This window comes from Engraulis encrasicolus, chromosome 14 (assembly GCF_034702125.1).
Source record: "Engraulis encrasicolus isolate BLACKSEA-1 chromosome 14, IST_EnEncr_1.0, whole genome shotgun sequence".
NCBI classification, from domain to species: Eukaryota; Metazoa; Chordata; class Actinopteri; order Clupeiformes; family Engraulidae; genus Engraulis; species Engraulis encrasicolus.
In genome coordinates this window covers 6,339,628-6,411,716 of record NC_085870.1, presented here as the reverse complement: position 1 = coordinate 6,411,716, position 72,089 = coordinate 6,339,628, and the positions used below count along the sequence as shown (strand labels likewise).

The following is a 72,089-nucleotide window of genomic DNA, read 5'->3' as shown; positions in this document are numbered from 1 at the left end:
GGGTTTGGCATCGTCGCTCAGGGGCACCTGCCAGTAGCCTGACTGCAGGTCCAAGGAAAAAAAACACTGAGAGCCGGCGACCTGGTCGAGGGACTCGTCTATCCGGGGCAGGGGGTAGGAGTCCTTGATTGTGACATCATTGACCCGGCGGAAATCAGGGCAAAACCGCCACTTGCCATCTTTCTTGGGCACGAGGACGACCGGGGAAGTCCAGGGGCTCTCCGAGGGCTCAATCACATCTGCCTCCTTCATCTCCTTCAGGCACTGTTCTGCAGCCAGCCTTCGGGCATAGGCTAGGCGTCATGCACGCTGGCGAATCGGCTTGGCAACACCAGTGTTAATGTGGTGCTGCACTATCTGGGTCAGCCCGACATCACTTGGGGACGCAGCGAAGGCAGAGTGGTGGTGCTCCAGGACAGCCCACAGCTTCAGCTTCTGTGACTCATCCAGGCCCTCGCTATTGTCCCGCCACAACTGCTGCACCACCTGCTCCAGCACGGGCACACTGCTGGCCGGCGTCACGGCCTTCGGGTCGACGGTCACGGAGGGCTGCTGGCTTGGAGAAGGATGCACTGGAGGGGTTACGGGGGGGCACTGTCGTCGGCTGCTGGTCGGCGACGTGAAGTAAGCCGACATGATGGCGGGATGGCAGCAGAGGTGTGGGGCTGAAAGACAGGGGCACTGCGGGCAATCCCGAGAGCTGGAGACATGCTGTGCTCAGGTCAATGACAGCGGCCCCTTCACGCAGGAAATCCATCCCCAGCAGGCATCGCTCAGGCATGTCAGCGACCCAGACAGTGAACACCACCGCACAACTGGCAATCTGAATTTCGACCTCGCATCGACCAACCATTGGGGCTTGCTCACCGGTGACTGTGGTTAAGGGGACATGACTAGGCTGAATGTCTCTGTTCACTAAAAGTGAGGGATGAACTATGGTGACAGTGGAGCCAGTGTCAATGAGAGCCATCAGGGGATGCCCATCTACTTTAACTGGTACCCGACAGCACTCTACTGAGCATGGAGGGGAGGGGGAAACACTATGGGGAGACTCTGTACCACCTAGGCCAGAGGCGTCTCCTACTCTGGCCTGTTCTCGTTTCCCTGCGGTCGGGGGGCAGTGTCCGGCTTGGTGCAGTGACGACGCAGATGGCCACGCTCACCACAGCGCCAGCAAATCACAGCATCGCGATCCATGGTTTTGGGCTCAGCAGCAGGTGGCGGGGGAGCTCTCTCACTGAGGTACACAGCAAAGGTGCGTGGGTGGCCATTCCAACTCTTTTGGGGGGTATTGGGCTTTTCATTAAAAATCCCCTCAATGGAGAGTGACTGCTGCAATGCCTGTTCGAGGGTAGAGGGCTGCATAAGGCGGACTTGCTGTCGCAGTGCATCGGGGGTAAGGCCTCGGATGAAGGAATCTAATGCGAGAGCATTGCGGACCTCTGCACTAAAAGAGGGGTAGCTGCACTGGGCCAGATACCTAAGGTCAGCCATGAACACTCCCAATGGCTCCTTCACTCCACGCACTCGGTCCTGGAACTGCTGCCGGCGTGAGAGGGTAGATGTGGTGTCTCCAAACCGGCGTGACAGTGCAAGATGTAATTGAGCTGTGTTGGTCACATGAATTCCCTCTACATCTAAAAATATTTGCAGAGCATCTCCCTCTAACGATGCAGCTAAATGTCCAACTTTCTCATCTTCTGTCCACCCATTACATTTCGCCATTAATTCAAATTTCTTTTTAAATGCTTCGTAAGAGGAGGTGCCATCGTATCTGCCCATGGGAATGCTCCTCTTGTGCGCACAAGCAGGTGGTGTGGAGGGGGTATGGGTGATTGATGCAGACGTCCCCCAGTGCTGGCCAGACACTGGGGTGACAGTGCAAGAAGAGAGGGAAGAGTGGGGGTCTGACTGTGACAGATGGGTGTTGGTGAATAACTGGGGCTGGGGAGCTGCCACACAGTGAAGATCTGTCACTGGCATGGTAGTGGAATGTAATGGGAAGGGCTGCATGGCTTCGGAATAAACGGGGAAAGTCACTGCGTTGGAGTGCATCTCACGGTTAGCCATAATGCTAGTGGATTCGGACGGGATAGGGACACACATGCTAGCTGGCTCAGCTGTAGGGAAACTCTGGGGTGTACAGAAACTCGCTGGGGGATTTGGGTGTGAAGGGAAAGTTGTTGTGTTGGCGGAGGTAGTCGCTGCGTTTGTGAGACAACGGGGGTGTGACTGGGCACTGGGAAAGGCATTCATTTCACTAGCCACTCTCTCCGATAGCCGGTTAGCATTATAGGCGAGTACATTTAGGGTTTAACCCCAAAAAAATTGATACAAAAGGTTTTTTTATGGATTCTATTACTATTGGACCTGCTAAATGACATACTAAAAATCTAGTAAAATCTGACTTTGGGAAATGAGTTTTTTCAACATGGCTGCCATAGGCTTATTATAAGGGTCAAGAGACACTCCAGGTGAATAGGCCAAAAAAATTAGCTTGCCGATATCACCATGAAACTTAATCCGGTGATTACTCACATATTTGTGAGAAAAAAATGTATTGCAAGTTTTCTGAAATGTTATGTTTTAATATGGTAATTGGACTATATCTAATTAAATATGCATTACATTTCAAAATGCAAAACCTCAAAATCTGAAAAAGCCAAGCTCAAAATTATTCTTTTACTTTGTTTCTAGTAAGCCAGAAGATATCTTCAGAAGAGATTATGGACATCTCTTTTTGTTTTGTAGTAAATCTAAAAATCTTTGTGCAGCACCAGCTAGCATTTTTTTCAAAATATGATTATTTAACATCTCTCTTAGATAAATAATTGAGTTTTATGTGTCTCAAGTTCTTCCAGACATTCTTTGAGTCTGGTGGTATCATTCTTAGCATGTATCAAGGGCAAGGTCAGCTGTCCTCAAATCATAGCCTCTCCACAGAGGTGTCCTAAGGGCTGGTGCTGGGACTCCTATTTGCCATGTACACCACATCACTGGGCCATGTTGGACACCAGATGGAAATTAGCCCTTGGGCTACAATCTGGCATGTTTACATATATGTACATGTATGTATATGTTCATTAATGTGCAATGTCCTGAACAAATAAAGTAAGTAAAGTAAAGTAAATGTTATCTGTTCTCACAGCTTCTCATACTACTGTTACACCGATGAAGCACAGTTACTTTGTGCCAGATGACTCCATGGTCACACACATTTCCGCTTGCCTCTCTGAACTATCCACAAGTATGAAGAAATGCAATCTTCAGTTGAGCCTTGCCCAAATGCACTGCTGGTGATCCCAGCCAAAGATTTAGGTTGCCATGATATCGAGCTCAATATGGATTCTGCTACTGTTGCCTCAAATAAGGCCACAAGAAATCTAGGTGTCATTGTTGATGACCATCTATCATTCTCTGACCACATAGCCTCAGTTTCCCAGTCATGTCCCCTTTTTCATGCCCTAATTGAATACAAGGCCCTGACCCTTGCCTATGAAACTACAACAGGCCCTACTCTGGCTTACCCGAAAGCTATGCTAAAGCCCTATGTCCTTTCAGGATATTGTCTGTCTCCAGTACCAACCGTTTCACCTTGCCCTCTACTTACACATGTAGTGGCTCCTGTCTATTCAGTTCAGCTGCTGAAAGACCCAAAATACCTAGTGACACCATGATTCATCACTGATGATGTGCCCTGACAAACAGCACATGGATATTATCATAGCAGTAGTGTCTTTATCCACCCAAACAGCACTCCAAACAAACAGATCCTGAAAACATGTTAGTTCATGCCAATGTAATTATCATGTTGTAATCTTTATATTAAAAAACTTTGATCTTGAAAATGACACCTTTCCTGAAGTCAGATTTTCCTAGATTTTTAGTATGTTATTAAGGACACTTAGAGGTAACATAATCAGTTGAAAAACCTTTTGTATCAATTTTTTTGGGGTTAGGGCCTTTTTTTGCATAGATGTACTCGCCTATTAGCCACAGGCAGGGCTATTGGGAGCTCGCTAACGCTAAAACCGGCTGTTTTCGCATCCTCCGGCAAAGAGGCAGAATGGTGGTGGATGTTACTAGCGTCCCCTCTAAACGGATTCGTAACTGCCCACTGTACGGTGTTTTCTGACTCAATGGGGGAGAACTCAAGGAAGGGATTCGTGCACGGAAGGCGGCTGGCTGATGGTGTGCTGGCAAGGCGGATGTTTTGGTTCGGCAGCTTCCGGTCTGGTGCGTCATGGTAGCTAGGGGCAACGGTACACTCAGGGGCACGAGCTGGCTTGTTAGAATGTTGCGTCCAGCGGGAAAAGTTTCCTGACAGGAATGGATTAGTACTGCTAACATTTTCCAACTGGCTAACTTTTCCATCCTCAGGACATCGGTTGTCCAGCTCATGTCGGAGCCTTTCCCTAACATCATCCTCCAAAAAACAAGAAGATCTTACCGACGACATCATTCTTTCCTGGCTGTCCATCCTTTTGGCTACTGTATCGGGGCAATGGGAAATCCGGACTTCTGACACCAATGTAGCGCCGAGCGGTAGCCACTTCAGAAGGAGGACGGGAGGCAGAAGATACAGTTTGGCTTCTCTTTATTTCCTGCCCTTTTACAGCCTGACTCGGGCAAAAGGAGGTGTCCCCAAAATAAAACAAACACTAACTTCGCTAATCTAAAAATACTCGCCACTCACACTGTCACACATCTGCCCGTAATCAAGTTCTCCTCAGCTCTGATTAACCGTTACAAACGTTATCGATCTCTTATCAATCACCCCGCCCCTTATCAATACCCATCCTATCTAATTCCTTAATTATTCCCGCCCGGACACCTCCCCCCAATCAAAACCCACCCCAAAACTGGTTGGCACACACAAAATTCTAGAAGACACACAAGGGAGTGGGGAACAACATTCACGCGCACAGATACACACACATTCACCATTCACACACACAGATAGACAGAGAGGGAATCCTATGGGGTAACACACACACACAGTCCACTCAAGGGGCTCGGCGCTACATTATTATTATTATTATTATTATTATTGATTTACTTTCTTCCAGATATAAAGTGTTTAAGTTGTGAATAAAATGATGGCTTGATTGAAAAAAAGCTGGTACTCATGATCCTAAATTCATAAACTCAAAGTTGCAAGTTGGGTCCTAAATATCGCATAGGCTTTATGCAGCTATATTTGTGTTTATGTATCCTAAGTATCTGTGTGCTTCAGGGATATTCTGAACAAATCAAGTTAAGTGATAACCCAGGCTTTATTTACAATAAATTGTAACAATAAATTATGTTTCATTGCAACTTGGAGGGCATTTCCACCCTTTATCTTAAAAAAGCCCGGATTTAGCTGTCCATTGGCTAAAAGTGTGTTTATTACATAGTGTGTCTTTAATCTGGTAACCAACTATTTAGCCCACCGGTTTCTCCTCTTCATGCTGAATCCATACATACCTCAAATGTTAAATTTGGTTTAACTAATCAAAAGTTATAGCAGTTTATATATTTTAGAGCGCCCCCCGCAGGCCATTTTGTTATCTGTGTGTTTGACACTCGAACTCAAATTGTTCTATAGACCCTAAACTTCAACTTGGAAGTGAAAACCAAACTTTAACATCAATTTGAAATGACTGAGCCTATTACGACCCCACTATGTATCTATACCTGCTAGCTTGACTCTCTGACTGTGTGTGCGTGTGCGTGCTTGTGCGTGTGCGCGTGCATTCGTGTGCGTGCGTCCGTGTGTGTGTGTGTGTGTGTGTGTGTGTGTGTGTGTGTAGTTATGTAAACGTGTGCACACGTGTTTACATGTGTGTGCAGGGCTGGACTGGCAATCTGGCAAACCGGGCAAAATCCCGGTGGGCCGACGCCCCTAGAGGGCCGGTGATGTCGGTTTTTAAAAATAATTGTTATTAATGTTTAAAAAAAAAAATTGACCGGTGGCCCACAATTTCGTGCTGACGGCCCTCGGCCCTCCTCCAATGACATCAGCCCACACATAAAGGGGGTAGAGGGAGGGGGTGTCCCATTGGTGCATCTGTGTCGGACTTAACTATTCATTGCGGCCCCACCCCTACCCTGTATTACGCGCGCAAATTTGAGACACAAGCGATGGAGAGACTAAAACTAAAAGGTGGTGTGGAAGAGCTTGCGGAAAAGGGATACAAAAAAACTTGCAGCAGAGGCAAGATAATGTGTTCACGCATGTAGTGTTGTAGCAGCAGGAGAGGGATATAGTCCGGCAGCCAAAAGCCAAATATCAGCCGAACCCAGTTTCGTCTGATAAAGTTTTTTTCTTTGCAGTTTGTGGTTGCCTAAGGTGTACCTATTAAGATTCCAGACGATGCCCGGTGATATCCCTTGAGCATTTTCAGATATTGAGCCTTTTATGCTTGATGTGGCTTTGGCTCCCAATTCATGTTATGCTGACCAAATACCCTATACCATACTTATTTTGTGTTTGTTTACATGGTGGGATGTGTATAAGAACAGGTGGTGAGGTATGGACATCAGTGGGGGTGGGGTCATGCATGTTTGGGGGCGGGGCATTCACCCAAAAAGCCTGATTTTCCAAGTCGGAGACACAAAGGCCAACATTTCGCCAAACGTGGCTTTATATCTCATAGTGGGTTGTTTGGTTTTGCTGTTTGTAGTTGTCCAACACTTACCCATCAGGATAAGAGTGGGTGATGTGCCAATTTCAGATATTAACCCTTTCATGTTGATTTCGCTGCAGCCATAGCCCACAAGCTTTTGACAGCTTCACAACTGCACTATGATTAACCATAGAGCATTCTGGGTGGTAGGCCTGCTACATCAAAGTGGAGAAAGTGTCCTCGTACCAAATAAATTTTAGATAATTACATAACTAGCTGTTTGTCAAGCAGAAATATGTAACATTTAGGCGAATATTGGTGGTGTCAGCTTAGACATACCCAGAAAGGATTACCGTACTAATTCAACACAGAATTTCACCATTTCATACATTGCTATTTACTCTTCCTGTGCTGTTGTAACACAAAATAAAAATTGTAAGTAATAATTACATAATTTTTGGCTGATTATTTGTTTGCCTACAAAGTACATAATTTCAGTGGTGGTCGTATTAACTTGGAAAGAGATACAATTAAAAATGTAAATCCACAAAATGACATTGTAATTGACCTTTTACCAGCCCATGCCATATCAGGGTGTGGCACTGTGGCATCCTATTTTGGTATTGGTAAAGGCTCTGTTATCAAGACCCTAAAAGCTGGATATCACTTGACATCAATTGGTAATGTGCTGGCACCATTCCAACAACTTTCCAGTGAGGCCACTAACTTTGTGTCGGCATGTTATGGCATTCCAGACAGTATCAGCATGTCACATAGAAGGTTGGTGGTATGGGGAAAAAAGAATGGGAAAGGTCATTTATCTTCACCTAACCTGGCTGCTCTTCCACCAACAACAGAGGCATTTCTTGAGAATGTGAAAAGGGCTCATTTTCAAGCAATATTGTGGAGGACATTGGTTCACAGCTTCACACTCCACCTGAACTATCTCCTGAAGCATTTGGATGGAAGAAAGACCCATGCAACAAAGCACTGATACCAATAAGTGTTCCAGAAAAGGTCAAAGTGGCACCAGACTACATTTTACAGATGATCAGATGTGGTTGCAAGAGTAAAAGCCCCTGCAATTCTAAGAAATGTAGCTGTGCTGTAAACAGTGTGCCTTGCACCATTTTCTGTGCATGTTTTCGGCTGGGATGCTGCCAAACCAATGTTGTGTGAGCTTTACTGTGTGTGTGTGTGTGTGTGTGTGTGTGTGTGTGTGTGTGTGTGTGTGTGTGTGCGTGCGCGTGCGCGTGTGCGTGTGCGTGTAGTATAATGTAGGCTATAGGTGTTTTAGGTGTTAAGGACTCTGTATGTTGTATAGGTGTAGACAGGTCTTTCTGTGCGAATTTAAATGCATGTACATGTCTTATTTGATGGCTTCATGGACTTTTAAGTGATCATTTAATACCAGTCAGGATACACTGGATTGACTTAATTTTTTGACTCAACCGTATATATAATGTATAGCTGTTTTCCTATGTTTAGACCTCTCTCTCTCTCTCTCTCTCTCTCTCTCTCTCTCTCTCTGAGCGTGCGGTACTGTATGTTGCCGTGTATATAGGTCTTTCTGTGTAAATTTAAATGCATGTACAGATCTTATTTGATGGCTTTATGGATTTAAGTGATCATTCAATACCAGTCTGGATACACTGGATGTTTGTCATTTCTTTACTCATCTTTTGGAACAGCCAACGACTGCTCACCAGTTACCCCCACACTCTGTTGTTCTTTTTTTTTATTTTTTATGTTGGCTATTTGTGGTAGGCTACCTACCGGCGATGTTGTCATGTATGTTGTCATGATGTGATGTTATGCAGGATCTCATAATGCACAATACGTTCCATACTTTACAGTCTTATTCTAAGCAATGTTGTGAATGTTTTTACAGAGCCATTTGTTGATTTGTCATTCATGACCTGATTTATATAACTAAATGCATAAAAATAGGCCGAAATCGCATTTTTTAAGGTTATTAGCAGTATTTTCTCTGTACCTGGATAACAAAAGGAGATAGCCACAATTAACCACAGTAAATATTCTTGTATGTAGGATATTAACAAAATAAAAAAGGAATTTTGAAGCTGGCATTTTCAGGTGGTCAGATTCATTGCATCAAAATATAATGCAAATTAGTGCATATTTAATTAGATAATAGCCTAATTAGCATATTTAAACATAAAATATAGAAAACTTGTAATACATTTTTTTCTCCAATTCATACGAGTAATCATCTGATAAAGTTTCATATTGATATCTGCAAGTTAAAAAAAATACCCTATTCACCTACAGTGTCTCGTGTTATTTGTGGGATTGCTGTTATGAAAGGGTTAATTATTACCCCATATTGGGTTTGTTTCAATAAGGGCAGTGTTAAGGCAGTCCAATGTGAATGTTTTTCAGGTAATATAAGCAATTTGGTACATTTTGTAACATTATTCACAGTAATATTAGGTGTCTTTAGTTTTTTGTCATAATTTGCATTTATGGGACAATAAAGGCTCAAAATCTGAAAATGCTCAAGTGATATCACCGGGCATCATCTGAAATCTTGAAGACTTGCCTAAAATCTATCAGATAAAGCAAAAAAAAAAGAACTTTATCAAAGAAATCTGGGTTCAACCCCACGGCTCCCGGACTAATAACACCTTCTGCATGTTGGAAGTGAAGGAGCACGCTAGACAGCAGGTGAAAGCGGCAGTAGCTTCTACCAGCCCTGACAGATATGAGTCAAGTCAAGATCTGTTCTTTCAAACTTTAGGATACTCCATGCCTCTCCCCAACCCTCACTTCAGCATTAAACATTAATATTAAGTTGCCCATTAATTTCCACCACCATAAGTGTGCTTGAGTGCTTTGAACCGGTCGCACGACTCGCGGACATAGGCTATTGAGAAGACAAACATTCCATACACCAAACCACTGACGTGAATAATATTAGTTAGTAGCCACGGCAGTGTGCCAAATGTATAGCATTAATGGAACACAAGTGGTGTTGTTCTAAAGCATTCCGTGTACCAAATGCGTTTCGAAGACTGTCAAACTCGTGCCTACTCTCACTAAATATTCAGCGATCGTTTGCGTAATCACATTTACCACGCAGTGAAAATGTCCATATGTTGTGTAACGGTTGTCGCGTCTCGCGTGTGGAAAAGATTTGGCGAACGGATTTTTAAAAAAATTCTTGGAGCACAATCAAACCATATTCTGTAGGTAAAGACCTAACATCTCTCTCTCTTTCTCAGCTGTTATTTTATCCAGGACAATTAGAAATGATAAATGATTGAAGAATTTCTTTTGAATAAGCTTTTGATACACTTTTATCTGTAGACTGTTTTATATGTAGCCTACCACTTTGAGCACTGCTCATTTTGAAACTTCAGTATGTTAATGCTTTCTTATCATAGCCTATTTGACACACTAAAACATTGTGTTGATTGGCAGTTCATGATTTTCTTTCATCATTCAAGCTATTAAAGTAGCTTCCTTATGCAATGAGAGATGCATTTTGATAACAGGAAATTAACCCCTCTTCTAATGCACCTGTTAGAAGAAACCCTCAATTTAACACTAATCTAGGTCAATTTATGAGTAGGCTATACACTGAATACTATATTAATTTGAATATTTTGCAAGTGCTGCATACATTGTGATAAATAATCTATCTCCCTCTTCTCATCTAGTCAAACCAGGCCAGGATGAGGTTGAGTTAGAGAGAGAAGTAGAGTAGGCCTAGATTACTTTTGCTGTGAGTGTGGTCATCTATTGCATTTCTAAACCACTGCCCAAACTAAGATTCATTTTAAATAAATAGTTGATATAGTCAGCGCACATTTCCTGGTGTTTTCTGGTAGCTGAAAGAGAGATTCATGCATGAATATTGCGCCTTTTCGCATAGGCCGCTTGGTCAATAAGTAGTTGGATGTGCTCTGCTGATTATGAGGGGCCGGTCTGGGCCAAAAATGCCCGGGCCATTTTGTTCTCCCAGTCCAGGCCTGTGTGTGTGTGTGTGTGTGTTTGTGCGTGTGTATGGGTGCGTGTGTGAGTGCGTGCGTGTGTGTGCACATGACTCTGGCTGACTGACTGCTCCTAGCTCCATCCAAACACACAGGACACCAGCTGACAGGGAGATGAGAAGAACAGTGCGACTGACGTGCGCTGATCAAGCAACTTTGTCTGCGTTTCTGTGTGTGCGTGCGTGTGTCCAGTTAAGTTTTGTCCAGTTGTTTGTGTGTGTGTTTGATCCAGTAACTTGTGTGTGCGCGTGGGTTTCTGGATGCTTGTCTTTGTGGTTCTGTGTTTATTTTTTACAACAGGGGGCTGTCAATGTCAGTGAACCTGCTCGTGAAACAACAGTGGATCCCTCCACGCATGAAAGGGCAATTTCACGGCTCTGTGTATGTGATGGATGGGGGAGGCAAGATATAGGCCAAAGGGTTCAAAGTGTACTCTCAACATTTGAATCAGAGAGAGAGAGAGAGAGAGAGAGAGAGAGAGAGAGAGAGAGAGAGAGAGAGAGAGAGAGAGAGAGAGTGTGTGTGTGTGTGTGTGTGTGTGCATAGTGTGCTTGGATTTAAGAGGAAAAATGCATGGATAGACAGAGGGGAAGATTAGGTGTGTGTGTGTGTGTGTGTGTGCGTGCGTGCGTGCGTGCGTGCGTGCGTGCGTCTGTCTCTCTGTCTCTCTGCGTGCTTGTGTGCCAAGTCTGGTGTGTGAACAGGGAGACAGGCTACTCAGGTCCTTACCTGTCTGTCACTCTAAATCCATCTCTTATCCTTGAATCCATCTCCCCCATCTCTGTCACCCAGCCAGGCTGCCACACATTACTGCACCCAACCCCCCCCCCCTAACTCTCTTGTGTCACGCTCTCTCTCTCTCTCTCTCTCTCTTACTCTCTATGTCTGTCTCTTTCTCTGTCCCTCTCTCCATTGTTCTCCTGTGTCATCTGCTCGTCTCTCTCTCTCTTTTGCACCCTGCTTGCCTTTTTCACCCACCTCCCAGTCTTCAAAACTTTGAATAGCCTATATTTAGTAGAACTGAATCAAATTCGATTACATAAAAATGTGTTGATGATGTTGATGTGCAGGCAGTCGTTAGACTCAATTGGCTGAGGTACAGTATTTAGCAGTGGCAAAGTAATTACAGTAGATCTGACGTCTGTATTGGTCCGAGTAGGTCAGACACTACCTCTGCTTAGCTCTCCACTGTATAACTCCATTGTCTTTGAAAACTGTCAAAGTACATGGACTTGACATTTATTTCATGACCAACTCTTTCTAATTTTCTGGCATTCTGCCCTGCATGACAGCAGTAGGATGTACACACTGCTACTTCTGTATCAAGGAACACAGCAGATAAGCCATGCTGTCACACTGCCCTGTGTGTTTTTGTTTGATTTTACATATAAGATGTTATTTACATGTGTATGAATAATTTTTTTATAAAAGCATCGTTTTTGGCCTCTTGTTTACACATTAAAGGAGAGAATTTTTCAGATCTCTTAAAACACACCTGTCAAAATGTCTGCTTATTTTTATTCATATCCACATATCCATGTGCTTATGTAAACGAATAAAAAATACGAACATTTAAAATATCCATATTATTATATAGCCTAGGTGTAACTAGCAGCACCTACAGTAGTGGAGTCATAATTCTTAAGCCAGTAGCTGCACATGTATGGAGACAGGAAAGTCTCGGACCAACTGCCAGCCAACTGCCAACTTTTTTTAAACCTCAAATTTTGAATTTGAATTTTAGAACTCTGCTGTAGAATCCTCCCCTGGACTTGCCTGCATTATCAACTGCCATAACAAACTGGCATATCTGTCCACTGAGGCGTTTTTTTAATTAGACACCTGACAGTTTTTCAATAATACTCACAATAAAAGGCAAGCCCACTTTTTGCATTTTCAGCGGGAACATTGCCTATAGAGTTTTCATACCTGGTCCCTTTTAGCCATTTAAGTGAACTCAGAACTGGGACTCAGCATTTTCGGTGCATATGTTGACGCTTCAAAGTGTACCCAGATCCCTTACTGAGACCTTTGTTGACGTGGTCTCGGTACGGTTCTAACAAGTTACACTTGTGACTATGTGTAATCACTTAAGGAGGGCAGAAGACCGGGTGTGATCAAAAAGAGGACTGACACACCCTAAAACAGGACCAGAAAGATCAGCCGGTTCTTTTTGTAATACACTCACAATATGAACAAAAACAGAACTGAGCCCTTTTGCTGTCGGTTCACTTTTTGCCCCACTTAAAGAGGACTGAGTTTGGAGTGTGAAAATGCCCTAGTTTCAGCTGTTCCTACAGGCTACGCTGCCTGACTGGATACCCCATCTGAGTTTAATACTGTGGAATTAATTAGTGGAACTCTTCAGTTCAATCTGACTCCAAAAACATTTAATTTCCATAATTTCACATTTTTCTGCAAAATAAAACAATTATAAATAATCAGTTCAACTGTCTTATGGCATTTACCTTGCATTGTGAGTAAAAACCAACATTGAGGTATTTGGAAAAGCAGTTATGATACTTCATACGAATACACAAGGGCACCTGGCTTTGATCTTTTTCTCTGTTTGATGTGGAGAGGAAAATATCTCTCTGTGAAATCTTCCATCGGTTCAGCTTCATTTTTCCCTTTCATGAGATTGCAAAACCTAGTTCATAAAGATATCTCTCATATCATATTTTCCCATATGCACACAGGATTTATTTATTTATTAGCAAAATCTATGTGTTTACATCCTCATTGCGGAGAGAGAGAGAGAGAGAGAGAGAGAGAGAGGTTATATAAGTCCTGTGAGATGCTCACTGCTTTTTGTGTCACATCACAGGGACATCAAGGACACACATAAAGGATATATAAGGACATAACGAGAATATAGGTTTCACAGTAGGTCATGGGATGCGTAATTCTGATAAATATGTCAGCATGAGTTTTCAATTATCCACTTTCCTATACATGAGTAACATCAGTTTGTGTTTGTGCCCATTTTAACACATCATAGTTTAAAAAAAATAAATAATAAAAAATATATATATATATTATTATTATTTTATTTCTACAGATTTGGTTATGCAAGTCTTGAGTTTAAAAAGTATAATATAAATACAGGGTATTCTGGATCAGTGGTGTAGTCTACCTAGAACGCAGGTATACGGAGTATACCCACTTCTAAATTTTAGGGACTTCAGTATACCCACTTAAAATTGATTGATCCATTGTGTAGAATAGCATAAATATATACAGTATACCCACTTCAAAAAATGCTCGAATATACAGTATACCCACTTCAAAAAAGTAGACTACACCGCTGTTCTGGGTATAAATGTATCAACAGAACATTGTTACGTTAAGGGGGGTGGGGGTAAATCACAGCACACTGCACCCGTGAGGTCAATGACGAGACACAATTATTATGTACAATCTATGGTCGGACTGGATGACCGGTCTACTGCAGTATGGACATTGTTCTTTGTGTAAGGGCCTTGAATATTTGTACACACTGTGATTTTTGCACATTGGGTTTTGCACTTATGCACATTGGTATTATGTGGAGTTTTTTAACCAACTGATGACCTGAACCTGAACCTGAGAAGTGATAAACTCTACACTGCATGCATACTTAGACATAGGTGAGTGTATTTTATTTTGTATGCATATGCAGATAGGCCTCCATTTATTCTTGGTAAACTGTGCTCAAAATATATGTGCATTTCAATGGTAGGACGCTCTGTCACAATAGCCACGTTCGTGACACAGCATTTCAGCAGTCAGCTTAGCGCGCATGCGCACTTCGCCATTTCAATGCACAATTTTCTAACCAGAATGCATCGTAATTCCGCATTGCACATGCGCAGAAATGCGCAATCACGAACACGGCCAAGATGCAAGTCAGTATTGTTTGGTATGTGGCACTGAAATAGGTGGAGTGGATGAAATTGGGTGAAGTCATGTGACCAGGTAACCACCTGTTGGTGACATGCGAATGTCAGTGTGTGAACCTGATCAAGCGAAAGCGAAACACGTTGTTTACCAAAAAAAACTTTTGGTTGTGCTGTGATTTTCCCTCCCCCCTTTTCTTTTGATAACTTTTCACATCACCAGCACCTGGACAACGGCTGTGCACAGGGACCCTGTCCTTTGAGTACAACATTGTTCCCTTGTTTTATTCAATTGGTTTTTTACCATAGTGTCCTGCTGCAGGGGGATGATAAAACGATGCACCTGAATAGATCCAGGATCGGCCCTCAGATCCAGTGATGACCTCCTCCCAGGCTGCTTTCATCGTCTCTGGGTCAGGCTGTTCTTTGTTCTCTCTTAGCTGACATCAGCTGAAACCAGGCCATTTTCTGGCTGGCCAAACAGGTTTGTCTGGAGGCGCAGTAGCAGTGGAGGAGGAAGAGGTTCTGGTAACCGGAGAGGATCTCTGTCTTTCTTTCTCTCTCTCTCTCGCTCTCTCTCCCTTCCTATTTTTTCCTATCTTTCTCTCCACCTTTTGTCTGTCTTTCTTTCTTTCTTTCTTTCTTTCTTTCTTTCTTTCTTCATTTCTATCTCTCTCTCTCTCTCTCTCTCTCTCTCTCTCTCCTGCGTGGAGCCCTGTGTTCACCTCCAGGGCCTCCTTGACCTGCAGGAGAGGGCCATCCGTCACCTCGCTCGCTCTCTACAGGTGTCGGCTTACTTCCTGTTCATCCCTCAAAGCTTCCTGTCTGGCTTTTTTTTTTAGAGGTTACTCGCGGCTCAGATGAAATTCCCTCCACTTCCACCTCCACTGCCAAGCACCACCACCACCACCGTCACAACCAACCAACCAACCCTGACTCCACGCTTTCCAACTAGGCCGAGAGGAGAGTTTGATCGGGACGGTGATATCAGGATTGTTCCACTTCTCAAGTACCTGCGCCAGAGAGAGTAGAGAGAGAGAGGTTCCATTGGCCCATTGTTTCCGGGTTCTATTATTGGGGGGGAAATCCCCCTTAGGCAGACCTAGGCAGACCTGAGGACTGTTCTATTCAATGCTAGGAGCATTATGACACGCCCCTTTAGGCAGACCGGAACCTGGTCATGTTAGGTGCCCATAGAAACCTATTATGTTGGCATATCTCTATATACTTAAAGAATCTCTGCCTGCGCCCTGTCTCCCGTCCAGCTGGCAAGCCGCAGCCGAGGGGTGCAGGGTTTCACTTCAGGCCGTGTTTATGGCTTTAGGTTTGGCAGTGTGAGCATGCGTGTGTGTTTTGCTTGTCCATGTCTTGGTATAACAGGAGTAGTGACATATTGTTTTGTGCCTGAGATTGTGGTAGGCTACTTATTGTGAAATGCAGCTTGATGTTAATTGGTGAAGCGCAAGAGGAGATTAGAATTAACCATTGACAGTGTCACTAGCTTATGACAGACACGTCTTGTGGGAGTTATAGTAGGATTTCAACCTAGAACGATACGGAATACCATGAAATGTTACTGCCATTTTCACAAGCAAACATGGAAATGCATTTTTTATTACACATCAGTAATAATCTTAGAGTCATTATCTTTTGTCTTGCACAGCACAGTCTCTCAAACATGGACTACACATTTCACATACTAGAACCTGTGCTTAACAGTTCAAAATGTAACCCCTATTGCTGGAAAAGTTGTATAACTTGCCTGGAAAAGCAAACAACTCCTACTTGTGGCCTACTTGTGTTATTGGGGCATAGTTATACTCTGTTTAGCCTGATTATCATCGACTTTCAAATCTCTTCGAGACTTGGTCTGACCAAGACCTTAAAAATTAACATTTCCCAAACAGCATTTCCCAAATGGCCTCCCTTGGTTTGCTAATGATTGTTTGCATCCCAACAACGTGGGAGGAGTTCCCGTATTTGCAGGAACTCAGAAAGTACTTGCATTGACTCTTGACCTGACTGGTAGCAATGCTCAAGCTGTCGCGTCACTAGGAGGGCACGGCCTGGCTATACTCTGTTCACTCAGTGACATGAACAGTGACAAACTGGCTCATACTATTTGCCTTCATTCTGTGGTGGCTGAAAAAAGCAAGCAAGGGAAGCCAGGAAACGTGATTATCTAGAAGTGGGAATGGACATCAATCAAACTGCTGACATAAGGCTGTTTATCACCAAGCTCACTGATGAGATAAAACCCATTCTCTCTGTCTCTGCCTGTCTCTTTCTCACACACACAATGCCTTTCACTGTCTGTCTGTCTGTCTGTCTGCCTGCCTGCCTACCTGTCTCTGTCTCTCTCTCTGTCCCTGTAACTCTCTATCTCTCTGATTATTTTTGTATGTGAGTGAGGAAAGTGTGAGTAGATATATTGTAGTAATCCTGGACTTAACCTGCACTACATAGATCTTCCACTATTTTTCTGCTCTCTATCTGTTCTACATTACTTGTACACTGCTGTACTCTGTATGTCCTGCTTGAATGTGTGTGCTACACAGTAAATTCTACAGTGCTCATTTAACACTTAGAAGGTTGATTTGAACTTGTTTGGACTTAAATGAACTCTTTAAGTGTTAAATTAACACCACCAAATTTACTGTGTATATGTAATGGAAGTGTGTGTGTGTGGTGGTGGTGTGTGTGTGTGTGTGTGGGGGGGGCAGACAGACAGACAGGCAGACATGAGACAACAGACACAGAGTGAAAAGCAGTGTGTGTGAGCGAAAGAGTGTTAAAGGAATGGAGGTCAATGGCGGATGACAGTTAATCTAAGGCGACTGCTCTCTAATTCCATTACGTGGTTGTCTAGTAATGCAAGATGACAAAAACGAAAGGACAGAGGATCCTCACCCTGGCCCTAGCTTCTTCCTCCTCCTTCTTCTCCTCTTCCCCTACCAACACTGCCCTCTCTCCTTCGTCTTGCTCTTCCTCCTCTTCTAACATCCACCTCCCATCCTCCTGTACCTCATCCTCCTCTTCCTTCTCCTCCTATTTGCCCACTCCTCCAGCTTACCCACTGAGTTCTTGACCTGGACAGCTGTGCCAGGCAGCACCCCAACCGAGAGGCCATGGCAGTCCAAAATGCCCGCTGCCAAGGACTGCCCACTCTGGTTAGCACTGAGCCAGTGGAAACAAACAAGGACATGCCAACAGCAGCAACAGCAGCAGCAGCAATTTTAGCAACTAGCCATTAACTAGCGCTGCCCTTTGCTAAAGCTAACGCCCTTTCCTCACGCCTCGGCATCCCAGTAGCCAGCCTCCGGCTGTGTCACCATGACAACCCGATGAGGTAAGTGGTATGGTGGGAGAATCCTAGGCATCATTTCCACGCCACAGTGCTTCTCCGTCTCTGTTCGAGCGCCGTGCCGCCGCGCGTGAGTGGGCTCGACCTCCATACTGATTCTCCCTTTGCCCTTTTCACCCGCTCCTCAATAGACGTTTAATCTACATCCTGCCTAGCCCCATAGCATCCTAAATCTGCTTTGTGACAAGAGCCAAATGTCATGGGAGATGGGGAAAGGATGGATGTCACACGTGGGGGTATTATTCGTAGTATCTTGTGCATATCAATTGATAAAGCACAATCTTGCTCAGTTGAAGAAGTGGACATAGAGAGACGATGCAGGCATTATCTGTTTAGGACGTATGTCTCCCTTTTTCTAAGTGCCAAACAAAAGGGAGTTTATTGGCGTATACTGCACAGATTGTTGGCCAAATGTTAGGCTGAAAAACTGCTTAGGTTTTCTTTTATCCCTCAAGCTATTAAGGCACTTAACGAGGTGATGTCTTGATCTAGCCATCAGCTTTGGTGTATAGTATAGTGTAGTGTTTCCCAACCAGGGGTACGTGTACCACTAGGGGTACGCGAGCACACTGCAGGGGGTACTTGAAAAAATGAAATTTTAACAAATATATGGAGCTTAGTTACATTGGGATGGAGAAAGCGATATAGAACTTGACTGGGGGGTACTCATGGCACAATGAAAAGGCTTGGGGGTACACAAGACAAAAAAGGTTGGGAAACACTGGTATAGTGTATGCAGGTCTGTCTGTCTGTTTTGTTTTTCGTTTTGTTTTTGTTGTTGTTAGCTTATACCTGTCTGTGTCTCATGTGCCAGCGTCTGTACTGCAAACAAAATTGCCCCATGGGGACAATAAAGTACTACTACTACTACTACTAGGTTTCACTCATGCTCATACAGGGGGGAGAAAATTAGTGTTTTATGATAGGTATAGGCTGCATAGTCTTTCAGCTGCAATGGCAAAAATTGGATAGTCCTCATACACATATTTCCACAGTTAGTTGGGTAAATGTCCATGCTTTTTTGTTGCTAGTGTATGAAGTATTTTCATCCAAGTCGGAATAAAGATGCAGAAATTGAGTGGATAGTGCACTTTTCTGCTGTCAAGAGTTCTGTGTTTCTGGTTTAATAAAGAAAGGTCAGCAGGGTGCATAATATTATTCAGAGATTCTGATATGCTACACAGAGCTGTGTGTGTGTGTGTGTGTGTGTGTGTGTACGTGCGGGCGGGCGTGTGTGTGTGCGCACGCGTGTATGAGTGTGTGTACGTGCATGTGTGCTGTATGTGTGTGTTGGAGTGGGTTGGAATTTTCAAAGTGACTGTCAGAGAGCATGCAAAGGGGGAGGGTCACAAGTCAATGGCTCAACAGACACACAAGCAGAATGTGCTCTTTCAAGCGAAGAGAGAAGACAGTGGACAAGGGCATACAAGACAGAAAATATCCATATATTTAGAAATAAAGAAATAAATGGGTTTTGAGTGGCCATTGGAGATAGTGCGAACCAATCTTAGAAGGTCAAGAGAGCATAGAGAAACCTTCACATGTGGCAATGAAGGGTGAAAACACAGAGAGCACTGATGGCCTTCAGTAGAAAAAAGTAACAGTGGGAAAAGAGAAAAAGGAAGAAGAAAAAGAAGATTATACAGGAAAGGAAGAGTATATTGGCCGAGAAAATCTCAGAGCAGCAGCAAAATTGGACAAGATAGATGACAGTGCCCAAGAGTGGCAGTGAGACCACAACAGCTACTAAGGTGATGATTTCTTAAAGTGAAGAGAAGAGAGAAGAAGAGACGAGAGAGCGGTAGTAAAAAGGGGGAGACGACTGACGATATATGCACACAGGGATGGCAAGTTTCCTTAACGTCTCCGTGAGCAGTGCGAGTCTGAGAGGTTTGCGGGCTGCCTTGCACACTGCAGAGTCAACGTCCACGTTCTATCCGTGGGCAGCAGCCATTCATTTTCAATGGAGCCCGCACATTGAACGTGGACGTCCGTGCAGGAAAATAGACTCGAGTTCTATTTTCAAGGAGCAACGCGGACGTGTCCGGGCAGGACGGACATGCGCCGCGCTTACAATGCGCTCCTGTGTGCAAGGCATGACTTGTTTTCATGTATTCTAACAGTTTCGGACTGACAACGGACACGTTCTGTGGACGCACTGTGGATGTCCGCGCCGTTGGTGTGAATGCAGCGTTAGATACTGAGGATAGTGTTGCCAGATGTGTCTGATCAAATCCCGCCCAAAAGGTTCTCAAAAAACGGCCAAATGCGCTAACGTCCGCCCAATTTCAACAATTGCATTGATTTCTATGGGCACAAAACTGCTGAAAAAAAAAAAAAAAAACACCAAATGGCCAATTTTTAGCGTTTTTATCTGCAGACGGCCATCCCAAGTAGCCCCATTGGGCAGGTAACCGCCCAATCTGGCAACACTGACTGAGGACTCTCCGGGGGAGAGCCCAAGATGGATGGCAGGTTTGAGATTGCAGGGAGGGAGCGGAAGACTGCACTCCATCACACCTGTATATCAGTGAAGAGAAGAAAAGATGGAGGGATGTTGGCCTTGGGAGGTAGAGGTGGGGCTTGGGGAGAGAGAGAGAGAGAGAGAGAGAGATGGATGAATAGTTGGAACCCCAGGAAGGGAGAGATTAAGCACCACATTTCCAGAGAGGGGCCATGCTGGTTGGGGGAACACAGTTATATAGGCACTTTATTTTGTATGCCACGCAATGCAAATGTAACAGATCAGTCAAAGTTAAATAGTTCAGGTAAACCTGCCCGCATCAGCAGAGCTACTGTAAGTGTCCTTTTTAAATATGTGAACACATATTCATTTTAAATTGTGAAATGCTGGTGTGGGCTTCAGTGTGGCGTTTCAGTTTGCCAAAGGCATTTCTGCAGCTACCCTGCTATCTGGAGTAAAATACCGTACATAAAGCAATACAGGGAGTGTAGGAAATTCCATGCAAATATGTTTGCCTATGCTCTCGTGCCAATAAAGCAAAATAAATAGAAATAGAGAGAGAGAGAGAGAGAGAGAGAGAGGGGGAGAGAGAGAGAGAGAGAGAGAGAGGAATACATGTACAGTGTAAGCCTCCAGACACAAGTATTGTAGCAAACCAAAGGAATTAAATGCATCAAAGGGCATGCACGACACAAGCGGAAAAGGTGATGCCAGCCTAACACCTCTGCACGCTCTCCAGCCATGTCCCAGCTGCCATGTCTTTGGGTGTATTTCAGAGGGCACGCATGCCATTTCACCTGCTCCCCTCTCACACTCATACCAACCGCGCCTGCCTTCCTGGCCAACTGCTGCCTGCCTGACTGGCTAACTTGTCCTGTTCAGGGACTGCACGTTCCTCCGAAGCCCCTTTTGTTCCGACCCGTCAATATTCCGATAATTTCCCATTGATCCTACAGCCCATTAGTTTGACATCTCTTTGTTCCAATCAAATGAAACTCATTCTTCCAATTGCTCTATGGTCTCTGACCAGAAGCTATTTTAGATCAGCTCCTTCACCTCTTGTAAAATCACGAGATGTATACGCCAGATGAGGCCTGCCTGCCTGGGTAACTTCTTCCTGCCTAAAGGTGGATTCATGATCAACGCAACCCATTGGCACGCGCCATCACATGACCCAAAATTGCTTCAAACCCCCCAGGGTGCGATCAAAAGTGTTGGCACAAAAGTCGCACAGCAGAATTTGTTCTGACTCGGGGTGAATCGCCAGACTGTGGCAGCCAGGAAGCACAGACGCTGCAGCAGGAGATGACTATAGATAGAGTAGAGTACATGACTATAGAGAGTAGAGTAGATATAGCTAATGAACAACAGGCTACTACTGGAGGACCCCTGCATCATTGTGGGGATAATATAATGTCTTGCAGCTATTTTGTGTCCTTTAATTTTGGCCATAAGCAATATTGTTAAGTCTGTGCACACTATGCTAGCTCATGTACAACGAAACTATATGTTTTATTTTGATAAGTCACTCCCAGCGGAATGTTGTGAATCAAAGTGTAAAGGTAGAGAAGTCGCAAATCTTTATCAAGACAACGGACAATTCTGTTTACCACAGAGCTACAACAATAGGCCTACGTACACACCATTTCTTCAAGATATATTATTCCTGTTTTATGTTGTAATGCTGGTATAATCTACTGTTGTAATTGAGGGGCTTATTGAAAGAAAATGTAAGGAGTCACAGAGAACAATTCATAGCATGCCCTCCTAGTTAAATTAGTTGCTCAGTTACCAAAGTACCAGCCACTGTCCCTGTATTTTGGGAGCTGTGCTGTTCATAAGAGAAATAGCATTTTGTTGCCAATGGCTGTGTGCCATCATAACTGGTCAGGTCGCTTCGATGACGTAATTATTGATGCTTGTGTTGGTTGGCACTGGAGTATAGGGATAGTTTTGGTCAGGGCACAAATTTACAACTTTACAAATTTACAAATTTTGAAAACTCGGAAACAGAATGCGGGGAATATAGAACCCTTTTTTTTAGAAAAAGGGTCCTATGTTCCACGGTCCCATACAAAGACAGGGGAACATAGGACCTGGGGAATATAGGACCAGGGGAATATAGGTACACTCCCGTTTGAGCAACTCACTACTGACTAACAGTGGTGTAGTCTACTTTATGGTGGGTATACTGTTTATTTGAGCATTTTTTGAAGTGGGTATGCTGTATATATTTGTGCTATTCAAAATAATGGATCAATCAATTTTAAGTGGGTATACTGAAAACCCTGAAATTTAGAAGTGGGTATACTCCGTATACCTGTGTTCTACGTAGACTACACCTCTGCTGACTACCTAGCTAACAGTCTGCTTGCCTGCCTGGCTAACTGCCTATGCCTGACTAGTGACTACCCGCTGCCTGGCTCTGCAGCCTGTCTAACTGCTGTTTGCCTGTCTGGCTAACTGGCTGCCTGCCTGCTAATTGCTAACTGCCTGTTTGCCTGGCTAATGTCTGCCTGCCTGAGTAAACTGCTGCCTGCCTGGCTTACTGGCTACTCTGACTGATTTGATGCCTGATTGACAGACTGAAAGACTGACTGTGTTCACTCACACCACCATCCTGTCCAGGTCTGGACTCACACAAGCTGAGAAACCACACATCTCCGACTCCGACTCACTCCACAGAGAAACCACACATCTCCAACTCCGACTTAGTCCACAAGCTGAGAATCCACACAACTCTGACTCCGACTCACTCCACAGAGAAACCACACATCTCCAACTCCGACTTAGTCCACAAGCTGAGAATCCACACAACTCTGACTCCGACTCACTCCACAGGCTGCACCTTCCTCCCTCCTTTTCCTCTGCCTATGTCACCACTCCAGCATGCCGAAGCACGTGCCCAGCACAGCACGTCTGCCTGCATCACTCTCCAGCAGAGGTGAAATACCCACAGGCCACTCACAGACGGCTCGGCTGGTAATTAAAGTCCCCCGTCTGACATTAGAAATGAAGTTAGAAATGAAGTTAGAAATGGGATGCTTAAAATAGGCCTATGTGATGTGCCACAATAACAAGATTTTGTACCCTGTGTCACCCAGGGTTAACGTTTCATCCCGCTCCTATAAATATAGCATAACATAAATGCTTCCACATACCTGTACGGATACAGTGCTAACATATTGTTAATAGCCTACCGTTTTCCGCTTTTATCATTGATGGTTAAATGCATCCACATACCTGAGTGTACGGATACAGTGCTAAAATATTGTGAATAGCATACTATATAGCCTACCGTTTTTCTGCTTTTGTCATTGATGGTTACTTTTCATCTCTCCTGTAGACATAGCATAAAATAAATCATCATAAATCACGTGCAGCACAGGGAACTTACCAAGCTTGGGCTGTTGATGATTAAATATGCATGAAACACATGTGATGGTTACGTATACACAGTATATATATAGTAGGCATGCATAGATAGATAGATAGAACACATTTTAATGGGTCAAATCACCAAGGACCTAAATGGCAAATTACATTCTTCATTACAGTCAACATCAGCCAGAGGAAGACTTTGAACTTGAAAGGGAGCAGAAGGTATCATTAATGTGTGTTTGTGTGTGTGTGTGTTAGAGATGAGATACGGTGGCTCGATTAAGTCATGCATTTCTGTGCTCAGTTTGCTTCCAAATATAGAACGGTGTTGGCACACTCACAGACAGCTAAGATCATTGTGCTAGACCAACACAAATACACACATAAACGCTCTCTCTCTCTCTCTCTCTCGCCTTCCATCTCTATCTCTCTTTCCACCTCTCTCTCTCTCTCTCTCTCTCTCTCTCTCCTTCCATCTCTATCTCTCTCTCTCTCTCTCCTTCACACAAACACACACACACATTAAGTCAAGAGCTGCTTGCCATCTGTCAGCCGCTCAGCGTTCCAGGTCGAGGGGAGTCGTCTCTGCTCGCGAGTGAAAGCGGAGACTGACCTCATAATGAATTAGCGGCTATCCAATTCATCTCATGCGGATGCGTGACGATGTGTCATACACTCAAGTACCCCCCAGGCCTCGTGTCGTGTCGTGTCGAGCCCAGACCTGCATCTGGAGCTTTACAATCAGTGTTGCCAGATGTGTCCGATCACATCCCGGCCGAAAGGTTCTCAAAAACGCCAAAATGCGCTAAAGTCCGCCCAATTTCAACAAAGTGCATTGATTTCTATGGGCCCAAAACTGCAGTGGAAAAAAAAATGGCCAACTTTTCCCGATTTTACCTGCAGGCGGCCATCCCAAGTAGCCCAATTGGGCGGGTATCCGGCCAATCTGGCAACACTGTTTACAATATCAGGACTGGGACTTAACCTCCACTGGAGACAAACACTCAGCTCAAAACTACTAAAATTGGTGCCAGCACCTTGATGTGTCATATTTTCCAGGCATGTATAAAATCGACAAATCAATAATGGCATGAATATACTGTACTAGTATAAGTTGGCGAACAATAAGTGGGAACTGCATATTTTGAAAACATAAAATGGTTAGGAATAATAATATGTCGCTTAATAAATAAAAGTCGAACAATAAGTGGGAACTGCATATTTGGAAAACATAAAATGGTTAGGAATAATAATATGTCGCTTAATAAATAAAAGTTATATGCCGCTGATATGGCAACATATGCAATATGGTGGCATAGTATACATATTCTTTGCTGAGCATTACATCTGTATCAAATATACCTGTAGCTGTGTAATATCATATAAGGCTGGGCACTCGAGTAAAGAACACCATTGGATCCCGGCTTAATGACTGAGCAGGCCTCATTTGCACATTGGACCAGTGTTTGAAGATGATTTCGCTAATCACATAACCTTTGATATGGAAATGGATGCCAGACACAGCATCTGTTTTCATCCCAGAAAACATCCCAGCCCCTCATTACCGGAACATCCACATAATTTAAAACTCTTCAAACAATGTTAGTGCATCGCAGGCCCACTACTAAAACCCTTGGAGGCTACCATAAGGGGCTTAAGGCTGATTGTGTGTGTGTGTGTGTGTGTGTGTGTGTGTGTGTGTGTGTGTGTGTGTGTGTGTGTGTGTGTGTGTGTGTGTGTGAGCGTGTGCGTGTCTGTCTGTCTGTCTGTCTGTAGCCCTGGATATCATTAAGAACATTAAGACTAGAGACATGAGTATTTCTAACCAGCAGAGCCATCCGTTTTCAAGCAGTGCTACTGTAGTGTTATCAACCTCATACCGTATATTTTCATACCCTTCATACCCTTTCAGTGGTTCTTCAGCCTTTAAAAGGATGGAAAGCACCTCTGAATTCACTTCTGGAGGCATAACCCATAACTAATAATCAGTAAGTCAGTAAGGCCTATGGATGAGCGGGTTATCTCTTTGGTTTGAATGACAGAGGAACAGCCTAAAGCTCACTATTGCCTCTTTTCCACTGCCGATTTTCTGGTAGGCCTACAGCTCAACACAGCGCGACTCGGCCGCCATTTTTGCTCTTCAATTCAGCTGTGTCGTGCCCAATCGAAAAGCAAAAAGTGGGGGCTGAGTCCTGCTGTGTCGAGCTGATAGGCCCTACCAGAAAACCGGCAGTGGAAAAGAGGCATACGTAGTAGGGCTGCACAATTAATCGAAAAATAATCAAAATCGTGATAAAATAGTGAAATCGAACTCATGATTTTAATCGTGATTTAATCGTGGCAATAGTGACCTACTTTTGAGAGCGTCCTTGAAGCCAGAACATACTGACAGGCTGGTGTTTCTGGCCAGAAATCTGTCCACTTAAGTTTCATGCTATTGCCTTTACATAATTATTACAATTCAATTCATTTTATTTTGCTCATCCCGTATGTAATTCATTCTTGGTTATATTTCATCTTGTTATAATTTAAAAAAAAAAATCTGCAAAAATCAATAATCGTGATTAATAATCGTGATTAATAATCGTGATTATGATTTTGACCAAAATAATCGTGATTATGATTTTTTTCCATAATCGTGCAGCCCTAATACGTAGTATGTAATGGGATCTGGGCAAAAACTCAAGACTCCCAATTCTAGTAGATAACATGGTAGATACTTTTTGACTTACTTTAGTTACTTAACCCCATCACGCCATTCGGCGCATAGGGCAGCAACAAAGTCTCTCCATTGCGGTCTGTCTGTAGCCAAATTCTCGATGGTCCCCCAGCTTTGATGGTGCTGCTGGAGCTCCTTCTCAATGGTCCGGCGCCATGTCATCTTTGGCCTCCCTTTCTTCCTTTTGCCCTCTGGGGTCCAGTGCAGAGCGACTCTTGGAATTGCGTTGTTTTCCATTCTGAGTACATTCAGATACTTTTTGAGTTAAAAAAAAATGGCTGAGGGAAAATGTATTGTCCTCATGATTGAGCAGTTCAACTTATCTTGGTTGCGTTTTAAACATCATCTGTCCTGTGAGCTTTGTTTAAAAATCAGATTTTGAATGGAATACAGAGACACAGAACAGCTGAAAAATACAGATACTTTAATTTCACTGCAACTACACAGTAGTTGAATAATATTGTCTACTCATACACATGGTTTACTTTTGTTAAGACTGAGGACACAAGTTGAAAGACCATGTTACACACATTAAGTCATACATAGAGTTGTCACCATATGTGGATGCTATAATGCACTGTAAAGGTGATAGAAAGCATCACCGATTCGTTAAATACACATGATCTGACAACTTCCTCCAATGAAACCTCCTCTTTCCCACACCAAATGCAGACATTGGTAACGAAACATTGAGTAGTGAGCTCGTATTTCAACAGTCTCGACAAAGAGATTTATGCAGATACATTTCAGTTGCATGATGGACGGCATCCAAAAGCTAGGGCTGTTTTTTTTTTTCATTTAGTGCCTGCCGTTAACAGCAACGGCAAGGGCTAATGCTTTAAGCCTGATCAAAACCTATTAGTGAAATGCTGTTGAAAACACTGCTAATAGGAGCCCAATCAAAACGAATATGTGGCGTAAGATTAAGTGAATACTGGAGACATCCAATTAGTTTTCATGCCCACACAGTTGATGTTCCTATAGTCTCCTCAGTGTCCAAGTAGCTGTACATTTTCATTCATCTTTGTGGCAGTCACTGCCTAATCTCTGTGGTTTTTGTAATACGTTTTTTTAATTATTATTATTATTATTATTATTATTAGGGTCATTTAGTCTGACTGAAATGTATACTTTCAGGAGATCAATGCAAGGGGGGAGGAGTACCATACTATAAAGATTGCTGAGACACGTTGAGTTGTGTCCCTTGAGAAATCCGGAACATGCAAGCATATGGGCTGTTGAGCACAGCGCTGCACTTTAGAGCCCTGCTGTTCTTGCACGCATGCAATATTCCTGTCATGTGTCTGTGGATTAGGTTTGTTTCAGCATGTCCCTGAAAAAAAAAGATGTGTGCAGGAGAGAGGGTGCTTAAGAACTGTACATCTTAACCTGAACGAGGCAAAACTTAAAAGAGACATACTACAAAGTACAAATAACTCAAATGAGGGTTGTTTCTGAAACAACTGACTTATATTAATGTTTTTTTGAAGACGTAGTAGAAGAAAAAATGTCATGCAAAAAATAAAATGTTACCTAAATTAAGTGAAAGCATTTGTGCTCCTTCCATGGTGCTAGCTGTCTTTTCCCAGCTATTATCGTTTTTGAAGCCCGACATGGATTATGCCTCATTTTGTCAGGCGCTGGATAATTCATTTTTAGATTCAACATGCACTCTCTGTGTTGCCTTCACAAACACCATGGCCATGACCTCACTTAAAGGGACAGTATGCAGTTTAAGTCATTTGTTTTCAAAACGTATGCTGTCCATTCACAATTTTTGAAATCTTTTTAAGAAGTAATAAACTAATATTTACTACTCTGACCAAAGTATGTTTTTCAGCCATTAATGCCTACGGAATGACTGGTAATTCAAAATGGCAGACACGGAGAAGATCCACCCATTTGTGTATGAAACATGTGCATTATCAAGTCATAATGAAAACTTGGATTGTAACAAATATTCATAACCAGGATGATATTTGTGAATGGGCAGCATACATTCTGGAAATAAACTAATTACACTATCTACCTCCAAAGTTCATGAGATGGGAAACATAAGACATGTATTCTTTTCAGCTTCATACTGCTAGCACTTTCGGTAACATCAAGTACTTTTGAGAAGCCAGCTTTCTAGGTATACATTCTTCAATAGATTACAACCGCTCAATAGTCTACCCCCTCTTGGTTCCACCAATAAATAATATCCATTTATCCAATAATATTTATAATATCCATTCAAGTGTCCAAAAGTGCCCTTGTGTCCCGAAATGACTGGCCTCACAGTTTTTCTAAAAAATAAAATAAAAAATAAATAATAAATACTCAATATTTGAGGAAGCACATACCTTTAAATATGACAATAGTTGTCATTCTCAAACAACCTGTCATATAAGGCGCATACAACCTCAATCTTCAAATTACATGTTGGTAAGACTCACGCTGCATCTCAGTGATTTGACCTGAAGTGATTTGAATTGTGCAATTCCATTTGCTGTATGTCTATGGGCAATCTGCCATGAGCGACGCCAGTCACAATGTAATTGTGATTTGTGAAAGCTAATTGAATTGACTAAACATGTCTGGCAGAACCAGGATAATAACAATGCTTGTACCTACGTAGCATGGACAATAGACCATCATGAATGGCTACACTTTTAAGACTGTGCTGATGCTCTTGTAGTTTCGGAATAGATTACATAACCAGTGCCTGACATTCTGATTTGGCTTCTCTAGAATTCAGTTCATGTGTCGGATATACTCATTTGACATTTTATATACTGTATATGTTTATACTTCTATAATAATTTACTTTACTTCGTATATTTTGACAGAAGATACATAGGCTACGTAAGTATACCTTACACCAATTATGGACAGAAATAACACAGTTTTCTTTGAAAACCCTTCAGATACTTAAAGTAGGCCTACTTGGCTTGTCATGTCTACGCCTAGTCTTTGGCAGATCAGAGCAAATTCAGTCCACTTAGTGGATTGAGGGCCTGCAGAATAGACTGTAAGTAAAATGGACACCATTTAAAGTGCAGTACACAGCAATTCTACTAACTAGGTTATAATCTGTAATTTGTCCAAGTACATTTTTGTCGTGATTCTGACACAATGGTCAAGGAGATGTGATCTTGGAGAGAGTTGTAAAGGCAGAGAATTATTTACCATTACATGGGGCTATACTTTCCTACTTCGACAAAAATAAATAAATCTTCATGACGTTTTACTATGGTACATATTTGAGAGCGTTTAGCTACTTGGTTCATATATTACTCAGTTATACCGCGCTGTGGATAATCACGCCAATCAAAACACAGCATAATATCGACTACAGACAGGAGACCAGTTTTTTTTTTACCCAGATTACTAAACTGGCCTCTGAGGAAATTCACATCACAAGACATTGAATGGCAAGGGCCCATTTAACACGGACATATGAAATAGCCCATAAAGTACTGTAGAACCAGCAAACCCCTGGCAGTGTGCGTGTTAAGGCCTGTTTGAAGCTCGACTAGGTTTTTGACACAGAGCTCTTCTATGCTATCGTGGCTTCTTAGAAAGACTAGGAGACCATCACTGAGTGCCACTCAGCTCCCCAAGGAGGGTGAGACAAAAGACAAATGGCTTCTCAGACATAACTGAATGACACGCTTCACCTCAGGAGTTCCTCCTCGAGCGCTTGCTTGATGTTTGCAAAGTCACGTGATCAGTCACGCTGCCTTCAAGTCACCTCGAAGCAAGCACCTTCCCCATTGGTTTCTGCTCTCATTCAATGAGCTGCCCGGGAAGATGGTGGTCAGACTCAGCACACCTTTGTGTGTGTGTGTCAGGGTACATGGTATTATTGGCTCTGGCTCCAATCCTCACGTACTGTACAGTCCTTCCACAGGCCTTCACTCTTCGCTCTCCTCCTCCTCCGTCTTATTGCCCTTGCTCCAGCGCTGGAAGCAGTGGACGGTGGAGGCCAGGAAGAAGCTGGCCATGATGGCCACCACGGACACGGAGATGCCCGAGAAGATGATGATGAGCAGGTCGGTCAGGGTCAGGGTGACCTGGCACTCCCGGAAGCTGTCCTGGGACAGTTGGGTGAGGGGTACGCGGCGCCCTCCGTCCATGGGAAGCAGACACTCCAGGCCGTCCATGTCTGTAAAAAGAAAAAACACAGTAGACGTGTTCACATGACGCAATATCTGAGTGGAAGGTATGTCTATGGATCACTTTGCTTGATGAAGACCTGAAGGTCGAAACGTTGCTCGATTAAATACACAATAGACAAGCTTCTCTTTTCACTCGGATTTACCCTCATTGTCATGCACCTGGCCCATCGGGTGGGATGTGCACACATCTACTCCTCTGAACATGTCTATGGATACTTTCATCAGTCGGAACACTGATGATGTTCTAGACCCGAAGCGTTTGTCCCTTGTCTGTTGGTTTTATTTACTTTATTCGGCTTTGTTTAATACAGTTTTTGATTTTGCATTCAGCTCTTGTGTGCGACTCCTTTCTTTCTTTTCGCCATACTGTTCTTGGAATTACGCACCGAGCGAAACGCTCAGAAGAAGACATTGGTGCGGATGCCACCCCACCATTGCTATGGATACTTTCATTCACCCAGGTCATGATGGACTAAGTACAGTAGGAAACCCTTACATGCAGATCCTCTATTGTTTTTACCAAAATGGTAATGACCATGTCTTACCAATATTGCAATCATGTAATTGAGCTTTTTCAGCAAAAAGTGAGGAGCACAATTAGATGATCTATAATGCATGACTATATTCAGGGCCTTCATTTGGACTGATGTTGAGACCGGCTATATTGTATTTACATAGGCCTACTGAATACACACACATCATGACCTGGGTACAGACAGTACGTCTACAGCCTTCGTTTGCCCCAACTTTTCTGCTATGGAGCCAGACATGACTTAAGCTTCATAAAATCCCCATCGATGTCCCAGTCTGGCTTTGATTGTCTCTGTCGTCTCATTAATTCACTAGCTCCAGTTTTACACACAGGACATGGCACCAGCTGCCAAAACAAATTAGGACCAACTGCTCTTCGGATACTGAGAGTCTCCAAGAACAAGCCAAGACTGCTCAAGGTAAGAAAAACAACCCTGATAGATGGATGTCTGTGTGTGAGACACAACCTGCATCAGATAGAGATAAAGTCTTGTATGAACCAGGGAGCATTTAGGCTAGTCATGCCACCTTGAAAACGAGACTCACTAACTCAACAGAATAATTGGACACAGGGAGAAAGAAAGAAAAAAGCGAGGCATCACGTTACGGTTACACACACACACACACACACGACTGTTCCAGCTTCCATCTCACACTTTCAAGGTCACGTTCAAGGTCACGATCCAAGCTCTCTGGTAAGTAGCCGTGTGGGAAGCGCTGGATTAATTTCAAAATTGTTTGCGTGAGCACGGGAGGGCATGAATGCTCCATAATGAGAGGGACTTCCTGAAATAGACACGCCATCTATTTATGGCTCAGCTGTGTGTGTATGCGTGTGTGTGTGTCTGTGTATGTGTGCGTGTGTGTGTGTCTGTGTGCACGTGTTTGCGTTTGACGCGGGAAGCACCTTGACTAGAGCTGGCGACAGGAGGACACTGACTCGATAAATCAGAAGGGAAATCCTTTTAGTCCCTCAGTCGGAGCTGACGCGCTGTATATCACAGCCACCAGCACCTCAACAGGATGTGAATCTCGCCACAGCGAGAGGGAGGAATGACTTTCAAGGACAGACATTTTCTGCCATATGAGGAGGACACACACCAGACTTTGACAATTTTAAAGTCTTTATGTATTTATCCACAAACACCTATATATAAAAAGCATACATCAAAAATGCCATATTTTACACCTTAAATTAAAATGTTATGTTCTCTCAATCTCTTTTTTTTCTTTCTTCTTCTCCCTTTCTCCTTTTCTGCCCCATCTGTATTGTGCTTATGCTCTCTCTCTCTCTCTCTCTCTCTCTCTCTCTCTCTCTCCATAAGAGATAGCGGTTGCCTGGGAATAGGATCACTGCCACAACGGAGCAATTAGCAAACAGCCAGTAAATATTTTATGCACTGATGGCATCATCCGAGACACCAAGTTAGCCCTGCGACAGATCTGGCAAGATTACAGCCCGTAGTAATTTGCCGGCTTCCACACCTCTGCAAGCTGGAGAGACAGGAGAGGGAGAGAGAGAGAAAGATGGTGGGTGCTACCACTAAAGTAGCACAGCCAGCAGCTTGTAAAACCTCTTTATACTAGCTTGTTATGAGTTGCCATTGAGAAACACATTCAAATCACCGGCAGAGCAGGAGAAAACAGCAAGCCCAACACTGAAAAGAACAAGCAAATTTAAAGCGACTGCTCAAAAAAGAAGCCCGATCGGTCGCTTATAATAAGCGGACTTGGCAACACTGCAACCAGCAGCTTATAAAACCTCTTTATACTAGCTTGTTATCCTCCTCCTGGAGCAGATCGGAACAGTGTTGCCAGATGTACGATAACTATCATATTTTTGTACCATAATTTTGTCCATTTTGTGCTCTGTAAGATCAAAAAACATGATGTGCGATAATTTCAGAGTTGTCATTCAGTTCATTTAGATGCCTTGAAACAATTTGGGTCTTGTACGATCATTACCTCCCAAAAACGATACTTTTGAGGTTTTGGTGCGATAATTCAGCATTTTCCATCTGGCAACACTGGATCGGAAATGCAGCAGTGCAACTAAGACCATCTGCAATCTGACATACTGTTACAGAACTATAATAACAATATTATATTATATAAAAGAATTGTATTAGCTGAGAAGCTGTAAGAAGTGTCAGCTGTCGGTGCAGTTTTCTACTCTGGTAAGGGAGAATGTTGAGGCATGGAAGAAAAGAGTGAGAAGAAGAAGAAAAAACTGAAAGAAAAAAACTGCCAACCATTGGTTTGACATGTTGTTGGCTGATGTTGTTGGCGGTGCGTGCAGCTCCACACAGCGAGAGCTGCAGCTTCCACTCCCCAGACCGTGAGCCCTTGCGTGGAGGATGTTGCTATATTCAGGCACACCGTCGGGGAGAGAGAGAGAGAGTGCAGTGCACACGCAGAGAGTGTGGGATTTCTGCTTGTTAACACCATAGTAAAAAAAAAAACGGCGCTCACATCTGTGTCACAACGCCTCAGTTTTACAGCAACGTTAGCAACGTATATATATATATAGGCTTTCTTGGTTAGCCTCTTATGTAACGCCTCTTGCTTTGTCCTCTTAAATCAACACAGAAAAAAAACGCATCAGAGGGGCTTTCCTCTCTGTGTTTTCTGTGTTTGATGTCCAAGTACAGCTTGGAAGAAAAAAATAAGGATTGCAGGGGGGGTGGGGTGGTGGGGGTGCTGGGAAGGATTCTAGTAAAAGAGAGATCCAGTTAGTGGTGTACTGAAGGAATCCTCCACACAGAGCGTAGCCGTAGCGGTTAGCGTGCCTCTTTTGTGTGCACGCTGACATCCATCACACAAATGGCTGAGCATGGCATGGCAGGCCGACACCAAAGCCCTGTGACAGCTAGCGCGCAGCACTGCACTCATGCCGACCTACAGCACCGACCCGGAGGGCCCCCAGACAGTTAGACAGACATGCTCTCTTAGCCCTGCATGTGACAGCCAGGGAGGGAGGGGATGGCACTGCTGCATGCTGAGGCCAGTGTTGCCAGATTGGGCTGTTTCCCGCCCAATTGGGCTGCTTAGGATGACAGTGTGTGGGTAAAAATGGCATGTAGCAGAAAAACCTGCCCCAATTTTTGCCATAGAAATCAATAGAATTGTGCGGGATTTTGTGCTTCTAGGCGGGTTTTGAGCATTTTTTGGGCTGGAAATCATCAACCTCATCTGGCAACCCTGGCTGAGGCTGGAACTAAGCTGTAGCCGGCGCTCGTCTTTTTACATGCCTGCTTTGAGCCGTGGCATGGACACTTACTTCAGGAAATGAGAAACGGAGAGACAGAGGTAGTAGGAGCAAGTGTAGGAGCAAGTGTGTGGTGGAGGAGGGGAGCAAGAGGGGGAGACAGGATGTCAGTGTTGCCAGATTGGGCGGGTGCCCGCCCAATTGGGCTACTTGGGATGAGCGTCGACGGGCAAAAACGGGAAAAATTGGCCATTTGGCGGTTTTTTAAGCCGTTTTGGGCCCATAGAAGTCAATGTAATTTGTTGAATTTGGGCGGAATTTAGCGCATTTTGGCGGTTTTTGAGAACCTTTTGGGCGGGATTTGGTCAGACACATCTGGCAACACTGCAGGATGTGTGAGAGGTTTGGAAAGTGGGAAAGACAACGGTAAGAGAGACAAGAGAGAAGGCAATTACATGTAGGCTTAAAGTGTAAAGGGCTGAATAAGAGAAAAGACGAGGCCAAGTGGATGGGTATTGGGAGAATTAGGGGGAGATCAGCTCTGAAGAGTGCAATGGAGACAGAGGAGGGAGAGGAGGGAGAGGAAGAGACAAGAGAGAGAGAGAGAGATACAGTGATACAGAGATAGACATTCAGAGATAAATGAAATAGTTTAGTAGTGAGACAAAAATTGTCAGGTCAGATGCTGCCAGAGGATACATTTGATGTAACTCGTGGGGAGTGTCGCTGACACTACTGATATTGACCTTTGACCCTAAGCACCCCCTGACATCACATCTGGCAGCTGATTCCATTAGACAAGCCACTGAGCATCTAAGTTTACAGGTCAGTCAGTTCATGTCTGTGCTGAAATAACAGGAGGTTTACTGTCGGCTACAATGACATGCCAAAACCACAAGTGGTCTGCAGAGATCCAAGTAGCTTATTTACTTGTAGATGTATTACGACTGTGTACTGTACAACAGCAAAAATTAAAATGTAAAAATTTGAAAAAAGTTCCATCAGATCATAATATACAGTATTTTACAACCATAAAATACATTGTTCTTTCACATTTGATACCACAATGTTCAACACTTAGAATGTTGCTTTCTGTCATCCAACTTAAGAAATGCAGAAACAGAACAAGTAAATGTGAGGTGAATCCGAGCACAGCACAGCAGCTTGGACAAATTCACATAGGCCTACATACAGTATATGGTGATAATCATGTTTATCCAACCACACACAGATGTACACATGCACAGAGACATGCAGAAACATGAGGTTGCGACTTTGCTGATGTAAATCCGATACGTTAACTTGCAGGTGGGCTTGGAGAGGAGGCTCACGGGAGGTAGGCGGATGCCAACAGATATCAGGAAAGCACACAGGCGAGGATGAAGAGGAGCTCTGCTAAAAAAGTAGCACAGGCACTTAGCCATGCAGCAGAGCAGAACTGCAGCAGCTCACAGCCAGGGGCGAAGCTATGGTGGGGGGGGGCGAGCAGGGCATTTGCCCCGGGGCCCAGGGCCCTCCTGCATTGGTGGTGGGGGCCCTATTGTGACCTTGGCAGGACCTATTGGTGGGGCCTATCAGTGTCTTGCCCTGGGGCCCTGTCTAAAATTTTTCTGCCACTGCTCACAACAGACACAATATGCTCTAGTCTCAGCTTGTTACATACAGGAGGATAGAGGAAAGAGGAGACTGGAACAAAGCTATTCTCTCTAACAGAGTTTGCAATGCTACAATACAATACAATACAATTCAATACCACTATACACTACCACTGTGAACTGTTAGTGGAAATGTAGCAACCAATATTAACAATATAAACTAAAATGTCCAATCCACTTCCAGTTGACCAAATAAACTGGGTGTTTTTGTTTAGGAAAAAAGTTACATTCTACATTCTTTCATGAATAAAGGCCAATCATTACTAATAATACCAATTTTTCATGCCCAATTAGCAAACGCTTTCTTTGGCAAAATCCCAGTTTCCACATGTTCTTGTGGCGTTTAGTTAGCGCTGTGCATTAAACGTGTCACAGATCATGACCTACAAATATGTTCTGGCCATTCCGGTCCCATTAACAACATGGGTTTCTGGGGGCCATTCTGAAACTCCCTCGCATGCCGCGCCATGCGAAGTGCAGCAAACATGTTTGCTTTCAGCTGGTAAGATTAATGAGTTTCCATTTGCATGCATGACACACAGCATGGCCTATGAAGAGAGCTCTTGGCCACGGTCAGCACCACTCGAAGCCCCTGTCTGAGGGTGGAGAAGATGGGCTTTTTATTGGCACTCTGCTGCACCACCACCACCACCTCCACTCCACCACTGTCCCAGCCCCTGCCCTTTTGATGCACACGCTGCCTCACGCTGGTTGCTGAAGCTAGGCTTGCTTAACATATGCCAGGGCTTGAGTCATTAGCTGGCCCCATCTGCTTAGGGGGCATGGCAAAGGACAGACCCATATTGCTCAAGCATGGAATAAATCAATAGCTCCCACATCAGGTACTGCGTGCGTGGCTGACCTACACTATCTGTGACCTGCTTTAAGAGTCTTTTTTCAGTGATTTATTGGTGACTCTATGTACTGTTCTTGTTTATGTTCAAGTGGGTTGTATTTTTATACACACTATGGTTATCTTTTTGCGATGCAGAAGGTGGTCTAGATGGAGACATTGATTAAAGGGACTTGGACGACCAATTAGACTAACCAGACAAGTGGGTTTTAATGAGATACATCGCAGTGTGAGGTTATTAACTGCACTTCAACAACATCCCCATTTCCCCCAGGACATCAACTACGCCTTGTAAACAGTGGTGTAGTCTACGTAAAACGCGGGTATACGGAGTATACCCACTTCTAAATTTCAGGGATTTCAGTATACCCACTTAAAATGGATTGATCCATTGTTTTGAATAGCACAAATATATACAGTATACCCACTTCAAAAAAAAAAATCTGAAATATACAGTATACCCACCGTAAAAAAGTAGACTACACCACTGCTTGTAAGATCACTGTTGTAGACGGCCAATCAGCCAAGACAAGTCAGAGTAGAATTAATTTTTTCACATGGAGCATGTTCTCCTTTGTAGACGTAGGCTACCGTAGTGCTGATCAGTGTGGCAAAAAAAAAAATCAGTCAAATAATAGTTGCTATTGGCTCGCTGAAAATTCGCTAGAAGTCGCTAGATGAGGTCATGAAGTTACGTATGACGTCACAGCGTCACGCACGGCACGCTGATCTGTAGAAAATGTGCCTACGCTCATAATACAAATTGGCAGTGCTACCTACTTTTTGGAGATCAGAGATAATCTGCAGCCCCGCTTAACCGTGGGAAAATCTTCTGACGGCGGCGCAGAGTTACATTTATGTCGAAAAACAATGATTTTGTCACTGAAAGGCACATTTTTAAATGTGACCAGATGCACCAAAAAGTCGCCAAAGGCACTAGGTGATGTTTTTAGTCGCCAGGGATGGCAAAAAGTCGCTAAATGGCAACACTGGTGCTGAGAGTTGTACTATAGCTAAAATATGATGATCTGTGGTAAGCAATAGGCCTATGTATGATGGGAATCTACAGTCCCTCTGATGCTTTACTGAATCAGATGATGCAGAGGAGTCAGTTAATAAATCCACCTCCACAGCTTGCTCAGTTGAAGCTGCTAGATGATTTGGAATGCAAGTGTATTACTGGATTGTAGCGAATACTGGCTTTTCCATAATAAAAACAATTTGGTAGCACTTCACTTGACGCCAGTGTCATAAGCATGTCATTACAGTGTCATTACATGTCATAGATAAGTCATAAACATTATGCCCATGTCATAAACATTTCATGACTGTTGGCCATAAGTGACATTCGATTATGGCAAAGACAACCTTGGACTGCCTTTGCTATAACCTAATGTCACTTAATGCCAACAGTCATAACATGTTTATGACATGGACATAATGTTTATGACACGTGCATAACTGTGACACTGTAATGACAAGTAAAGTGTTACCAACGATTTTACAGTTTCTGGGGTTCTTTGCAGGTGTACTACACTGTCATCAAAGGTCTTCATGTCTATATGCTCCAAGATATTCTTTCAGCCAAAGATCTGGGTATGGCAAAAGAAGTGGGGTCTGAGCCTTTCTCTTAGCCCGTACCCGGAGTGTTAAAAAGGCACACACGTCATCACTTCTAAACCGTCTGTGTCAGCCCCTGACACCAGACAAAACAGCCGTGACAGCAGCAGCTGATATTATTCTGCCCCGGCGTCACGAGGCCAAGCAGAGAGGCGCTGTTAACACCTCAGCTGAGATGTAACGAGAGCAGTGTGGCCTGACAAGTGCACCACACTGTGTTGATAACACCTTCACAAAATTATTCCGAGAAGTATATACGTAGGAGATGAGATATGAGACAATGGCATGTGACTCGCCTTCAGGGTCATAGCTCTATTACTCTCATAATGTGTGTGAGTCATCGTAACAGTCATTGAAAAGACTATACTACAATTGTACAGTGTTGCCAGATGTGTCTGACCAAATCCCACCCAAAAGGTTCTTAACCCTGTGAAACCTGAACCATGAAAGCAATGAGAGAAAATTCTAATTTTTTGGAATTTGCTTCAATATTGGTCCCTTATAAGAAATGTAAAAAAAAAAATCAAAATTTTGTTAAAGTCGCTGAGATATTTGATGCATCATATATGATGCATCAGGCTTTTAATGAATGAAAATTCCAATTTCATGACCATTGAAAAATGACTTTTAATGCCTTTACAACTTTTTTTTAATTTAAAAAAGTTGTCAGACAATTTAATTTGAGGATTATCTTTAAATATTTAGTGAGATCCTGCCATTTTTTTAAGCCATCCTTGTTTTAGCAGGACCATATTTTACATTTCCCACAGCCTGGTTGGGTAATTTTTTAAAATCTATGTAAAAACATAGCTGATCGAATGCTCAACAACCTATTTATGAGTGTAATATAGATCATTATTCATTTTTGATGTGTAATTTGAATATATGGGTCCATTACTACAATTGGACCATTTCTCCATTCACTTCAATGCATTTTTTACGAGATCATAATTTCAACATTTTGCATTACATTTTCAAAATTGCAAGTAAAACCTGTTTCTTAAGGCAATATCTTTGTCTTGAAGTAAAACAACTTGTGTGTTTTGTTAAACGATCGTCGTGGTGTGCTTTGTAAGTTTCCCTATGGAGCAAATGCATTGATGGCTGACTTCCTGCCACCGCCGGATGGTGCTTATATGTCTCATCAGTTTTAGCACGATCTCTCTGCAACACGGTGTAAAAATATAAACTCTTCCTTGCTTAATTGCACAAAGCAAGTGTTCAAATTAAAGGATGTAGAGTTATATTTCGGAAATTTGTACACAAACCTTATGCAATTTGACGAAATCTCAGCGTCGGTCAGGGAAACCGCTTCTACCCCATTTTCCTGTTTTTCGCCGAGCTGTGGTCAACTTGTTGTCGACCGCTGCTCTCTTGTGGCGGTTTCCGTGTACTGCAGGACGTTTGGAAATGACACGCAGGATGTTTTTCAGATCGATTTTTTTTGTGTCAGCGTGGAGAGGGCTTTGAATTTGATGAGACATATATGATGCATCCGGCGCGATAGGGTTAAAAACTGCCAAAATGCGCTAAATTCCGCCCAAATTCAACAAATTACATTGACTTCTATGGGCCCCAAGTCGCTGAAAAAAAAACGCAGACGCTCATCCCAAGTAGCCCAATTGGGTGGGGGTGGGGGTGGGCACCAATTGGGTGGCCACCCACCACATTACAACTCGATCTTTGCCATTCTAAAGCAAATTAATAACAGGGGCCACGTCTTTACAGATTGAATGAGTAACTTGGTGAATGATGTAGTACTGTACCACTCATTACAATCTGCATAGTTACCAGTTTCATGCACATTTGCCAAATATAGTCATTGACTCTATAGACAAGTAGACATTGGCTCTGGTTTCTCATGTTTCTTGGTCCCCGAAGGTCCAAGATGGTGTCTATCTGTTTGTCCGCAGTGTGTTTTAGTCGTCTGCAAGGGAAACCAAACAGTTTCTGTACACTAAAAACAAAGGAAATACGCCCTCCGCGCTTCTAATTTGACAATCCGGTGCAACCAGAGCAGGACTAAATCATAAGTGGGGACTCTGATGAAGACGCATGTCGAAACGTTAGTCTTACTGCACTGAAAAAATAAAATAACAGAAAATAGACATCCGTGTGGAACCAGATTCTTTTCCCTTTGCACACAGTCTCTGTACACTCTTTGGCAAACACGACACGCACACACGCAGGCATGCGCACATACACAGTATGCCAGGGGGGCAGGTTGCAATCTATGATTAATCTTGTTATTACCTGTGTCCACTAGAAAGACTAGAAAGAGTAAAACAATATCCTACCACCACCTCCGTGATAGATACACAAGCCATGTGTTGACTTTGTTTTTGTGTCTGACTGTTCAGTGAGCAGCTACAGTACCATACTGTGCAAAGAGTAGCGGTATTTAATTCTCTGTTGGGTTTCAAGTGTAAATCTTTTTGACCCCGATGGACATGCCATTTTAACAAGGGTGGACTGTCTTTATGGCTTTACTGTGTGTGTGTGTGTGTGTGTGTGTGTGTGTGTGTGTGTGTGTGTGTGTGTGTGTGTGTGTGTGTGTGTGTGTTTGGACAGCAGTATATGAGATTAAACCAGCTGTGTACCCAGCAACAGATTAGTCTGAACTAAAACGTCTATATCACAGAGAAAGGTCACAGGCGTCACCCCTTGCCTCCAACTCTGTTATGTAATGTGATTATCAGTCTTGTCCTGGGATGCTTTCTCAAACACCTTTTTTTTTCATCCTTTTCAAACCCCACCATCAGCCAGTGTCACAACAACTCATTGTGTTTCTCCATGGGAGGCCTAGCCGCGCTCTCCCTAAAGACGTAACACCTTCGGCATTCCTTCTAGTCGGGCCAAGCGCAATGTAAATATTGTTTCTGATCTCCAGAAAAATCGGGAACTCCACCTACTTTGTCGAAAACCAGTCAACCACTAGCAAACCTAGGAAGGCGTGCCAACCATGCCGTATGGTCAGACTAAAGCTGGGCTTACACTGTGCGACTTTTGCCCCGATTTGGCACTCGCACGACTTTTTGAGAGTCGGGCCGATTTCTTGCTCAATCACAGTCAATCGTGAGTCTCGCATCGTGCAGTGTACATGGGGTAACGACAAGCGATTTCGCCTGACGATCGTGCAATCGCAGGGTCGCAAGAAAATCAAAATGGTTTGAAATTCTGGTCGTGGCTCGTGCGTAAATCGCACAGTTAAAGCAGTGCTACGACCCGATTTGACACTTCACATGCACAAATTAATAGGGCCGTGCGATTCGCTGTTGAGCGCAACCTCATCTCCACCTCAGGTGCGCATGTTCCCTCCTCTGCAGACCGGGGAAACATGCCTGTCGCGTCGTACGGTGAAAGCATTTCGCTCGCATCCGACTGTCGGCTCGTGTAGTGTGGGGACGTGAGTCGTGAGTCGTGAACTTTTAAACAGTGAAATTCCATCGTGCAGTGTGAGCAGAAGCTCAAGACCCACGAGTGAAAATATCGCACAGTGTATGCCCGGCTTTAGTCTCGGAAGAGATTTGAAAGTCGATGACAATCAGGCTATGGGAGGCCTAGAGTTGTCTTGTTTTTCACACCACAACTTCCATTTGTTGTGTCTGCATGGACTGTTTGCTTTGGCCGTGCAGGAGCGGTTTACTCAAAGAACCCCAACAACAACAAGACATCTGAGCACGACGGTGGCAAGAAGAACTGCCGCCTGCGACCGCGCTGCGTTAATGTCCTTCGCCGTCTACGACTAACGCGGACACGCACAGAGGATCATCGCAGGCACTGCTCCGATGTCCCACGGCGAGGACAAGACAGGACAGGACGACTGATCCAGGAGGGCTCCGGTGGCAAGATGGCTGACAGTCCTCTGTCTAACATGTGTCAACCTCTAACCTGGCAGACACCCGAGCCTCCCTTGGCCCTCGCCAGACACCCTTCACCTTCCTCCCTGGGCCCATAATCAAGCGTTCGGGAAATGTGAGCATTTTCCTCCCAGACGGAGAACACCAGGGCCGGAGCTATAGGGAGGGCGAGCAGGGCATTTGCCCCTGGGCCCAGGGCACTCTTGCATTGGTGGTGGGGGCCCAATTGTGATCTTGTCAGGTCATATAGGGGGCCCGAAAAGTTGTTCCGCCACTGGAGAACACACTAGAGAGCCGAATAGAGGGCTCTACTTGTACGTGTATGTGATCTGTATGTGTGTCTTTTGTTGCTTTGCTTGTCCCGTATGTTCGTCTGTCGAAAATGGCCCATGACATCATATCGGTCACATGATTCTTTGGCTTACATTGCATAATTGAGGTGTAGAGAACCATCTTGATGTGCTGAATTTGTTATTATGTAAAAAACAATGTCCTTGTGGTGGTAAGAAAGGGAAAGCAGGGGGGCAAAAACAGAGCAGTGAGATCAGCAGCATGCTGCATATGGATGCGTGCTCTTTGAGTGCCCCACTTCTCTGTGACATATTTCCATGCTTGAGCTGTGGCATCTTTGTAACCTCAAACTGTGAAGAGGATCCTGGTTTTCTGAATGCAAATGAGAACAGGAGCATGTGTACACTTTTGCTGAACTGTTACAAACCAGTGCATAATTTAATATGTAATGTAGTCTGTACAGTGACATTTTTGTCATATCGATTGTCCATAGAAAAAAGTTTTGCCTTTAACCTTTTTATGAGATGGAAGAATTTAAGAAACGTGTCTGCCCTTACCAATGTTCAGAGCAAGGTCAGTTTGCTTTTCTCCTGCACTGTAAAAAATGCCTGTTGAAATTACGGCAAAAAACTGTCAAATTGCAACAGTCAGTGACCGTAAAATGTAAAACAGTTTATCTCTGTACTAAATATGGCAAGCCACTATTTAGTCAAAAAGGGGTACATAACTTTATTTTTGACAGGTGTCATATGTAGAAAATACTGGACTGTTCTCTGTAAACAAAGATATTGGAAAATACCGTTAAGTGAGATGAAGTAGTCAAGAAACGGTACATGACTTTATTTTTCACTGGTGTACACATATGTACACAGCAAATTTGCCAGAGTTCGATTGATCAGAGTTAGACTGGTGTTCAGCCAAAATCTAAACATCAAGAGTTGCAGCAACACTACAGAGTGTTATTTGACTCCTCTGGATCCGAGTTGTTGAGCTAAGAGAGCTAGAGAGTTAATGTTTAACTCCCTTGAGAGTTATGAAAAACATGCCTCCCCAATTTTCAAATGTTTTGGCAACATGAGCAGCCATTTTTGTTGAGTCCCCTATAAGTGAACCAAACTCAATCCTCTGTTAGTGAACCAAATTGTGAACCAACAGACAAAGAACTCTGTTCTGCTTTTCTTGACATTGTGTATACTACAAAAAGTAGGTGCTCTTTCTGGTCGTGTTAGGCGTTTTGTCCTCTTTTAGTCCAATAGATCTCTTGTGATTGCACTTGTTCCAGGTGTAACTTGTCAAACCACTGATAGGCTGGTTGTAACAGGCAGAGTTTGATGTCAACACGCTATTTGATTAGTAGCCATCAATGAGTATTAACTTAGAGTACAACCCTCTGCATGTGTTGTAGTTCATCCTGCGAAAAATTCTCCACCGCAATAATTTTTTCCCTTATTGGACTTTGAGGCTTTGCCATCAGAGTTTTCGATTGAGAGGCAAATTGACACGGTAAACCTCTTCAAAATTCAGAATATCTTTTTTTGCATTCCTCCTACCCAACAGAAAGCAATGGAGGTTATAATGAATTGAATATTAATTACTCCACAGAAAACATATTGTCTGTCTGCTTGGCTCCAGGTGCCTCCACGTTGTAGATTTGACAACAATGAAGCTGGCAACTGAATAAACTGTGCAACAGTTAAGGACTGCAAATGGCAACAGTTTGCACATTTTGCAGTAATTCACTGTAACTTATTATTTCTCCGGTAACAGCCTACAGTTTAGCCTCATTTAATGTGTAAAATATACCTATAGGCTAGTATAATCTGAAAAAGTCTACCTGGGACAGTAATCCCTTGAGCTCTTAGAAGTAGCCCAGTCTATTTGAAACTGTCATTCTACCCCATCCGAATCAATCTATCAATCAATTCCTGACCTCACCTGAGTGCTAAGGGCTGTCATGCAATGATTAACTTACTGCCTGCACCTGCCAAATGCTTCATCACTCGGGTCACATGGTTCACTTGAACATGTATTTAAACAGGGACTGTTGCATTGTACTGCTCACTGGTTGCTAGCTAGCTAGCTGGCTGGCTGGCTGTAAGGCCGGCTGCTGGCCTGCCCTCACCTGGCCGGCCCGGCTAGCAGGTCACGTTGTAAGGGTGGCTGCATGGTGGCTTGCTAACTAGCTTGTTTGTTAGCTTGCTTGCCCCGCTAGCTTTGGCCTTCATTTTCCTTAAGGTTATTTTCAGGCCTTTTTTAAATAAAGAATGGATTTGCATACCCTTTATTGATGATATTAGACTGGTTCACCTGCCTGCACTAGACAACCTGGCAATTGGGCATTTATTTAGGTATCTAATTAAGTTGATGTTTATTGGACTCCAATGAGTAGAATCAGTCTAATCAGTTGTCTGTGATTGCAACTCTATAATTGGACTCACCTGAGTATAATCAGTCCAATCAGTTGTCTGATTGTAACTCTATAATTGAACTCACCTGAGTATAATCTGTCCAATCTGTTTTGGCAAACACTGCTGCCATAATTTTACCGTAAAATGTAAAAAAAATAATACCGTTATTTATTTAACGGTAGGCTTTGGCAACCACTGCTGCCATAATCTTACCGTAAAATGTAAAAAGGAAATATACCGTTATTTGTTTAAAGGTAGACTTTGGCAACCACTGCTGCCAGCAATTTTCCGTAAAAACAACAGTTCTTTTTTTACTGTGTGGCTGTCCAAACATATCTTTCGAACATAACCTTTATTCCGGTGTGGCAGTCATTTCCGACCTCATTGTGCCCAGTGCAGGCTGTCTTAATTGGACCGACTACTACTGACTTGTTGCAGTTGCAGTTTTCCCATCTCCATTACGGCTAAAAAGCCCACCTCGCTCAGACACAATTGGATGGGGAGACAGTGAGACTTATGGGGAGAGACAGCCATTCAGACAGCCTTTCAGGGGGTGGGGGGGGGTGCACCGGTGGCAGGGCCAGCCCTCCAGCTGCAGCAGTAGCCCTGACTGCACTACTCCACGCACTGCTGGACTGTGACCGAAAAGTGGCCCGGGCATTTTTGGCATAGACTGGCCTCCGAACACACACATGCCACTTTCATACTATATCTTGACTTGGCTGAATCTACTGTTTATATTATCGATGGACCAATGGGCCTCCCCCTTCTGAATTGTGGGCCAATCCCAGGAAAACAACAACAACAGCAGTATCGGCCCCTGGGTACTGTCGACCCACCGGGAAAATGCCCTGTATGCCAGATTACCAGTCCACCCCTGACTCCACACATCAACTCCTGCCGAGGGGGTGGGGGGGGTAACAATCAGGGTGATTGTCAGGAGGGGGGAGAAGGGAGCGCCTGGGTGAGGCAGGGGCTAGGCCCCCTCATCTGTCCCCTCAGCTCCTGACTGTTGCTCTGATTGATTGATCGAGCTCCCTGGCTGGCGAACTCAGGCAGCTATTGGAAACTTCTCACTGCCGCTCGCCTCACTCGCTCCCTCCAGTCCCCACTCACTTCTCTCTACCGTCTAATAGCAGACCGGCATCTGCAATTGAGATTGATTCAAGTATTGACCAGTCAGCAGCATGAACAAGAGTTGTGTGAGAACAGGTGGTTTTAAGTGCACAATAAAAGGGCTAGAGCATCGGCGTTTACTGTGTGACCAGTGATTCATTATCTGAAGGCTGTGTAAATCTTTTTTGGTCTCAATGGATGTGGGTATTTAGGATTGTTTTTTTTTTTACTCTTGTTGCACACTGAAGAAGGCACACGCCGAAACGCGTCTATGCAATTAAAAACACTACTATGCAAAGTGCGGCCTCCTTCTTGAAACATTGGTCTCAATGGACACATCACCCATGACAGCAAGACAGCCATTGTTACTAGTAATAAGATATGCTTTGGAATTAATTGTTATTAGTGACATTTTGCTAAATATTTTCATACACGTCTTAGTGGTAGATGTGAGTGGTACAGTATTGAACCTGATCAAAATCACTTCTTTCTTCATTTAAGATATACTGCACAAGACATGATTTTCTTAATCTTGATCTTAAAGGGGCTCCAGGTAGGATTAAATGTTTAATTAATCACTGTCCCGAGTCAGTCGATGGTTATGTGAATCGTTCGTAAGTGAATGATGACTCTCACGGCCACTTCCACGGTCCGCTGTCAGAAAACCCCAAATGCAACGTTTTGACAGAGTGGTCTGAAGGAGTGTCGTGGGAAACACTTTTCATACAAAAAAATCGCTTTACATACCGTATTCAGATTCGTATCAACTGCTGGCATTCTGTGATGAAAAACATTCTCAGAGCTAGTTTATTTGAACAGCATTTTTTCATTACGGTGTAGATTTTGAGACAGACATGCCATGGGCACAGCGCAAACGACGTCATCCTACCTTGTGCCCCTTTAATCTTAATCTTAATTTCTTACAGAATTTCTGATCTTCAGTGTGCGAACTAACCGACAACAGATCAGAACGATTAGATTGTGTCCCTTCTGTTAAAATATAGCTATAGACAGATAGACCTACACTGTACCAAATAGCTGTTTATTTACGGAAATTCTGCAACAGCATTCTACTGCTTTTCGAAAAAACAGACAACTACTGTGAAAATATTACTTTGAGTCACATATTGAGCATAAACAGTAAGTACTGCACAATAGCAGTATTCGCCGTTGTGGAAAAAACTAGAGATGCACCGGATCCTGATTTTTAGGATCCTGCCGGATACCAGATCCACTGAATAAGATCCTGCCGGATCCGGAACCGGATACCGGATCCTACAAAAGGTTTGAAACATATAGTCTACTCGCACACGTGGGCCCTTTTTATTACGTTGGCGCAAACTATTGTTTAGACTCATTGGCTTATTGCCACACTGCCTTCAATAGCCGCTTCCAAAGGGATTTCACTCCATGCAGTGATTGGGGTTGTGAAAGACTGAAAAGCCTAGGCTAGACATGCACCAGACCCTGATTTTTAGGTAACATGCCGGATACCGGATCCACTGCTTAAGATCCTGCCGGACCCGGACCCTGTGAAAAACTCTATTATCCTTACGGATCCGGATCCGGAACGGGAACCGGATCCGGTGCATCTAAAATAACAAGTTATTTTAGGCAGCACCATTGAAACCCATTCATCCTCCACTTGTCCGTGATCACCATCAAACTTCAATACCACCTGAAGAACTGAAGTCATTCTGACTGGTTAAAGATTATCTGATACTATCAAGCATGATGAAACAATTTCTAAGGAAACTGCAATACTTAAAAAGTGCTTGATGCAGCAAAGTGTGAGTAGCACATGCATTTTGATAGTGATGAAAGTGTGAATGGCTGAAACATTTTAAGAACTTGTAACACTCTTGCAACAAGCAGCCCCATCTAAACCAATCTGCAAATCATTGCCTGGCCTCACCTGAGTAGGGCTGTTATGCCATTATTCAATTACGGGCGTCACCTGCCAAGGGCCTGATGACTCTGGTCACATGGTACTCTTGCACCTGTATATAAATCTGGACTATCAACACTTCAGTTGCTTGCCTGCCTGCTGGCTGGCCTGCATGGCACAGCATAGCACTTGTTTGCCTACAAGCTTGCCTACAAGCTTGCTTACATGCTTGCACACTTTCCTCTTTGTGAAAGCTTGCTGTATGTGGCATCATTTGTGGCATTGTGGCATATAATGTGCCTGCTGCAAATTGGGCATTGCTTTGAGAGCTAGCTTGTAGTGCTGCTTGTTTGCTGTGCTACTTGGTGCAAAATAATTTTTTAAAGACTGACCAATGCTATATTCATCATTGGCTCATCAAGAGATACAGTAAAAAGCCCACCTTGCACACTATCATTGTAACATAGCACTGCGTACTCTGACATTTTGTTCATGCCCACACTTTCAAAGGACCACCGCAAACCATTTTCTCAATACAGCATTGCGCCATAGTATCATGCTCAAGGCACTCCAGTCATGGTGAACGATGGGAGGGTGGGGTGGTAACATGGCCAGGGTACCACAGTTATGGAGAATGATGGGTGGGGTGGGAAGTTGCCATGGCCATATTCATGAATACAACTATGACCCAGTATTTGCCTGTCATCACACAGTACAATTCAACTTTTTAACTGATATGTACTGTTATTTTTCTGTAGAGTACTGTTATTTAACAGTTCAATTGCTGCTGAAAAAATGTTATATACTGTGATACATTAAACAGCAATGAGCTGTATTTGATTTTTGGTGTGAAATAACAGTAGAATTACAGGTAAATATAATTGCCAGTAACTGCCGTTATTTTGCAGGGAAATTTTCTTAGAGTGTACACTTGGCTGCTATTTACTGCAAATATTGTTTCATTTTCATCCATTCTGACGTAGCACCCATCATCCCCCCACAAAAAATGTGTTGGGAAGGAAACCAGTGTGGCTCTTGCATGTGCGTGACATACTGAGACAGCATGCAGACATAAGAGGAGGAAGAGGAGAAGCAGCACCATGCGGAACGGAGAAAGGGAGGGCTGCATCATCACAGATGGAAGCCATGAGGTCCACATGCCCGCCCGCCGTGGAGTGATGAGAGTAACTGTGACAGCTATGGCCTAAGATGACTCATAGAAAGCATGAGGGGTTTTCCATATTCGATAGGGGGGATTCAATGACATCACGGTCACATGATGCTTCCATGAGCCACTCTTCATGGACAAGGAGATGCAACAACAACAACAACAACATGCCTGCAGCGCTTTATGGTTGGAAACCATCTCTAATGCTAAAAACAGCATACTCCAGTACATGTATGTGTACATGGAGGACATGGAAGAACAAGAAAGGAGAGGAGATACGAAGAGGAAAGACACTGAGGAATGTTTATCTTGTAAGTAAGAGAGTCTGTTGGTCTTTCAGAGCGAGCCGGCTGCCAACGACGCTGTCCCGGCAACACCTGCTGCTTTCAGATAAAATGCCCCTGTCAGACTCACCCCTTTTGACCACCATGCTTGCTACATCAACACAGAGAGAGAGAGAGAGAGAGAGGAGGGGGGAGGGAGAGATAGCTAAGAGCTTCATATTCAGAGACCATATTCACAACTCTTCAAGCAATACATTTGTCTTTTCTCTTAGGCACACATACACACAGTTTTGCACGGCACTTAAAATGCAATTTAGGACCTGTTTCTTCCCAAATTAACCGCCACCGTGTGATATGATTATTTACCTCAAATCCTGCCCTGAAGGGAGCAGTTTGCCTTTTTTGTTTTGAAGCAAAAATTCTTCCTCTGGCAAGGGCATGCAAACGCGTCTTGTTTTGTTTGTCTCACCATGTAATTTCATGGATGAATTAGTGCTCAATGGACACAATAATAAATCCATAACAAACCCTCCCAAAGCAGTATTAGGTCGCATGTCTATCAACCACAGAGGAGAGAGGTGAGATTCATACAAAATACATGACTCCTCTCTCTCTCTCTCTCTCTCTCTCTCTCTCTCTCTCTCTATCTCTCTCTCTCTCTCTCTCAGAATAGGCCAACTGCGGGCTTAATGCTTCATTGCCCAGGGTCAGAGGAGTCTCAGTGGGGTAGGCTATCGGTATTCACATTGAATGGAGATGAACTGTTGAGCTGGTCATACTGTCTATGATTATAATAATAATAATAATAATAATTATAATAATTATAATAATAATAATAATAATAATAATAATCACAAACTTAAATATAGCCCCTGGCGAAAATGAATCATTAGGAAGACACCCCAAGCATAGACCGACTGCTACCCAGGGGCTCCCTGAAGGCTGATTACAAATGGTTTAGTACAGGGTTTGAATTAGCCTCGCGAGCCATCCTACGTACTTCCGCCAAAGGATTGGCTCTACTATGGTAATCTGGCCGTGCTTCTCTGTGGAGTGCCTGCAGCAGTAGGATTTTGATCGCAACGCCCCCCCAGAAAACAGCCAATAAGCTAATAAGCGCCCCACGTGGGGGCGAAAGGGGGAGGACGCTCGTGACAATGATGTACACATCTGCGCCAGAGCCATTGGTCTGCGCTATGTTGTTGTTGTGTAACTGCCGGCGATTGGGTGAGAGGTGTCCAATAATTTCAAACCATAAATGAGAGCAAACCTGCTTCCCACAATCGCTTCGGAGCAAACAAATGCCAGACCATAAATACGAAATGAAATGGTAGTATTATGGGATGGTCAGGACCAGGCTAGGTTACTAAGTTTGGAGTTTTTACTGTGCTATAACTTTTCATATGGTTTGATTTAACCATAACCCATCACTGAATTGTACAAATATATTCTTGCCTTGAACTACCCCCAGGCTCAAGACAAATAGGCATACAGTAGGCAGTGAATCTGCGAATTAGTTACTACACTAGCTTTAGCCTTGAGGAAGTTACAGGCCAATTCCACAGCTTGACATTTGCTAATGGGTTATTTACTGCAACAACTGACTGTAAAGTGTAAAGCAACATTCTTCATCTCTGTTCAATTTGTTGTCTCACTGTATGAGGATAACCATTGTTGGCCCTGAAGTATGGTGCAGTATGTGTTAGGGGCTGTAAATCACAGCCTTCAAGACGATACGATACGGTATCGATTTCTTAAATCAGGGATTCGATTTTTTTTCCGATACTTAAAAATTTCCCACGATACAATACGATTCGGTTCGATTCGATTTTTTCCAATTACTTTTCCACTTCTATTGTGTTATGGAGCTAGGGCATTGCACAGGGTCCAGCGATTTGATTCTTAAGAATGCCCCACGATACGATGCGATTCGATTAAATCGCCGGCCGACACATCGATACGTTTCGATTTTATTTACATCCCTAGTATGTGTGAGAAGTCACAGTTTGTACTATACTGTACCTTCTTTACCCAACACATGGATGGAGTGTGTTTTTTTTTGCAGTGCACGGATAATGTGGCTGTGGGTGGTTTAGGGACACGTGAACTGATCACTGGAAAGTAATTGGAGAATCCCTGATGGCCAATGCACCTGGAGACTGTCAGCATCACATGAACTCCCCATCTCCCAGCCAATCAGACACATGCACACACACACTGTACACAAGCAAACACACACACGCGCACGCAGACACACACACACACACACACACACACACACACACACACACACACACACACACAAATGTATAATTGTCGGGGGCCTCACCACTGTTCTTGAGGAGGGGACTCTGGGTCTGTCTGAGCTTTGGGTTACGACACCTCCCATCCCAATCCCACCCCACTCCACACCGACAGACACACACACAACACCTCCCCACACACACACAAGGTCAGTTTATCTCTCTTACACGTGCGTGCGCACACACACACACACACACACACACACACACACACACACAATGCATTATGAATTATGCATGTGTGTTGTCCATCTTTAACCCGGGTGCAGCTGTGGATCATGTTTTCATTCCTTTCCCCCTTGAAACATTCATAGCTCCCAGGAGGGGCGGTGACAGGGATCCCCCAAAACAGATGCATCAAACGGGGACATATTATTATGCTTTCATCTGAACAACATAAATCTGGGCCAACATACTGAATATTCAGTTGACATATTGAAGTGGGTGCATGTTTTCCAGGTGATATATTAATCTGCTGTGTGTGTGTGTGCCTGTGTGCGTGTGTGTGTGTGTGTGTGTGAGTGTGCCTGTATGTGTGTGTGTGCGCAGTAAATTTTGTGGTGTTAATTCAACACTTAAAGAGTTCATTTAAGTCCAAAAAGGTCAAATTAACCCTCTAAGTGTTAAATGAGCACTGCAGAATTTACTGTGTGTGTGCTGCGTGTGTGTGTGTGTTTTCCATTTGCCTATTTTTTTCCCAGCCTGGATATACACTGCCCCCATTTCTAATCACCTCTCTGTAAAGTTCTTTCATCCATAAGATCACAGGATTTCAACATATGGCAAAGATAAGACGTGTGCATGACATAGGAATATCTGTGTGTGGATGTGAGTCGTGATGTATTATACGTGTGTGTGTGTGTGTGTGTGTGTGTGTGTGTGTGTGTGTGTGTGTGTGTCTGTCTGTGTCTGTGTGTGTGTGTGTGTGTAAAAGCGGCTTTCAGTACTATGAAAAGTGCTTGGCTATATAAAACAGATGTATTATCCGTGCATGTGTGTTCGTGTGTGTGTGAGAGAGAGAGAGAGAGAGAGAGTCTGTGCTTGTGTTTGCCTGTGCTGTGTGTGATTTTATGAGCTACAGTGATGCTGTGTTTACATGGCACCGCAATCAAAACCTACAACAACAAACCCTCGCCCTCCACCAACCGACCAACCACAACACTGGTGGTGTCCAGATCAGAGGGATGACCCACCCGCATTGCCTCTACCATGGACACACATGTCCAGAGACATGCACCAGCCATGATGCAAACCTCAGTGAGCCCGGTATGTAGTAGGCTAAGGCTTAAAGGGACACTGTGCAGGAAATGGTCAAAAAGGGTACTGCAACTACGCTGCTCATTGAAACTGGGCTGCCAATTGCCAAATTTGATCTTTACATGAACGTATTTGAAGTAATAAACAAATATTTTCTAGTTTGGTCCAAGTAGAGTCATGTTTGCAGCTAATAATGGCTATTTTTGGAAATTCAAAATGGCGGACCATGGAGAAGATCCCCCTTTTCATGTATGAAAAGTGCAATTTTCCCAGTCATAATGAATACTTGATAAAGAATTTGATGGTGGTGGTAAGTATTCATGAAAAAGGTAACATTAGTGAATGGGCAGCATGAATTCTGGAAATAAACAACTAAAAATCTCACACAGTGTCCCTTATGAGTGTGGGTTTTTGAGCATTCTATAAAAAGAATGCGTTCTATAACAGTGCAAGATTCTAGAATTCCAAATTGTATTGTGTGGCGCCCAGAATTCTATTGAACTTTCACTGCCCGAACATTCCCGTCACACCGGTGTGACACTACAACGCTAAAGGTTAAATGAAATTCAACGGGCCGGACCAGAGAGAGAGAAAGAGCTATGTACTGTACACACACGCATACCATTTGAATCAGATCCATTAGGCGGCCACGGAATTGACTCATTCGGCAACAGTTATCTTGGGAGAGTCGTAAAGGCTTGTCTGTAATGGTCTCATTTATTTTCATGAAGCCCTCTGATACGCAGGAGGAAGGAGATTATCAGGCAAGCCCTCATTCGCCAAATGAGTTGCCCATCTGTCACCACATGCTTGGTGGTCAGGCGGCCACGCTGGCCTACGTACATGCAGTACAGTGCACAAAAACATCAGACACACGTGCAAATACGAAAGCATAAACACAAGTACATGCGCGCACACAGACACACACACATACAGTAGGCGCACACACACATACAAACACATTCATTTTCACAAAGAGGCAGACACATGTGCAAGCTATTACACAACCTACATCTAGACAAACAGACTCCCACTCAATCCATTTATCCATGGAAATACATCACTACAACTTACTCTATTGAGTCTCCACTAAATCTTGTTCACAACAGGCTTTTTTCCACATACAACCCAGCTGTGCCGTGCTGTGTGGTGACGAGCTGTTAAACCAACCCGGTTTGTGGTTCCGTGTTACCCGGAGTATGGTTGGAGTTACGTTTTTTACGTTGTTACGTAGATTTACTTTAAGTTGGCTAGTTGACTTAATGTAAGGCAGACAGATATCTCTTCTATCGAAGTAGGCTATAAATAGTTTTAGCAACATTATATCTGGACACTACGTTGTTGATTTCTGCCTACACAGTGTCTAACTAAAGAGCATTCCAAGAGAGTTGATCTCGTGGCCGCCTTGATTATTTTTTGATTCACCGGTAAGACCAAGCTGACGCACAGGATTCTAGCCAATGAAAGACCTGCTCAGCTCGGTTCAGCTGGCCCCAAAAATGAGGGCTGTTTTTTTTTTTTTTGCGGTACCATGCTGTGTCTGCCGTACCTACTTAATTGAAACGGAACCGACCGAGTCGTGGTATACCAGGTAGAAAACTGGCAGTGGAAAATACTCTTATACTAATACACAAAACTGGGTGCCGGTCTTCTTACTCGCTCACCGCCTTTCTCAGGGTCTCCATCGTAGTTTTATATCAAAGCCGGTCCCAATGGCCGTCATTTGACTGCATTTCAATGGATGTCCTACACCCCCTATTCATCATCAGCCTCATGAAGCTATGAGAGCTATCCCTGGGGGGGGTAAATCACGGCCCCCCCCTTTTTTTTTTCTTTTTTTTAAAGCAGGTCGAGATGGATGGAGCCATTTTCTTGTTGAAAGTAATCACCAATGCTCACTCTTGGATGAAAATCCACTTTCAGGGGGCACCTCAAACAAGGCCTTGTCATTCTTCCCTCCAGCCTCTCCTCGCTGGCCAAGCCATAGATCCTCCGAAATGGGAGAGTTGGTTCCAAATACCATCAAGAGGAATGGAGTTCATCTCGATGTCTGGTTTGCACCATAAAGTGCAGTGCTGTGAGGAAAAACCCACGTCCTGAAAATCATGGCTCATGATTCATCATCATTCTCTGACTTTTTTCCTCTCCTACTTGTGTGTTGACAGAAAATAGCACCATGTCCCAGCCCGTCTTTTTTATGATAAAGTGGTACGGTGGTATGGTAAAGTGGACAAGCGTAGCCTAGATATGTAATTATTTTCAAGTAATTAAGCACATATATAATCCTCAGTTGTTTATTTGGAGCCTCTTGCTATACAGGCTTGCCATCAAAAGGCTCATAAATACAGCATGGTTTTGTATTACTAACCCATTAATGCACCTCCGCTTGCATAATCCCATCACACAAACACCGTGCTTCACTCTTGGCCAGATTTACTGTGGTGATGTTAATGCACTCATTTATTTTCCTGATGCCGCATACAAAGACTCTCTCTCTCTCTCTCTCTCTCTCTCTCTCTCTCTCTCTCTCTCTCTCTCTCTCCCTCGATCTCTCTCTTTCTATCACACACACACACACACACACACACACACACACACACACACACACACACACACACACACACACACACACACACACACACACACACACACACACACACACACAAATATGCTTTTTATTACTGTAAAATGGCTGCAATTTCATTACCAAAAAGTCAGCATATTCTCCAGTCCTTGATTGAGCTGTTGCCTGGAAGCAGGGAACAGCTGCGGTGCACTTTGTCTGCTTTTTCTCCTCGTTCTTGCCACAGGTAGGTAGGTAATGAGCAAGCAGGCAAGCAAGGCCCAACATTGCTCCACTGTGAGTCCAAAATGATCTCTTCTACTCTGCACCCGAAGCATTTGGTTTTTATGGGCTTCCCAGAATTGGTACCATAATGATCGATGCGCACAACCTCGCTAAACTCGCCGAGGGAAATAAAAGACTTATGCTGTTTTGCTCCTCTCCTGGGTTATGGCTCTGCAGTGGCATTCATGCATAGGAAATGGAGGGCATTTGCCAGCATGATGGAATCTCATTTAGAGGTCTAACACAGTCAAATGTCCCCCCCCCCCCCCCCCCTCTCCCCCTCTCTCTAACAGCACGGCTATAAAATGCAAATCGAAACACGTATGTCTGCGAGGATGATTTAATGGAGTCGATGGAGAGACAGACAACACACTTGTTGAGTCTCGGTCGGTGGCCTGTAAATAAAGCCCATGACCGAGGCCCATAACACTCTCAGGGTTGCCAGATGAGAGTGATGATTTCCAGCCCAAAAAATGCTCACAACCCGCCTTGAAGCACTAAATCCCGCCCAATTCTATTGATTTCTATGGGCAAAATTGGGCGGGTTTTCCTGCAAAATGCCATTTTTACCCGCACACGGCCATCCTAAGCAGCCCAATTGGGTGGGAAACAGCCCAATATGGCAACACTGAACACTCTGTGTCGACGTCAGGAGTAGGGCCTTCCTCACCACCCTCCAGTCTAGTTCCATTGTGCCCAGAGCAAAAAGATTCAACTCTGGAGCACATAACATGAGGCACTGCATGGTGCTGTTGTCCAAAGAAAAACATATGGGATACAGGTGGAAGATGACTGCTGCATCGCTATGCTAAAAAAAAAAAAAGCTCCCCCACTCTGTTCCCTAAGCAAGATTTAAATAATGTTTTCTATGTAGGTCCTTGTTGTTTTTTGGTGATTCAACCGTGGCTCTAAATTAACACCAGTCAACCGGCCAAAGGTTGGTGAAATTTTAGTTTGGCTGGTAGAAAATACCAACTTAGTTGCCACTTTAGACCCACTAGAGAGTATGTGTTTGGCTACTGTAGTAAGATTTACAGATTTACATCTACCGGTACTAACCATTTTGGCTGGTGGTAAGAAAGTATAGTCTAGAGCCCTGTATACAACCGTATGAAATCATATAAATCTTGCTAGTGGAATGTGAATCATGTAACATGTAGGTCATGTACGTAGAGTATGCATTTGATCACACATGCACAGGAGCATGTTAGCAAGGCCTGTTTCCCTCTTGCGCTCGAGGCGTGAGGCGGAAAGGTTGTGAATGGTTTATTCATGGAGGGGGCAGAGCGACAACCAGTCCTGACCAGGTCATACCGCCAGGAGCCTTGGGGTGTCTAAGGAGCCACTGATGTGGAAATAAGCGGCCTTCATGTGGACAGGGCCTGGGCACGCACCTCGCTTTCCATCCTCTACGCAGTCCCTCCTCAATTTACGAGCCCAAATATACCTCCCTTCTTCCCCTCCCAGCCTCTTCCCGGTAGCCAGGACAGAGACCGAATAGAGCGAAAGTGAGAGAAAGACTGCATGAGAGAGAGAGATAGATAGAGAAAGAGAGCGGATAAGAGAGTGGGGGATGGATTGAATGGTGAGATTGGGAGAGAGAAGTTGTGACAGAGAATGGCAATACAAGTAAAAGTGTAAGACAGAAAGCACTATGCTTGTGCGCACATGTGTTTGTGTACGTGCGTGTGTGTGCATGTGTGTGCACGTATGCCTGTGTGTGTGCGTTTGTGTGTGCGTTTGTGTGTGCGTGTGCGCGTGCCTACGTGCGTTCATGTGTGTGTGCGTGCGTGCGTGCATGCGCGTGCATGCATGCGCGTGCGTGCGATTGGGTGTGCATGCATGTGTGTCCCTGTGTGTGGAAAGAGAGAGAGTCCTGGGCTGCCTTCTGGAGTGGCTCTGCTGCTGCTGCTGCTGCTGCTGCAGTGGCAGTGGTGGCTGCCGCTGCTGTTGACATGAGCTTGGCTTTCTTCCTCCAAAGTAAATTCACAATGCCCAGCATAGTGCCCGCTGCCCAGGCGCATGATGAATGTGCAGTGCGCTGCACCCACTTCAATGAGCCTGATGTCGACTACCCTTTGGCCAGCCTGCCCGCCCGCCCGCCTGACCAACCCTGCATTTTATCAGCAAAGCCTTTGTAGGGCAAAAAAAAGGCCTCGAAAATTGGATGCTGGTGTAGGATGGCACCGCCATATGTTACATGGGGAGGAGAGATAAGTCGTGGGCAGATTGTAGGCGGCACAGTTCTAACTTTTTTTTTTTTTGCAGGTTTGTACTCAACAGTACAAGAGCAGCCCATGGGACGAAAGTGTTTCTCCTGCAATACCCTTGCAGGAAAATCTGCTGGCAGACTACAATATTACTCACTTTTTTATTATTATAAAAAAAAAAAAAAGACACTGTCTTATGGGCTTGTCTCACACGCATCCGTGCCCTGAACGGCAAATAAACAGGAAAGGGGATGTGTAATTTTCATACCCGGAGAGTGAAGAGGGGAGAGCCTGTTGGGACACTGCCAGATTTCCCAAGGTTGCCCGCCCGGGTTTTTGAGAAACGAGGTTACCCAAGTAATCCGGTTCTCTAGTGTCTCTCTCTCAAGGGATGTGGCATTCTTATACGGACAAGAGCACGTGTGATCCTTACAAACAGCCTCTTTTCTCCTCTAGGCACTTGCTTTACGTAACACACACACACACACACACACACACACACACACACACACACACACACACACGTATAAACACAAACACACACACGCGCGCACATACACACACACACGCACACACAAACACATAAACACACCGTCATAGCTGCCTGACCTCAGATTATGAAATCATATTCAATACTTCTTAACTTATGTTTGGTATGACTTCATCTCTTGATATAAATCCCCTTGTGCCAAAGACAGATGGTTGGCAACCAAAGAGGAAACTACTAACAATCAAGCAGTTTGGCCAGGAGTTTCACCATTTCACAGAGTGGAAGACCGAATTAAAAAACACCAACATTGGACACCCTGCTTACTGAAATGAGTAAATAGATGCAAACGTCCCTGATCTTTCAAGGACACCAGGGCACCAAGACTAGGGATGCACGATGCATCGGCCTCGGCCAATATTTGACATTTCTCAACACATCGGACATCGGTCCGATGGCTAAAACTGGGCCGATGTTAACGCCAACGTTTTTTTAAATATGTTACAGTTCTAAAAGATTCTACTTGATGGTGACTTTCATTGTTTTGTCTTCTAGTTTGTCTCTATTTTTATCTATGTATTAAATCTGTATTAAATGTTATCTCTTTAAAAAAAAAAAAACATTGGTATCGGTTATCGGCCAAAACTGCAATATCAATATCAGATATCGGTATCGGCCGAAATTTTTCACATCGTGCATCCCTAACCAAGACACCAAGGTACAAAGTGTATATTCATGGCTGGCCAGACCAAAGAGCAGATGTGACATTACATTCTTGACTTAGTTCTGCTTTGCTTTGTTCATTGTGTTTCTTCCGGGGTTTTTTTTGTTTCTTGTTGTTGTTGTTGTTGTAAAGCACATTGATCTTCACAGCACTTCTGCTGCCTTCCTTTGTGTGTGTGTGTTCTTCAGACAAGGAGAATGCACTTCATCCACAAAGTGAATGATCTCCTTGTAAGCAGATTTTTCTTTTTAGTCCATTGTGGCTCCTTGCCTTTGGGTGCTCTTTGTGATGATCCACCTTTTGTCCTCTGTTACACACACACAGTCTGTCATCACTCCTTTCCTTCCCACTCATTCCTTCTGTCCATTTTTAGAAGGAGTGTTTTAGCAAGTGTTCCCTGAAATGATTTGCCAGACCCATGCCAAGCCATCAGCGCCTTGCTTTAGCCTCCCCAATCGGAGCGCGGTAAGCTATAGGCTGTGCCGTGCCAGGCTGAGCTGAGCGGTGCCAACCCATGCCAAGCCAAGCCAAGCGGAAACGCGACACGATTCAGGGCCAGAGCTGCCTGGATCATGCAGGGTTGGTCAGTCGGGGGTGGGTGGGTTGGGTAGTTAGGCGGGCAGGGAGGTGGGCAAGTGGGCAGCCAGGCGGGCAGTGCAGTGGGGGTTTTCTCAGGGATTTTCTCACTGCGCTCCGGCCAGTGAGGCAGCATGGATGCAATGGAGCTATATTTACCCACACAGCCCAAACACGTGTATTCACAGAACATACGGTACACACAAACATACACACGTTTGCATGCACAGACACACACACACGCACGCACACATCTACACACGCACAAACAAACACACAAACACACACACACACACACACAATGCTGGGTAACAAAGACATAAAGCATACACACATACACAGCTAAAATTACATCCTCTCACTTGGGCATAAACACACACGCACACACAGACACACACAGACACACACACACACACTACTAGAAAGCATGCAGGCACATTAGGTGTATCCTAATAAACAAACACACACACACACACACATACACAGTATAAAAGTGGGAGGTGCTTGGCATGCATGTTGCATGACGAGCCGACTCACGATGCACAGTCCTGAGCAGAATGCTAATCAGGAGCTGGTGCGCGTCCAGCAGGCTTCACCCTTGGAGCGTGGGCGAGTATGGAGATACCCCTACCACCACCACCACCACCACCACCACCACCAGCACCTCCACCTCCACTACCACCTCGAGAAAACCCACATGGCGTCCAAATACCCAGGGCAGCTGACAAATATTGCTGGGCCCAGGGCAAAGTCATCTGAAAGGGCCCCCCATCCAATAAAAACAATGCAATGAAAAGCCAATTCTGGGCCCCCCTCTCTTCCTGGGCCCGAGACAACTGACCCATGTGTCCCGCCTTGTCAGCTTCCCTGGAAATACCCTCTCAACATCACCCACCACCACCCCATTCCTCCTCACTGCCTGTGGGAGATTCCCCCCAAAAAACCCACTCAAACTCCACCACCACCACCACGAGAAAACCCACATGGCGTCCACAGCCTTTGTTTACTGATATAGCTTCTCAACACTCCCCGTCGCCCCACCACCACCACCACCACCCCATCCCTCCACATCCACCGCCTGTGCTCCGTGTGGTGGGGGGGGGGTGGGGGGGGGTGGGGGGGTGTGGCGAAAGGATGAGCCTAATTTAGAACAGTGGAGGGGGTTCCTCATTGTATGAGACAAACAAAAATAAACCAGGGAACAGAACAGAGCCGTGGGGCACAAACGAGGATACTGCTATACTGCTGCTGTGGTGGAGATGTTACAGTAGGGACACATAGGACGCGAAGCGAGGCGAAGCGAAGAGAGGCGAAATCCAACCGTCATCAGGTCGTCGTGGCGAATCAAATGGAATGGAACAGTTATGTTGTTGATTTGATTGGGCCGTGGCAGGCGAATTCGCTCCTCATTTGCATAACATTAAACTTTCTTTAATAATTTCGCTTCGCTTCGCTCCTGTTCGCTTGCTGTCGCTTGCCATCGCTTGCCTTCGCCTCTCTCATAGGAATGAATGGCAAAGTTCGCAAATTCGCGTGTATGTGTCCCTACCGTTACAGTATATAGCTCTCACATGGTTTATTCTCAAGATGTTCAATGTCCGGTGTTAGATTGAGATGCACAGAGCCACATGTGTCAGGGCTGCTTTTTTATTTACAATTCTGTGACAAGCCAGACAAGGTGACAAGAGCAAGGCAGAGAGAATGAAACAATTCTATGCCTGAACTTGATCAATTGATCAGTCATCAAAAGTTATTAGGACCATCTACAAGCAAATGTTGAATGTACCTAACAATGATTTCAAGGATCCATGCCTGAGATCTTTCAGCCCCTAAAGTGAAAGTTCTGATATAAAAAGCTACACTGACATGACCTCTTCTTCTCAAAACACAGTAGTAAAGTTGTAAAGTTGATCGTTGAGCTACAAAAGGCCACACACCAACACCACCATGGACTCACCGTTGGGGAGCTTCTGCCGGTTCTCCATCAGCCAGGAGAAGAGGTTGGCGAAGCTGCAGTTGCACACCCATGGGTTGCCCTCCAGCCGCACCAGCCGCAGCGAGGGCAGCTGGCTCAGCGCCCCCACCTGCAGGCCCGTCAGCGCGTTGCGCTCCAGCTCCAGCTCGCGCAGCGACGTCAGGCCCGCGAAGGCGTCCTCGTCCACCGCGCTCAGGTGCGGGTTGTTGCCCAGCCGCAGCTTGATGAGGCTGCGCGACTCCCCGAACGTCCCCCTGACCACCTCCGTCAGGTTGTTGCTGCCCAGGTCCAGGAAGACCAGCCGCGACGAGGTGCCGAGCGTGCCGGGCTCGATGCGCGCCAGCGAGTTGTTGCGCAGGTCCAGGTAGACCAGGTCGCTGTACAGCACCAGGAAGTCGGCGGGGATCCAGGGGATCCAGTTGTCGGAGAGCAGCAGGCGCCGCACGTCCAGCGGGATGGAGTCCGGCAGCCGGGTCAGCCCTTTGCCGCTGCAGTCCACCGTGTGCGGGTCCGGGCACAGGCAGCTGGCGGGGCAGTTCTCGCCCAGCGTCAGGAGCGCGGAGAAGGCCAGCAGGAGGGCGACGAGGACGGAGAACGGCTGGAGCCAGCAGCAGACACATGACAACATGGTCAAGGGGAGGGGAACACATAGGAGGGGAGGGGAAGAGAGAGAGAGAGAGAGGGAGAGAGGGAGAGAGAGAGACAGAGAGACAGAGAGAGAGAGACAGAGAGGGCGAGGAGGAGTGGGTTGGTGGTGGGTGGAAGAAATGAGGAAAGCAAGATAGAATGGGGTGAGAATGGGGGTGGTAGTGGATGTCCCAGGTATGAGGATGGAGAGGAGGAGGAGGAAGAAGGTGGGGAAGTGAAAGAAGAGAGACGGGGATAGGATAGGATAGGGGCTGGCTGTTGGAGAGGTCAGAGGGTGAAAAGGTTAAGAAGGGTTACAGACAGAGACAGAGAAAGGGAGGGAGAGAAGGGTGGGAGGAAGGGTAGGGAAAAGGGAAAGGGGCAAGGGGGGGGGGAGAACACGAGGAAAAGGAGGAGTGGGTCAGTGCCAGTGCCTGTGCCCCCCCAGCATCCCACTGGCCGACGGAGGAGGAGGAGGGAGGTGGCGGCGGGCACACACGCGGAGATGCTGAAGGCGCGTGGGCACTCGGCGGAGCGCCCCGATCGAAACGCCACACACTACTACTGCCGCTGCTGTTGCTGTTGCTGCTGCCGTCGCCACTACTGCCACTGCTGCTTTCCGCGGGATCATGTATCAGGCAGACTGGAGCCGAGCAACACACTGCTGGCTTTGAAGGAGCGGAGCGAGGGGAGGAGAGACAGAGCAGAGGAGGGAGCGAATGAGTGAGCAAGAGAGAGAGAGAGAGAGGAAGAGTGTGCACGCGTGTGTGTGTGTGTGTGTGTGTGTGTGTAAGAGAGAGAGAGAAAGAGAGAGACGGGGCAAGCGAGAGAGTGGGAGGAGAGAGAGAGAGAGCACACGTGTGCGTCTGTGTGTGTAAGACCGAGGGGCAGAGCGAGTGAGAGAGGGAGAGAGAGGGAGGGGAGGGGAAGCGAGGGGAGATTATGTTCTGGAGGTAAATAGAAACTAGCCAAGCAGGAGAGAGGAGAATAGCCGAGGCAGAAGACACAGAGGCACATGCAAGACAGACACAAAAGAAAGCCTGCGAGAGAATGAGAGAGAGAGAGAGAGGGAATAAGAGACTTTGAGAGAAGAGAGGGGTTGAGGGGGTGGGTAGATGTGGGTGAGGGGGGCAGCTGGCGGGGGCTAATCCAGACTGGTGGTAGTAGAGTGGCTGTCAGATGCCCACAGACCAGCAGCAGAAGAGATACCCGGCGTCTCAAGCAAAAAAGGATCCATATAGCGCAGGGATCTGTGGCACGGCGGCGCGGTAGGAATAGACGCATTCCAGCAGCATCGCTCCGTACTGTTTTTGCCTGTCATCTTGCTGTCTGCACAGGAATTCCAGATGTCTAATGGCTGCAAAACCATGATGACCCCGGCTGGTGCTACTACCCACCACCACCACCACCCTCTGACATCCCCCTCCTCCTCTCCCCTTCTTCCTCTCCTCTTCCTCCTCCTCTCCTCTTCCTCCTGTCCTCTTCCTAGGAGGAACTCGGCAGCAGATGTCACGTGGCGACGGTGGGTACCCAAAAGCAGGAGCGATTTCACCGACGACAAGCACTGAAGCGCACGGGGGGCTGCATTTGTTAGCCTTTCCTCATCTCTCTTCGCTTGCGTTGCCTTCTCTCTCCCTCTCTCTCTCTCTCACCCACTCTCGTCTTCTCTCTCTCTCTCCGTCTCTCTCTATGTCTCTCTCTCTCTCTGTCTCTCTCTCTCTCACACACACACAAACACAATCACTCTTAGTCTCTGGCTTCCTCTTGTATCTGCAGCACGATTCCCCGGCAGCCAGTGAGCCTGACAAAGAAAAAAAAACTCTCCACAGCAGGACTACGGCACTCTGTTGCTATGGCGAACACAATGGAGGGTCCGAAAAAGAAATCATATGCATACAGATTAGTGTCCAGGCAGACGTTGGTGCAAGCAACATATGCACAAGGCTGTTTATCTCCACTCCACTGGTGTTGCCTCTCTCTCTCTTTCTCTCTCTCTCTCTCTCTCTCTCTCTCTCTCTCTCTCTCTCTCTCTCTCTCTTTCTCTCTCTCTCTCTCTCTCTCTCTCTCTCTCTCTATCTTGTAAAATCTTAATTTTACCACTAGGGTATGCGTGTATGTGTGTGTGTGTGTGTGTGTGTGTGTGTGTGTGTGTGTGTGTGTGTGTGTGTGTGTGTGTGTGTGTGTGTGTGTGTGTGTGTGTGTGTGTGTGTGTGAACCGGGCAGAGTCATCACATGACATCCCACCAGAGATTATCACAGTGACAGTGCTCACAGCTTATATCAGGCCATTGGTGTCTGTGGGAAGGAATAGATTTGTATATATATATATATATATATATATATATATATATATATATATATATATATATATATATATATATATATATATATATATATAATAGACTCATCCTTTCAGCTGAGCCAAATCAGATTTTCATTAAAATACACTGATAAGGTGTAATTATGTCATCTGGAGACAATTAGACAAGAATAGATTATTGTGCCCCCCGTGGATAAAGCAACAGCCCATTGATTACGAAATGTTCAATATAGGCTCAATCTTCATTTTGCGTACTACTGTACATTTTTCAAACAAATATAGCGACTCAAGACTTGAAGAATCTCTCCATACTGTGTGCTCTATGATATTAGAATTCGATGCTTTGATTGACAGCCGTCATGTTGCATCACACGTTGTCTTGTCAAAACTGGGACAACATTACACAACGCTGCCGTGTCAGAATGCTCCTTTTGATATGACTGTCAAAGGATTGGCGCACGCAGGGCCGGATTAAGATGACCCGGGGCCCCTAGGCTACAGGTTTCTGTGGGGCCCCCTGGAAGGCAAATTTCGGGACACATTTACATAGACAGTGTCATAATTACAAGCTAGTAAGGGTAACATGTCTACCAAGTGTAGTCAGCATAACGGATGAATTTTTCAATATTGCGCCTTGTCACAATTTTTCCACTTTTGGCCAGTCAGGGGCCCCCTGGCAGTTGGGGGCCCCTAGGCTGCAGCCATATCTAGCCTGTGCGTTAATCCGGCCCTGGCGTGCACGCGTCTGCAACCTGTATCTCTGGGAACATCAGCCATGCCCTATCAAACCTGATGCGCTTTTCCATTATGACATTAAAACAAATGCATCTGTGCAGTCTCAGTTGATTAGGTTCATTACAGGAAGCACAAACATGCTTTTAATTCAACTAAGTAGCCGCTCAACATTCTGTTCAATCATTTATCCTCCTCTGCTCAGCAGTGAAGAATGAAGCCCAATAGTCCACAAGGGGGAATTTGTGACAGAGACATTAATAATCATTCTCAATTAAGGGTCTCGCAGGGGATTCGGGGACAGGGAAATGGAATTAGAGCAATGGGTGTAGTAGAGGAGGAGGAAGAGGAGGAGGAGGAGGAGTGTGTGAAGGAGGACGAAGGGGAGGATGATTGAATTGCATGGAAGGATAATGTCCAGAGATGCAGAGAGAGGATGTGTCCTGTTGGCATGTGACGTCAAATCAGTAGCGTGTTTTACACATTTTACATTTTAGCTACAGCAATGTCCGTCAGACATGGCATTGACGTTTTGTGCTAAATTCAATGCACAATGTCAATGTCATCCTCGGTCATGAATATACTGCACACCCTCTGTTTGCTGATTGGCCTGCTACAGATTCAACCCGTCAACACACACCGCATGCCAAGCACCTCCTCTTTTATACTGTGCACGTGAGTGTGTGTGTGTGTGTGTGTGTGTGTGTGTGTGTGTGTGTGTGTGTGTGTGTGTGTGTGTGTGTGTGTGTGTGTGTGTGTGTGTGTGAGAGAGAGAGAGAGAGATTCGGATAGAGCTCTAGTCATTTTTGCCCTCACACAAGTTATTTGTGTTTTCTTGCTGAGCTTTAAACTTTCCATAAAAATGTTTCCAGCCCATGCAGCATTGATGGCATTGTACACTGAAATATTGTATAATTACGCAAGCCTATAAGAATACTTTAAGGTAGCTATTGATGGCACAACTGGAAGACAATTCTAGATGATGTGCGAATGAGGTCGTTTTCAGTGTATAACTGATGAATCCATTCCACGAATGCCAAAACAAAAAAGCAATGTACCATCTCGGGATTAATTTCCTGGAAAATTAATGTGCTTCAAGCACCTAATGACATTTTCGCATCCGCTAGAAGGTCTGTGGAAATGTCATCAATTTACATTTGAGGCTGACTTGATGACATCGCCATTTTTCCCAGTGCAAGGCATTAATCAGATTTTCCAGCAGAACGCTGCATCATTCATCACATTTACAGGAAACATGAGCCATAAGTGTCACTGCCCTGACACAGCTAATGCTAGCTAGATGGCTTTGATGTGGCTAATACGCACTAACACGGTTAGAGCGCTTGTGTTACCAATCAAAATGCCATGACCTCAACACCAACGTCTGCATATCCTTCAGGCCAGGATGTGCTGTTATTGCATGTAGATGTACGGACAATTTGAAATTCACCTGTGAACTTTCCATATCACAAATAAACCTAACTGAGCTATGATCTTCCTCAAAATACGCCATGCCATTTCCATTCCATGTCTTTTTGATGTTGCCAGCGGGCAGGGGTTGGGGGCTTTTTGAGGGGGGGGGAGAACTTCTAATGCTCCTTAAACCAGAAAGCGAGCACATTGCTTATTCATGAACTGGGTTATTACTGCTAGACCAGTGGCTTATGCTGCCATTTCTCTCTCCATCTGCATAATGCTCGAGGAGCGTATTTACCGCTTCAGACTCATTTGGGTGAGATGGATTGCGGTGGCGGCGCGGCGCGGCGCCGGCGGCTCCCCGTTGGCTGTAATCCCATAGCTACCTGAGCTGAGCTCTCTCCATTGATGCCAATACCAGACACCTGTGATCAGAACAGGCTGGATACTTTTGCCGAGGAGAGGAGCGTCTGTCAAATTAGCTGGTGACAAAGTATCGCTTTGTCCTGCAAACGCTCACACACCTCGCACGTACGGTCTTGTTGCAGCCAGGGAAGAGTTGAAAAGGGTCAGTTGATTTAGCAAGTTATTCTGGGCCATTTGAATTTTAAGAAGGTCATTGGTGTGGAATTAGACAGCTAAAGAGAGTCTGCTTCAATAAAAGAATATAAATGGCCACAGATCATTCTTCATTTGTGTGTAGATGTGTGAATACAAATGTGGTCGAGACACCAGAGGTAGACAATCACATACTTGTTCAAACTCCCTCATCATGAGTTCTGATGGCCAACTGGACAGAAGGGTTGGGTCACATTCAGGTCAGAGTCAAAACTTTGCACATTACAATCAATCAAACTAATATAAATGGAATAATATTTACATATATTTCAGAGGAAACTGATTTATTCTCGTCGTTCAATGAACGATCTATGAAGGGCAACATTTTAATCTTGATCTGTTTGAAGAGCAGTTGTTCATTTTCAGCACGAACCTGAAGCTGACAGAAAAGAGCCATGAAGAATTTTGCAGACAGGAGAAGAGCAGTAGGACGTCATTCAATGTTCACCTCAAGGCCAGAGCTATCCTGTCAGAAAGGATGTTTAAGGTCATGTGAAACATTTAGGTTGATATTGCTCCACCGTAATAAATAATGCTCATAAAATGGATGTGGCCGTGCACGTTTTTTATTACCCAGACTCTGCTCTGCTCGATCTTCTTCCTCAAGGACACAGACGGTTTTTCAATGAGGGAAGATACGTGCACAGAAATAAGCCCATAAGCTCATAAACATAACATACAACCGCTCAGAACTAACACTTACCACGCCACAGTATGTTTTCCCAAGGAGGCCATTTTGAATGATCTCTTGCAGCTGATTACTAACCCATTAAGACACAGCGTTATACATTTGTTGTTACCAGAATGGCAATGACCGAGTCGTAGTGCATTACTAAAGGCCCTCTGTTATGTCATAGTAGAGTAGTACTATGGTAATTAACCTTTCAATGACTATTACAGCATGCCTCAGATGGTACAGCGTGCATTAAGGGGCTACAAAACAAACAGCGAAGAGGAGCCACTGACACGTAACCCCTTTGCTGTAGTTAATTTCTGAGAGTGTTTGAGTCACACATTCATGGGGCAACCCCAGTGAGCTCCTTTTGTGCAGCTCTGTTGTAACCCACATAAGGACTCATTAACCCATATTAAGTGTGTTTGATTGCACATGTCAAACACAGCATCAGTAACGGTGCTGTGGTTGTTTGGTGATGTGGTCTCGTCCTCAAATGCTTATCTGACAACTCAATCGCAGCACTGAATATAGGCTACTTATAGGCCTATTCCTTATATAATACCACGTTGCATAATTTAAAATGATCATTTCCAAAATCGCGTGTAGCAGCGAACGTACATGTCACAGCCAGTGTTGCCAGATTGGCCTCTTTCCCGCCCAATTGGGCTGCTTAGGATGGCCGTGTGCGGGTAAAAATGGCATTTTGCAGATAAACCCGCTCAATTTTTGCCATAGGAATTAATAGAACTTGGGCAGGATTTTGAGCTTCAAGGCGGGTTTTGAGCATTTTTATGGCTGGAAATCCTCAGCCTCATCTGGCAACCCTGGTCACAGCAGCCATTAGTCTCTTCAGTCAGAAAAATGACTTGGGAAATGTACTGTAGCACTGTAGTTGAGGACACTTGAGCAAAAAAGAATTCTGCAAAGTCTTCTCAGCCAGTCCAGTGTAATTAGGGACCACATTTTTATCGTGAACGACTGGAGGACACTTGCAATAGCTCTGACACCTCATTACCCCCTTCCAGTCAGTGGCTACCTACCTACAGTGCCTTAGCTTCATCCTCATCCTCATCCTCATCCTCATCCACCGCCTATAAAATAAGCCTAGACACTGCAACAGCCTGTGCCAATAACAAGTCCCTTTGGACTCGCTCCTGTCACTCGTTTTGCATACTGAGCACATGCGGTGTGGCCCGGTAATGACAGCGAGCAGTAGGTGGCCCCGGAGCACATTTAGTACTATGGGGGGAGACGACGGGAGCAGAATATGGAGCAGTAAGCTCTGCCATAATGGGCTTTGCTCTGCTTCCTCTGGATTTTTTTTCTTCTTTAAGTTATTTTTTCTTAACTTGCCATTGAATGAATGAATAAAAAGAAGAACAAATAACTTAAAGAAGAAAAAAAATCAAAGGAGTGTGCGAACCTTTTTGAAAAAAATACGTAATCTTTTTGTTCAGCACCAGGGATTGTGCACAAGTAACTCTCTACAAGTACACTCTGCTCTGCTTCCCCCTGTGGTCCACCATCACAACCACAGAACCATCACAGGACCACCATCACAACCAACTTCACTTTTCATACAGATAATAATACAGATACTTCGGTAATACAGATAGGGATGTGGCAATAACAGGGAATGGTTCAGTTAAATAAAATACATGCACACATGCGCGCACGCACGAACACACACACACACACACACGCACGCACGCACACACACACACACACACACACACACATGCACACACGCGTTGCCCTAATGTCCTGCTCATACAGCACAGTAGCCTATGTCTTTATCTGTAGCAATTCATATCAGTCCCAAAAATATATCAGATCTAGTTTAGGCTGTTTCATTCCATTAAACCCATCCAGTACTTTGTGTGTAACCCTGTGTACTAACTTATGAAGTAACAAACGTGAAAACAGGCAAAAACATCCTCTTGGTGGCTATTTACCCTTTCATGCAGAACTTCTGTAACAACCTTATTGGCATCATAATGATAATGACCATGACTTAATCTACTTAAGACTCTTGGTAATCTCATAGCAATGCTGTTACAGGTATGATCGCCGGCCATCCAACCTGCATGAAAGGTCTACCAAATGCGCATATGCAAACCTCCCTGTTAAAAAATTAGGAAATGAAATTAAATGAATTGAAATAAAATAAAATGAAATGAAATACTAGTAGTTAGTGAATGTGTTTGCCTGTATTCTTATAGGAGTACTCCTCAAATGCTAAACTGGTAATGCCAATAGTCTGCTTTGAAATAACAATGATAATTTTAATTATTTTTTTGTGTCACAGTCACAGACGTGAACAGAAAACATTTCATCTCACTTGGATTTTTTTTTTACTGATGTCCAACTTTCAAACACAAATTCCTTTAAAAAGGCATGGACTCCTTTCCCACTTATTGAATCAAGGCCATTTTTTGGACGCTCTTGGCTCTGTTCAACTGGCTCACCGTCATTGATCCTTGAGAGTTAAGTCGTCTGGTCTTTTGTTGCTCTTAAGGAAGCCGACAGGGGGGGCGAAGGGGTCAGTTGTCCCGGGCCCAGAGAGACAGGGGCCCTAAAATTGGGTTTCATTACATTGTAAGTATTGGATGGGGGGCCCTCTCAGATGGCTTTTGTCCTGGGCCCAGTAAAAGCTGTCAGCGGCCCTGCTTGCTCCCACAGGTGAAGAAAGCCATGGAGTGCGATGGAGAGAGGAAGGGGGTCGTGGGGAGTTGAGGGAGGAGGGAGGGGGCGGCAGCTCAGCCGCCGGTGCATTCTGGGAGAGAGAAATGAGGCGGCACTGAGTGCTGACCTTGTCTGCCGCGATGGCCACATTGATCTGGCTTTTTTATTGTAGGCTATACCTGTCCTGATAAATAAGCTCGGCACAATAACAATCATGGTCAGGGGACCAATGGTGTGTGTGCACTGGGGCAGAACGTCCCGGACCACGACAAGGGGACTTATTATCTGAGTTCTCTGCAAATTCAAGGCCAAAACAGGGTTTCAGTTCAGGGGCATCAGCACAGAATAACCACTAATAAATGAAATTAGACTCATTGGAATTCAGCTGTGGTTCGGCACTTACCATGATCCATTAAGCCTGGAAGCCAGAGGTTGGAAACACTACATCTCAACCTTAGCAAGCTCATAATCTGTCAGGACAAGTTATCGAGAACAAAAGGATTTCTGTGTGTGTGTGTGTGTGTGTGTGTGTGTGTGTGTGTGTGTGTGTGTGTGTGTGTGTGTGTGTGTGTGTGTGTGTGTGTGTGTGTGTGTGTGTGTGTGCATGTATGCATGTGTGTGTGTGTGTGCATGTGTGTGTACGTGAGTGCGTGCGTGTGTGTGTGTACAGTATGTGTGTGTGTGAGTAGTTTGATGATGTGTCACTCCAAATCAAAACAGCGACGCATCGACTTGACTTGATCCCTGTGAACACTCCGCTGATCCAGCGTCCGTGTCAGACTCATCAGAAAATGTGCTGCTGAGGCTCCCCATCACGCTGTTGAGGCTACCCATCACGCTGCTGAGGCTACCCATCACGCTGCTGAGGCTACCCATCACGCTGCTGAGGCTACCCATCACGCTGCTGAGGCTACCCATCACGCTGCTGAGGCTACCCATCACGCTGCTGAGGCTACCCATCACGCTTTCATGTTCTGCTGAGGCTACCCATCACGCTGCTGAGGCTACCCATCACGCTGCTGAGGCTACCCATCACGCTGCTGAGGCTACCCATCACGCTGCTGAGGCTACCCATCACGCTGCTGAGGCTACCCATCACGCTGCTGAGGCTACCCATCACGCTGCTGAGGCTACCCATCACGCTTTCATATTCTTCA

The 72,089-nt window shown here is 44.7% G+C and overlaps 1 protein-coding gene across 1 annotated transcript; it reads right to left on the bottom strand.

The window, feature by feature from the left end:
- Nucleotides 1–29,327: 29,327 nt before the first annotated feature.
- lrrc38b (leucine rich repeat containing 38b) lies at nt 29,328–62,486 on the bottom strand. Its single transcript, XM_063216312.1, has 2 exons — nt 61,841–62,486; nt 29,328–30,583 (listed from the first exon to the last, which is right to left on the bottom strand). The coding sequence occupies exons 1-2, from the start codon at nt 62,484–62,486 to the stop codon at nt 30,333–30,335; spliced, it is 897 nt and encodes a 298-aa protein (XP_063072382.1). The 3' UTR covers nt 29,328–30,332.
- Nucleotides 62,487–72,089: the final 9,603 nt, after the last annotated feature.

Coding starts and splice junctions, on each gene's coding strand:
- lrrc38b (XM_063216312.1), bottom strand. CDS start 62,486: ATGTTGTCATGTGTCTGCTGCTGGCTCCAGCCGTTCTCCGTCCTCGTC. Junction 30,584..61,840: donor CCGGCAGAAGCTCCCCAACG/GTGAGTCCATGG, acceptor TTCTTTTTACAG/ACATGGACGGCCTGGAGTGT.